The following is a 72089-nucleotide window of genomic DNA, read 5'->3' as shown; positions in this document are numbered from 1 at the left end:
AAAACAGCAATAAAGGCAGCAAGGCAGCAAGAATGGGGACACAGAGTAGAATGTTGTCAAACCCAACCATCAAGCTCTGCATCTCCACGTGGACCTGTTCTTAGAGGTCCCAAAGATGTCTTGGTGTTTAGTTGAAGATAAAACTTAAGTCCAATAATGATGTGTCTATTTGTGTGCCTCTTCTGCATAACAGGCAGCAAGTAATAGATTTTATTACTTGAAAATCAACTTCCTTGGCAAGATAGTCCATGAACCTACAGCATGCTCTCAGAATACTGCCATGAGTTGCAGCAACTGTAAAGTAATGCATACATCTTCTCTTTGAGAAGTGCAGCTCTCACTGAGTTTATCAACTACCTAGCTGTAGTGGTGGTGGGTAGACACAGCTATGATATGCTCCATTAGTGAAGCAGAGCTGAGCAGTGTATTCCTAAAGGATCTCTCCCACACTCTGAAACAATAGCAATAGATATAAATAATTTGGATATAAAAGAGCAATAGTCTAACAGTTTTCACCTCTGAGAACTAGCCTCCTATTCAGTTCTCAGTAATTTATTTTCAGGTATCTGTCTTTCAGCATGGAATAAGGACTGTGCTCTTCAATAAGTGTTGAAATAATGTCCCAAGAAAAAATATCAAGGTTGTTTTGTGGGGGGTTTCTTTAAGCTAGAAACCACTACCAAGCTCATCTCTTACTAAAATTTAGCCAACCAGCCTGATATTTTTCTTTTTGTCAAATAATAGCCTACCAGCTCCGGAACTTTTACAAATTAGATCTTAAATTAGATTTTGAGATAATTACTAGAAAAATAATTAAGAAGTTATTCTGGGACAGCTGCTGGAAATCAATGAGGTATACAGATGTGTGAAGGTTTGGAGGTTACCCCACCCCCCCACACTTTTGTATTTGCCCCAGCTAACTCAGACGGACCCTGGGAATATAGATGAAGCAATTTATTTACAGCTAGCAGAATTTACAAGCAGCTATTTACAATATATACAGTTATATACAATTATATACAGAAATATACAAAGGATAAACAATACAAAAGCACAACTCCCCTCCCAGAAACCTGAGTCCCCAGGAGGGGCTCTCAAACCACCCCAACACCTCCCCCCGGCCCTCTCAACCTTACCCCAGTTCTCAGGAAGAAGAGAGGTGCAGCCAAGAGGTTAGGGAGCAGGGTTAGTAGGAGCAGGGTTAATGAGATGTGACCAGGTCTAAGGCAAAAGCAAGAGTGAGAAACAAAATGGAGAATGTTTTCTTCTTCCCAGAGTTCTCAGCGTGACTGTGAGAGAAGTTGACATCAATTGTTTTTCATTTCACTGCCTGTTATCTAGTTCTGTTACCAAAACATTCCAGCTTGCTTCAAACTAGCACAATCCACCCCTTGTCTACTTCGCTCAAAGTATCGCTGAGAATTATCCAATCTAATCTAAACCAATATTTACACTAAAACAATATATACAAGTTCAGTTCCCACTTCAATCAGATGTAGGTGATTCAAAAGCTCAGAACAGGGACTCTCAGGTGACGTTGGGTTCGTGCTCACGTACTGTAGATTCTATCGTAGATTCTCTCAGTGTTGGGCGCTGATGTTACCTAGAACAGAAAACTCCTAACAGCTTGAATTTAAACTCTCTCAGCTAAGGTTAAATTTCTCTGTGGAATACACTGGATTTCACCATTCTCCTGCATTACCCAGTATGTATGACCAGGACCTTCAGCAGAAACCACCCCTCGGACAGGTTTCCCTTCGCCCGAAGGAGAAAATACCCAAACAGTTTTCCCTAACAGATTCTTCTCACGTACAACAGGAACTTTATCACCGTCTACTGTTTGGACCAAATCTGATTGTGCAGGTCCTGCTCTGTTTACTGAACTTCTACTATTTACCAACCAGGTAGCTTCTGCTAAATGTTTGTCCCAGTTTTTCAGAGTTCCACCCCCCATGGCTTTGAGGGTGGTTTTCAGCAAACCATTGTAGCGCTCAATCTTCCCTGAAGCTGGTGCATAGTAGGGTATGTGATAGATCCATTCAATACCATGCTCTTTGGCCCAGTTTTTCACAAGATTATTCTTGAAATGAGTACCATTGTCTGACTCAATTCTCTCTGGAGTTCCATGTCTCCACAAGATCTGTCTCTCCAAACCAACAATGGTGTTATGTGCAGTAGCATGTGGAACTGGATAGGTTTCCAGCCATCCAGTGCTGGCTTCTACCATCGTCAACACATACTGCTTGCCAGAACGAGATCGAGGTAAAGTGATGTAGTCAATCTGCCAGGCTTCTCCATACTTGTACTTTGACCATCTCTCACCATACCATAAGGGCTTGATTCGCTTAGCCTGCTTAATAGCAGCACAAATGTCACAGTCATAGATGACTTGGGTGATAGCATCCATGGACAAGTCAATTGACCTATCACGAGCCCATCGGTATGTTCCATCTCTGCCTTGATGTCCAGATGAGTCATGGGCCCACCGAGCTAAGAACAGCTCACCTCGGTGTTTCCAATCAAGGTCAATGTCAAGATCAGAGTTGGTATCAACTTGAGCAATCTTAGCAGCTTGATCTGCCTTCTGATTATGTTGATGTTCCTCAGTTGCTCTGCTCTTAGGCATGTGTGCATCTACGTGCCGCACCTTCACTGGAGTTCTCTCCAGCCGTGCATCAATGTCCTGCCATAGATCAGCACACCAAATAGGCTTTCCTTTCCTCTGCCAACCATTCTTCTTCCAGTCCTTTAGCCAACCCCATAGAGCATTGGCTACCATCCACGAGTCAGTGTAGAGGTAAAGGATAGGCCAACTTTCACGTTCAGCCACATCAAGAGCAAGTTGAACAGCTTTTACCTCAGCGAACTGACTGGATTCTCCTTCTCCATCTTTCGTTTCGGTAACTCTCCTGGTTGGACTCCAAACCGCTGACTTCCATATTCGCTTGTTCCCAACAAGACGACAGGAACCATCTGTGAACAAAGCATAGTTCTTTTCCTGATCAGAGAGATCACCATAGGGAGGAGCTTCCTCAGCACGAGTTATTTTCTCCTCTGGAGGTTTGGAACAGTCTGTGCCTTCCGGCCAGTTGGTGATCACCTCCACCAGACCAGGTCGATCAAGATTACCCATTCGTGCTCGTTGGGTTATCAAAGCCATCCATTTAGACCAGGTTGCATCTGTGGCATGATGTGGTGATGAACCTTTGCCCTTGAACATCCAGTTTAGAACTGGCAGTCTAGGAGCTAAAAGCAATTGTGACTCAGTTCCAATCACTTCAGAAGCTGCTTTCACTCCCTCATAGGCTGCTAGAATCTCTTTCTCAGTTGCAGTGTAATTTGTCTCTGAACCTCTGTAACAACGTCCCCAGAAACCAAGAGGACGACCACGTGTCTCATTTGGAGCTCTCTGCCAAAGACTCCAAGTTGGACCATTGTCACTGGCAGCCGTGTACAGAATGTTTTTAATGTCCGGACCAGATCTCACAGGTCCCAGGCCCACTGCATGGACTACTTCTCGCTTGATCTGATCAAAGGCTGCTTGTTGTTCAGGTCCCCACTCGAAATTGTTTCTCTTACGAGTCACATCATGCAGAGGTTTGACAATCTGACTGAAACCAGGAATGTGTAGTCTCCAAAATCCCACCACACCAAGAAAAGAAAGTGTGTCCTTCTTACTGGTGGGAACTGCCATGGTAGAGACTTTGTTGATCACATCCTGAGGAATGTAACGGCGACCATCCTGCCACCGCACTCCCAGAAACTGAATTTCTTTGGCAGGTCCTTTGACCTTGTCTCTCTTAATGGCAAAACCTGCTTGCAACAGAATGTCAATGATTTTGTTACCTTTCTCGAAGACTTCCTCAGCAGTTTGGCCCCATACAATGATGTCGTTGATGTACTGGATGTGCTCTGGAGCTTTACCTTTCTCCAGTGCATTGTGGATGACTGAGTGACAGATGGTTGAGCTGTGTTTCCACCCCTGAGGCAAACGATTGAACTGGTACTGGATTCCTCTCCAGGTGAATGCAAACTGAGGCCTGCACTCCTTTGCTATGGGAATAGAGAAGAAAGCATTAGCAATGTCTATGGTTGCATACCATTTAGCCTCCTTCGATTCCAGCTCGTACTGGAGTTCCAGCATGTCCGGCACAGCTGCACTCATGGGTGGCGTCACCTCGTTGAGGGCACGAAAGTCAACTGTCAGTCTCCAGTCGCCCGTAGGTTTACGCACAGGCCAGATGGGACTGTTGAAAGGTGAATGAGCTTTCTCGATGACAGCCTGACTCTCCAATTGACGAATCAGCTGATGAATGGGCAACAAAGAGTCACGGTTAGTTCTGTACTGCCTATGATGAACAGTTTGAGTTGCAATTGGCACTTCCAGGTCCTCTATGTCATGATGTCCCACAACTGCAGATTCATCAGAAAGTTCAGGTCTAATAGACAATTTCAATTTATCATCCTCAATCTCTACAGATGCTATTCCAAAAGCCCATTTATGACCCTTAGGATCTTTGAAACAACCTTGTCTCAAAAAGTCAATTCCCAAAATGCAAGGCGCATCAGGACCAGTTACAATAGTATGTGTCTTCCACTCTTTACCAGTTAAACTGATCTCAGCCTGTACCTTAGTTAACTCTTGAGATCCACCAGTGATTCCAAAGATAGAAATGGACTCTGTCCCTTTGCAATTTGATGGCAATAAAGTACACTGAGCACCTGTGTCAACTAAAGCCCTGTATTTCCGAACTCTTGAACTGCCAGGCCACCTAATGAATACATTCCAATAGATTCGGTTCTCTCCACTGTCCCTTTCCTCCTCCTGGCTGGAGGCAGGGCACCCCTAATGCTGAACATGGCATGTGGGGTGTACACAATGATTGGTGTTGTTGTGAGAGAAATTGCAACTGTTGGAACAATTGCAGTTGCTCTCAGGAGCTGAAGAAGTGACAGCTACTTTTCTGGCATTATTGCCTCTGTTTCTGCCACTCTGCAGATCCTTGACTCTCTTTGAAAGAGCTGAAGTAGGTTTACCATCCCATTTGTTCATGTTCTCACCGTATGTGTCACGCAGAAGTATCCACAGTGACGCACGTGATTGCTGCTGTCTAGGTGGAATTTGTCTCCTCCTAGGCTGGAATTGCCTTGCAGGAGGTGGGCGTCTGTTCCTGACTGCAGAAACATGCACCCATTCAGATGATGCAGGAATGGTATCCTTTACCAGATTGGTAATGTTTTTGAGATCCTCCTTCAGTTCTTTCATGCTCTCCTTAATGCCATCTCTTATCTCTGTACCTAGAGTTTTTATGGCAGAGACTAGGCCAGAATGTGACAAGCTATCCTCTATCTGCCTGAGCTGGTCAGTGAATTCACCAACAGTGAAAGATCTTCCATTATCACTCCTTGCTAGAAACTTACTGGCCAAGATGTTAGCATAGGATGAAGGAGCAAGCTTAATAAGCTTCTTCATGAGACCTGTTCCCAAAGGAATATCGTCAGGCTCATGAGTGCCATGATCTCCATAAAGCACTTCCTTCACAGCAAACTCCTTCAGAAGCTTAATTCCCTGCTCAATGGTGTTCCACTTCTTGGCAGCCCATGGCAAATCATCTCGGGAAGGATATCTCATAGCCACAGCCAACAGAAGGCGTGTCCACAAGCTAACCCTACCAAGAGGACTTGCCAGGTGTTTGTCCACTCCACTCTCCTTAGTGAGTGGTCCCAGCTGCTTGGCAGACTTGTCTCCTACCTGCAGAGCATTAGCACCAATGCCACGGCATCTCACTAGCCAGCTTAGGATTGGCTCTCCTGATTCCCTTGTGTATTCCTTCCTAACTTCCCTGACCTCTCTGAGTGGATCCTTGGAGCCTTGGATGTCATCTTCCTCCTCTTCTTCCTGTTGTTCTGGTGGTGCTGGGCCTAACACAATCTTCCTCATAGCATTCCTAAACTCATTGGAACCATCCTCTCTCTTGGCAGCTAACCTCACAGCACTCCTCTCACTTGAGTATTGTTGTCTCAGCACATCTACAAGGTCTCGCAGACTAACTATCTCCTCCTCCTCTTCTTGCTGCTGATCACCAGAGGTCCCCTGTCTTACATCCTCCTGCGAACCACTCTTTGTCTTAGCTTTTGCCTTAGCAGGTGCCAGAAGGGCCTGAGCAGCAACAGACTTGGATGTGTCTGCTGGAGGATTTGAATCTTTAGGAGTCTGACTTGGAGGGTTTGAATCCTTAGGGGTCTGACCTGGAGCATTTGAATTATTGGAGGTCTGACTTGGAGCATTTGAGTTCAGATCTGCCTTGCTTTTAACAGAAGGATTTTGGTTCTGGTCTACTGGCTGGGGGTTCGAATTGGCTGAGCTGGTGTCATTAGGATTTGGACTGACTGGGCTAGCGTTACTAGCACTAGTAGTGTTAGCATTAGTGGGATTATTTGCCTGTCCTCCTGGGATGCCTGCCAACCCTGAGGTGTTTTCATTTTTGCTAGGAACATTCTGATTTTGGGTATTTGCTTGTGCTCCTGAGGCTCCTGCTAAACTCTGTGGCTTGTTTTGGTTATCCTTATCATTGTTTACATTATTGGCAGGAACACTGGCTGTGTTCCCAGCACTTGGAGAAGGAGGGGCAGAGGCTGGCATGGGGGAAGCCGATAACTGTGTTCCCTTGTTTTGCTGTGAAAGAGACTGCTTCTGAGACACAGAATTTTTCCTAGCTCTTACAGAAACTGGTTTTGAATTTTTCACACATAATGCCAAAATTAATATGAAATTTAAAACTACAAGAGCCAGTATAATGCCCAGCATCCCTGCCATGCTCTGTTTCGAGTAGAAATCCTTGCATGGATTTGGCATTTCAGTTTGGGGCTGGATGACCCTCATGAGAGCAGTAGATAAAGCAGACTCTCGATTGATTGTAACATTATTGACAAAAACTCTTGTAATATCACTAGTAATATTCTCAGTGACACTAAAACCAGCATAACCAAGAATGAAATCACCCCAGCTCCAGAACATGTTTGAAAGCTTAACTTTAGCCTTCTTAAAAACTACATGAAGCAAGAAATAACCAATTTGATCTTTGATCCAGTTGTACACAAAAAACCAGAAAACAGGCCACACAGCAATCCCCACCAAGTACAATAGCTGCTTGATTAGCTTCATCTTAATTCCCAGAGCTAATTTTCCAGTCACTCAAATAACTAGCCCCACGTTGGGAAAGCCAATTAAAAATGTGAAGGTTTGGAGGTTACCCCACCCCCCCACACTTTTGTATTTGCCCCAGCTAACTCAGACGGACCCTGGGAATATAGATGAAGCAATTTATTTACAGCTAGCAGAATTTACAAGCAGCTATTTACAATATATACAGTTATATACAATTATATACAGAAATATACAAAGGATAAACAATACAAAAGCACAACTCCCCTCCCAGAAACCTGAGTCCCCAGGAGGGGCTCTCAAACCACCCCAACACCTCCCCCCGGCCCTCTCAACCTTACCCCAGTTCTCAGGAAGAAGAGAGGTGCAGCCAAGAGGTTAGGGAGCAGGGTTAGTAGGAGCAGGGTTAATGAGATGTGACCAGGTCTAAGGCAAAAGCAAGAGTGAGAAACAAAATGGAGAATGTTTTCTTCTTCCCAGAGTTCTCAGCGTGACTGTGAGAGAAGTTGACATCAATTGTTTTTCATTTCACTGCCTGTTATCTAGTTCTGTTACCAAAACATTCCAGCTTGCTTCAAACTAGCACAAGATGTCACTACATTTTTGAGATATGTTCTCAGTTAACTCTTTGAAGGTGAATTTCTAATGTATATAAACTTTAGTCTGATCTGAGAAACAAATGAGAAGAGACAGCACTCTGATAGTCAGCAGTACGTGAACTTCATGTATCAGGACTATTTTATTGTATTAATAATCATCTTATTGAAACCTTCCTTGAAGTTTTTTACTAAGTACTCCTAAAGCAATTCACACTTAAGAGAGGAAATGCTGATTTTCTTGGGGGAAAATGAAAAAAACCCCAACTTTTTACTGCAGATATTTAGGAATATCTACAAAAAGCTCCAGTGCTTTATATCAGCTGACAAAGTAAAAAAGCCAGCAAGGTTCGCAGTGCAGTAATTATTCATCTCAAATTCAGCATCCTTGAAATATGTTGGTATTTGGAGTTTTGTGCTGTGTTATACTGCAATCTAAGACAGTTTCTGGGCTCTATCTCTATTGAATGCTGATAAAGATGAACATTTCCAGATGGAAGCTCATTGCAGTCTCAGGCAAGGTGTCTGTTTCTCCTCACGGACTGTAAGAAGTTGAAGTAAGATTTACTGTAGGTGTTTTCTGTGTGGTCATCACATTTTAAGCAAGTTACTCCATGTTCCTTTTTATAATTGAGGAGATACAGTCATAAAGTCATTAAAATCTAGACACAATGTATGTTCTCTCACAGGGAATGCCTGCATCTGGTCAGTGGAATCACAGCCTTATCCTATAGACAACAGTGATGTCCACCCTGCCTAGCTTCCTATGTTAAATGTAGGTGCTTTAATCTCCATCAGACTGCCACCAGAGGGGATCAGCCTCATTGAACCTATGGATACCTAGAGCAAATCAAAACACCATACTGTGTGTCATAGTTTGAGAGTTACCCATCCCACACACACAATGAATTCACCCAGACATGGGTGAATGTCCACAACATTTGGATTCCCAAATGCCCTGGCCATATCTACTTGTTCTGTGCAGATGCCTTAGCCACAGTGTGCCGGTTTGAGGCTAACTGGAATATTTTACTGAAAGAAATTAAATTCTTAGCTGTGAGAAGAAATTAAAAGCCAACAATAACCTATATCCCTCATTCTTCTCCTGAGAAACACAACTAGTCAAAATATAGATAAGACACTCACTTCTCACATGCTTCTCAGTTAGTTCTCACTTCTGCTCCTTCTCTCTAGAGGTCTGTGTGTGGCTACATCTGCCTTAACTTTATCCAACCTAACCCTTTATTTCCCCTAATCTTCTTGTCTTTTTGACCTCTCACCTCAGATCTCTTCATATTTATCATGTGAGATATGTGGGGATTGATCTGGTTATTTCTGAAGAGAGAGAAAAAGAGGGAAGGGGGAACGAGGTTTGGATCAGGAGCCTCTTGGTAGTCTGATTGTTGGGAGGGATTTTCTGTTTCTATATTACTTTTAACTTGTATATAACTGTAAATATTTGTGTATATTGTGTATATATATGCTTGTAAATTGTGCTAAGCTGTAAATGTAGCTTCATTCCTTATACTTTCAGCTGGCCAAGTCTAGTCTGGGTGAATTCACTTGGGGGGGGCAGGTAACTCACAAACCATCACACACAGTATGGCGTTTTGATTTGCTCTAGGTATCCACAGGTCCAATGAGGCTGATCTCCTCTGATAGGAAGCTGATGGAGATTAAGGCACCTAAATATAAGAGTCTTCTTGTATACTATCTGTTTAATGTCCAGTTGTAATGAATGATGATATAGAAAAGAGTCCAGGCAGTGCTTCAAGTCTGCGCTGTGTACACAGTCACAGCCTCCTTTCTGGCCTTGCCTGATGCACTGAGACATCTTCCAAGGGGGCAGAATGATGCACTAAGATGGATTTGCACTTCCCTCTTGCCACTAAGCAGGCTTCACCAGTTGAGAAGTGCTCCACAAATTATCCTAGACTTGTCAACCTTTCTGAAGTTACTTCCATTTCTTCCAAGCAGCCCTGTGGAATATAATTTGAAATCAAAAGATTGAAAGCATTATCAGAGACCTTGGCTGACTTTGTCTGTAGGGGCAATCCAAGAATTTATATAAATAGGCAACAAGCCTGTTTGCTTGAGAACACTACTCAGGATAGAAGTCACAGGTCTTCTTACATGTAGACACAATCTGTGCAGAGCATACATAAATTAGAAGTATCAGAGGAGCACAGAGAGTTAGGAATTAGTTCAGCTCACTGCTTTGGCCCAAATCTCAGGCACTGTCTGGTTAGTGCAAAGGCCACCAGGGAGCATTGTGAGATCAATTGGCAAATTGTCTTAATGCTTGCTGTAAGGGAAGGGAGTTAGCAAATTAAGGATTCCTGTGCTGGCTGGGACATCACACATTGCTGTTGATAAACATGCTATGGTGTGAAATACAGGGTGGCATGGAATAGTAATAACTTGGATCAGAAGAAAAGCTTAACAAGAGGCAAGTTGTTGTGGTACAATTGACTTGAAAAATGAAGTTTTCTTCTTTTCCCATAAGATTTTTTTTCAGGTAGATGAAGTGAGTAGGCATTTATGTCTCAAGGGAAGAGCACTTGTCTGAGTCTGACAGAGGCCATTATCATAAATAGCCACAATCTGGAGTACCATGCAACACAGAACCTTTTACATATACCCTATCATCGACAGAAAGATATATAATTTCTGTTTAAGGACACAAATGATACTGAAATCCATGGTCTTTGGAAATTATACTTACCAATGCTATTGAAAACTAACAACATGCATTTTTTTTCCATTTACTTAGCACTGCCTCAATTTTCTTGTTGTTGATGTCCACTGAATGCACTGGCTTCTGCTGCATTCTATTAGATTAAAGAATGCTCTAGCATTGAGAATTTTCCCCTTTGTGAGTATCCCCCAAAAGTGTGGCTAAATCACACCTTAAATCATTTAAAGCTAAATGGAATCTATCTGTTTATGCCCAGATAATAGAAAGAATAAAAGAGTAGTAGATCTGTTTATTAAACTTACTCAATATGGATTTTGAGTGCCACAGAGTTGCTGTCTACAACTACCTGAAGGGTGGTTGTGGCCAGGAGGAGGTTGCTCTCTTCTCTCAGGTGGCCAGCTCCAGAACAAGAGGACACAGCCTCAGGCTGCACCAGGGGAGATTTAGGCTCAAGGTGAGGAGAAAGTTCTTCACTGAGAGAGTCATTGGCCACTGGAATGGGCTGCCCGGGGAGGTGGTGGAGTCGCCATCCCTGGGGCAGTTCAAGGCAAGGTTGGACGTGGCACTTGGTGCCATGGTCTAGCCTTGAGCTCTGTGGTAAAGGGTTGGACTTGACAATCTGTGAGGTCTCTTCCAACCCTGATGATACTGTGATACTGTGAAAGATTGAGGACATTTTCAAATTTACTGTCATAAAAGTAATCTTTCAAAAAATCTACATCCTATGACTCCAAAGAAAAATATTCCAGCAATATTTTACTTCCTTTTTTCTTGTAGTAGGGCAGATCTTAGACACACAGTCTAACTGAGGTTATGGGAGACCTTGTGAGATCACCTGCTCCAACCCACAAGGCAAAGTAGGCTTGTCTAATATTAGATGAGAATCCCTGGCACCTCTAATATACTACTTGAAAGGAGGTGGCAGTATTTTCTCCCAAATAACAAGCATTAAGACAAGAGGAAGTGTCCTCAAGTTGCACCAGAGAAGCTTTCTTTAGGTTGAACATTAGGAAAAATTTCTTCTCCAAAATTGTTGCTGAGCACTAGAACAGGCTGCCCAGCAAAGAGGTGGAGTCACTACCCCAAAGGTATTTTAAAGACGTGTAGAATTGGTGCTTAGGGACATGGCTTAGCAGTGGGCTTGGCAGTGCTGGGTTAACAGGCAAACCTGGATCTTACTGTTCTTTTGCAAGACAAATTCTGATTCTATATAGTCAAAGCAACTATCCTGTGTATGTAGATAATAGTCTGTAAGAAATAGCTAAAATGAGTGTGTTTTCATATACATTTCGTTTTCCTGATTTTCCAAATGGCAGATTTTTCTATGAGAAGATGTCAACCCCTTTTTATTGCTTCTCTGCCAAAGAAGATAGAAAATTAAGAAAAGGGAAAAACAAACAAACAAAACCCCCTAAAACTGCAACCATGTTTCAGAAAAGGAATGATCTGAATGGTTACATTTTCTTGGGAGTCAATAGAACTATGCATGCAGAAAATATGTCTCCACTGGGACAGTTGTCTGCTTATGTACATCTAGCTTAGGTGTTCCAAGGAAGGCAAAGTCCTGCTGCTGCACTTCAAACTTACTCAGAAGAAATTATGTTGAACATGAATACTCAATTAGAAAGTGCAAATTCCAGGTTACCAGCCCTTGTCACAGCAGCGTTCTTCTATGCTATAAGTAAGTCTAGATTTGTGGTCTTATTTCACATCTGGAATTCACTGAATGATGCAACGCTATTGACACATACACAGCTGCTCTAGAAGCAGTAAGGAAAAGAAAAATAAGAAGTTTCACTTCTATGCCCAAGAAAACACATGAAATCACAGGAGGAGTCAGACAGAGAAGTCAGTTATAAGAATGGTGACTTCTTTCTGGAAGTGTCACATGTTCCAAGCACTCAATTAAGCTATCAGTGAGCAAATGTGGAACAGCTAACTGTAATTACCCTTGCTAAAGACTTAGTCTCTTTGCTGAATTCAGTGCCACGGGCTTCACTGCACTGATGACTGTATTTAGCCTATTTAGAGGAAAAACACATGCCAGAATTTAAGATCAGTGTTCATATTATTTATTTCTCTCTATGCTTAAGTATACATACTTATAAAATGCCACAAGGAAAATTGTTCAGAATCTAATACTCAAGATACCAAAAAAATCTACCATGATTCCTTGAAAGAACATCTTTTATATATACACATAAATACAATGTGTATAATACATGTAATTATGTAACATATAAACCTTTACTTTTAAAATAGTTGTAAAATGTGTATATATACTTACATTTAATACATATATGCTTTGTATATGACCATTTAATATATAAAAATATGCACATGCATATGGCTTGCAAAAGTCCTTACATATCTTTAACCCATTGCTATGTTTCAGAAAGAGTCCTGAAACAGATACCTGATACTGTGATACTGTGATACTGTGAACTCGTTCTGATTAATTGTGGCAAAGATCATAGAATCATAGAATCATAGAATCAACCAGGTTGGAAGAGCCCTCCAAGATCAGCCAGTCCAACCTAGCACCCAGCCCTATCCAGTCAACTAGACCATGGCACTAAGTGCCTCATCTAGTCTTTTCTTGAACACCTCCAGGGATGGTGCCTCCACCACCTCCCTGGGCAGCCCATTCCAATGGCAAATCACTCTCTCTGTGAAGAACTTCTTCCTAACATCCAGCCTAGACCTACCCCGGCACAACTTGAGACTGTGTCCCCTTGTTCTATTGCTGGTTGCCTGGGAGAAGAGGCCACCCCCCAACTGGCTACAATGCCCCTTCAGGTAGTTGTAGACAGTAATAAGATCACCCCTGAGCCTCCTCTTCTCCAGGCTAAACAGGCCCAGCTCCCTCAACCTCTCCTCATAGGGTTTGTGTTCCAGGCCCTTCACCAGCTTTGTTGCCCTTCTCTGGACATGTTCCAGCACCTCAACATCTTTCTTGAATTGAGGGGCCCAGAACTGGACACAGTACTCAAGGTGTGGCCTGACCAGTGCTGAGTACAGGGGAAGAATAACCTCCCTTGTCCTACTGGCCACACTGTTCCTGATGCAGGCCAGGATGCCATTGGCTCTCTTGGCCACCTGGGCACACTGCTGGCTCATCTTCAGCTTACTATCTATCAGTACCCCCAGGTCCCTTTCCTCCTGGCTGCTCTCCAGCCACTCAGTCCCCAGCCTATAGCGCAGCTTGGGGTTGTTGTGGCCAAAGTGTAGAACCCTGCACTTGGCCTTGTTAAATCTCATCCCATTGGCCTCTGCCCACCCATCCAGCCTGTCCAGGTCCTGAAATATTGATTTGGAGTGGACCAGATAATGACAAGTGTGTTTAATTCAGTATTCAAAAGGGTATCTGAAAATAAATTGTATCCAAGCAAAAATCTTCAGACATTTTAATAGAAACACCAAGTACTGAGTTGCTAAAATTTATCACAGATCTGCACATTTCAAGCAGTAAAAGAAAGGTTGTTGTTCCATCATCTGCAGTCTTTCTCAGCAAACCAGTGTTGTCACCTGGAGCAAAAGGGATTGCCCATGTTTTCTACAAGAGTTTTATCACTCTGTCCATCTGTGTGCCTTTGGATTCTTGGACAAATACTGTACTACTCTTCATAGTATGAAGTTTAACTAGAAGAAATAGCTGGAATTATGTCACTTGAAAAGAGATATGAGGGAATCTGAAGAAAAGGTGCATGCCTCATGTGCCACTGAAAGCAATACAATGACTTGCACTTCCAGAGCAGAAACAGCTTACAGTGAAGTTAAATACAGCTAAGTCTTTAAGCCACAAGTCCCAGTGAGCATCTGACCATTCACTTTATGAGATTTCCCACCTCTTTTTCAGGGCTGTGGGATAAAGACCTTTAGAAAACACACAACTTGGATATTTAAGATTGTACTACTACCTTAGGAAGAAGAAATGGTGTATGGACATCTCTCATCTCAACTTCTCCTGCTTTAACAGACCCTTGCTAATTTGCTTTGGCACAACGGAGAGGCTCTGAAGTGGGTTCCATTAATCACAGTTTTGAACTACCTGGCAATATCCATAACATATTATAAATAATAGCTGAATAACTAGGCCTTGATATATTGCCTGAAATCCAGACAAAGTGACTTGTTCTCTACTAAAATCCGCACTGTTACTGCCTCATAAAATGAGGCATTCATCTCTTCTGTGCAATTTAATGATGATCTGAAAATGAATAATAGAACAACACCAACCTGTGACTGCTGTCTATGGGCCCAGTTCTGCAGCCTTTCTGATAGGAGAAATGCTGTGGAAGCCATGATTAAGTACTACAGGAGAAGACCTTGGCACTACTGAAATGAGATTTATTTATGTATAGCTGGTTTAAAATATATACACATTTGACAGTTCTTAGGTTATTATTTTCTCTATTAAAGGAATATCATTGTTATGGAGTGCTTAAAGCCAGGGCATTACGTTTATGATACCCACCCTGCCCTAAGCAGCAAGAGTCAGCTGCACTGAGACTGAGAGAACAAAGATGTTTCTAGGGCATGTCCTGTGCAGTCAACTTCTGTTTCTTGTGTGATCAGATCACATTCAGAAGCCTTGATGAAACTGGTTGGATTGCAAAGACCTAACAATGATTCTTGGTCAAAACAAAAATATGACCTCTGCTGGGTCTACCAGTTAATACTGGGGGGTTTGTCCTGTTGGTTAGTTAGTAGAATAACAGAATTGTTTCAGACCACCATTGTCATTAAACCATGTCCCAAAGTGCTTTTTTTCATATGCTTTTTGAATACCTCCATGGATGACAACTCCACCACCTCCCTGGGCACCTTGTTCCAATTCCTGACCACTCTTGCAGGAAACAAAAGTTTCCTAACACCCAATCTAAACCGCCCCTGGCACAGTTTCAGGTTGTTTCCTCTTGTTCTGTCATCTGATACTGGGGAGAAGAGATTGACCCCCACCTCACTGCAACCTCCTTTCACTGGTCTCCTCTGGGCCTCCTTTTCTCCATACTAAATACTCCTAGTTCCCTCAGATGCTCTTCTTAAGACTTGTTCTCTAGAGACTTCACCAGTTTTGTTGCCCTTCTGCTTTCTAAGCTCATGGACAATGCCAGATTAGAAATACTTAGGAGATCAGTATGAGAATTCAAAATCACCTTGATGAAGTGGTGCAAGAAAGAAAGAAAATGATTCAGTAAGGATAAAAACAAAACAACACAACTCAGTTTGGATTTATTCTGATGTCATATGAGCCACCAAATCATTAACCATCTAGTGCCATTCATTCATCTGTATTCCTTACAAGCAGTGAATACTGACTCCTCAAGAAAGTGATGCAACCTTTCCATTTATGATATCTGTCACAGGAAGAAATAGTATTACCCTGTGTAGTAGTTAAGTCTTTCCAGGGTGACCACTGAGACCAGCAAGCACATTACACTGAAGATGAATGCTAGATTGTAGCTACACTGGAGCTGCTGATGATAGAGTGAATATTTCCCATGGTTTGTAACTTAGGGGATATAAGTAAAGAAATGACACCCTAGTGAAGGATTTGGGATTTAAAGTACATCAAAAGCTTAACAGGAATCAGAATATCATGTAATCACAAGGAAGGGAGGACATCAGAATCAGACCTTCCATTCTGCTTAATGCTGGAAAGCTGTCAGTTCAACATCTGAATTCATTTCTGGGCACTGGATTTCAATAAAAATGTAAATCAGCTGGAAAGTGACCAGAAGGCAACACTAAGAGTGACCAGAGGTCTACCATATACAACCGTTAAGGGAACATTGAAAGAGATGGAATTGATTTTGCTAGAAGTGGGGAGAATATAGAGGAAAATACAAGTTAACAAAAATGTAGTTAGAGCTAGGTAAAAATTTTCAATTGATGAGGATGGTTAGGTGCAATGGAGATTGCCTATGAGGTGGTTGAATCTTGACCATGGGTGATTTTGATAAGATGGGAATCTGCACCTTGTTTAACTATGGGTAATATAATGTCAAGAGGTGGAACAGCTCAGTACGGAGAATTGTATTTCTGGAGGAGTGAAAAAGAGCTTGTCTTGTGCTATGTTACCAACATGGTCTATTGAACCAACCAAATAAGGATGTGTTGATTACTTTCAAACCTGTTACCTTCATTCTGTTTGCTTCCTTCTTTATATATAGGAGTGTGCACACCAGTGTTTAAAATATTTGTGTTTGCTTTTTAGATTACATTTAAACCAACAACATTCATAGAAGCCTGTGATGGTTTGGGGGTTACCCCGCCCCCCACACTTTATATTTGCCCCAGCTAACTCAGACGGACCCTGGGAATATAGATGAAGCAATTTATTTACAGCTAGCAGAATTTACAAGCAGCTATTTACAATATATACAGTTATATACAATTATATACAGAAATATACAAAGGATAAACAATACAGAAGCACAACTCCCCTCCCAGAAACCTGAGTCCCCAGGAGGGGCTTTCAAACCACCCCAACACCTCCCCCCGGCCCTCTCAACCTTACCCCAGTTCTCAGGAAGAAAAGAGGTGCAGCCAAGAGGTTAGTGAGCAAGGTTAGTGGGAGCAGGGTTAATGAGATGTGACCAGGTCTAAGGCAAAAGCAAGAGTGAGAAACAAAATGGAGAAGAAGTCTTTCTTCTTCCCAGAGCTCTCAGCGAGACTGTGAGAGAAGTTGACATCAATTGTTTTCATTTCACTGCCCATTATCTAGTTCTGTTACCAAAACATTCTAGCTTGCTTCAAACTAGCACAAAGCCATAGTTCACAAACTAAATGCTGGCCTACACAACCCCTTTAAATGCCTTTTAAACCTTTCTTACTGCAAAATTACATTTGATGAAAAAGAGCAAATGTCTCTTTTCATCAGTGCCATCACACAGGTGCTTTAAGTCTGACACATGCTGAAGGATTTTGCTCAACAGGATCCTAAAGCTTCAGTAATTGAGTGGTGAATCAGACTTCAAGTTTTATCTGTATATGTAAAAAAAAGAAAAAGTGAATGTAAAATTCCCTTCTCAAGCCAAAAAAATCTCTATTTCTGGACCTTTATTGCATTTTTAATCCCTCTAAATATTTCATCTTTAAGGATTGTATTATTTATATATGACAATCCTTGTCATCCCCTCAAGCTGTGTCAGGACACTACTTCTTCCTGTACAAAATAAATTGCTTATAAAATTTTTCTTCAGGGGAACTCAGACACAAATAGTAACGTGCACTCCTTCTAAGTCACAGATAACAGGCTGATAAATTGTTGTTCTTAGCACCTGTTTTGAATTTCTTGCCTTGAGGGATATGCATTCCTGTGCGCATACAAGGCGATTCATTATACAACACAGACTACCTTGGGAAAGAGAATGAGCTCGCTTGACTTCCAGCAACTAATTTTGACATGCCTAGCCTAAATTAGTTAGCTAGATTTCCCAATGACTCAGAGAAGGAATATAAACACTTCCAGGAGCTATTTTATCCCATCTGACCTGAATTATCCTCTGAAGATCACAGGATTTTAGGAGTTGGAAGGGACTCAAGGAAATCCTCGAGTCCACCCCCCTTTCTAGAGCAGGACCACACAATCTAGCACAAAACACAGAGGAACACATCCAGACAGGTCTTGAAAGTCTCCAGGGAAAGAGACTCCACATCCTCTCTGGAAAGCCTGTTCCAGTGCTCTGTGACCCTTACACTAAAGAAGTTCCCCCTTGTGTTGAGGTGGAACCTCTTGTGCTGCAACTTACACCCATTGCTCCTTGTCCTACCACAGGGAGCAAGTGAGCAGAGCCTGTCCCCCCACTCCTGACCCCCAGCTCTCAGATGTTTATAAGCATTTATTTGATCATCCTTAATTAACAGAACCTATATAGGCTTTATAAACATCACAAACATCAGGGGGAAAGAATACTTGAGTAGCCCTCATGCTTTATTAGGTAACCAAGACTGTAAGACTCAAATGAAGTTGAAAATAGGCTTCAACAGCTCCCCTATTCTAAGCATAGCTTGTTGATGCATGTTTTCCACACTTGGAAATGTTAATTCATCTTGGAGTGAAGATGCCATTGTGCATAAAGGTCCATTTTCAGGTTTCAGCATGCTTTGAAAAGTGAAAATTATCTCTTTGAAAACCATTTTCAAGGAATTGGGATGCTGAGGCATGTTAAAACATGAAAGACAGACTAATGCTTAATATCGGCATGGAAAGGATGATAAGAGTGAGGACCAGAATATGAGACCATAAGGCAAGAGAACAAAAAGTTGTTTGCGGCTCTTCTCATTGCAGATATCTTGATCATGAGTATGTAAAGCACATAAAAACTTAGAATTCTGGTTACCAGTATTTAGATATTCTTGATGCATATGATCTGTGAGACTTTACTCCATCCAGAGTCATTTTAGCCTTGAATTCCCTCTGCCACTCAGTAGTTTATCTCTTAATCTTACTCATCTCATCACAAGTCCTTCTCATTTATACTTCATTAAGCATTAAGTAAAAACTCCTGGACAAAGTCCCAAACCAGGAGATTCACTAAGTATTGAAAAGAATGTCTTTGGCACTTGAGTCTGAAGAGATGCTAAAATGGTTTCTTTGGGCTACTGGCTTTTGAAACAACTTAAAAGAGTTTAGAAATGTAAGAAGCTGCTCAAAATTTATTCCCCCTTAACAATTGTTTTCTTCCAGCCACCTACAAACTTAATATCTCACAGCCTTTTTTTTTTAAAGATTACTGGTGGTTTTTGCATATTTGCTGGCCATTCATTTAGAGAGGGGTGTGAAGTGTAAATCTGTTCTTCATTCAGGTATTTACATGAAATAGGTATATGGTTGTTCCTTTGGTTTGGATTTTCTTATTTTTTGTATGAAAAAAGCTATTTATTTTGGGACAAGTTGTGTTTCTCTGAAAACAACAGTTTCACTTGTCACTTAATTTGATTGATTTTTTTCTGTCTTTAATTAGCTTCCAACTGAAATGTGAACAATTAGTTGCTAGCAAGCAAACAACTGAGCTCTTAATTTTCAGCTTCTTAGTGGAAAACATTTCACAATTAGTTGTAGTGCTGTCGTGCTGCCTCTATTCATAAAAATGTTTCTTTCTCTTAATTCCAAGGATTACATCTGCAAATAAAGCTCTGTGAGAACTGCTTAACTGGATCAGTCTTTAGCACCTTTTTTTCCAGTACCCAGACTCTGAGAGCAGAATGTAACAGATATTGATGGAAACAGCATCAGAAAGAAGGCAAAACCAGATTAATATTACCCTATGTATAAAGCAGAGATTTAGATCTGCCCAAGAAGTTTATTGCACCTGAATCACAACTGCTGATATACCTTTCCTCTGTGAATTTGTCAAAATCCTTTTTGAGTCTATGTATAAATTTGCCTTCCACAACAGCCTTTGATGATGATTTCCATGACTGAGTCATGCCTTTTTGGTGAAAGTATGTACATTATTCATGCTATATAAAACTCTGTGCTAAGATTCTTTTAATAATTTCACCTGTACTACCTGATCACTTATGAATTTGTGCCAAAGTTACTCACAAATTTGGACAGAAAGGAAAAGGAACTCTGCTCAGCTTCATAGAGAGAAGCCTGATGATTTTTGCTGTAGCAAATTCTGCAAAGGGATTTCCTGTGAGCACGCACACAGCTTATGTGAACAAAATTACTTTAAAGTTAATCTCTGACATCATAATTTCTCACTCTTGTGTTAGTGCCATTCCTCATCTTTTCTCAGGGTAGCCTAGGAAACCTAGAAATGATCTGTTAAGATCTGAATCTACCCTTTGGGGACAAATTATCTCCAATAGCCAAACATTTCTCACCTTCAGCAATCTTCTACCCACCAGCCTTTGTTTTCCTGTATTTCATGTCCTACACCTCTAGTGCATAGGCTTTGGCTAGGGGATGTTTAGAAGTTTATTCCTAACCAAACCACTCTGTGATTCTGTTCTTCTTACAATGTCATAGCCTTTTTCTAGCATATAAATTAATTCAATATTCGTTACTTTTACCTACCTTGCAAGTTGTTATCAGTGGGGTTTTTGGTCAGGATAGGTCACCCTTGTTTGCCTGGACAAAGTATCATTGATCTGCTTATATTCCTTTAAGCTGTCATGGTGGGGATGCATCAGGCTCACCATGGACATGGAATCCTGCGGCTCACAGCAAGATTTTGTTAGATGAAATGGCACAGTGGTGAGTCTTGAAGATTTTTAAATATTGGAAACATCCTGGAGATGATTTGACACTCCCAAGGCTTGCTCATTCTTCCCTACTGGACTTATGAATGTTATAGAATAGAATAGAAATGTTATCTGCAATACTAAAACTTTGCAGGCAACTTGAGGCATACATTGTTGTTTAACTTTATAGTTAGGTTTTAATTATACTCTATGCAACCATGGAAGAGCAAATATGACATCCCTAACTCTAAGGATTAGACAGTCTGTCTGCTGGGGAACTGGTTTAACTTATGCTTTTTGGTAAATGGTTCATAAACCAGCAATGTACCAAAGGTTCCTTCTGGACTTACGGATCCTGGAGACACGCCTTGATGTCTGCTAAGAGTTCCATTTATGGAGCAATTTTCTCTCTAAGCAGGGACATGAACACATCTCTCTCTTCCATTAGGCTGTCTTTTTTCACAAAGTCTTTAATAATATAAGATTTCTGGCTTTTTCTTCTCAAATTTTCTGAAATTTCAAATATGCCTGCAGTGAGCATAAGCAACACTACTCACAAACTATTTTGAGAGTGAGCTCCTGGTCCAGAACATTCAGACAGCATAAATCTGGAATCTCATTCAGTACAGTTAGCTTAGGTTAAAATGTAACGGGCATGACTGCTGTGCAAACCTTGTCCCCCATCATGGAGTTGAAGTTGTGTACTATAGGAGTAACAACACTAAGACCTATTCTTCCTCCTCACTGAAATCCTTACCCCAAATCTGGATAGCTTTATGGGGAAGGGATGGCTTAGGAACCTTACACACATAGGTCAAATATTAGCAGGAAAAGCACCCAGGAATAAAATGAACAAGACAACTTTTCAGCAGAAAGTGCAGTTTAATCTAAACATTTCAAAGTAATGTCCCCTGTTTCTGTGGCACTTTTAACACAAAAATGATAAACCATCATCACTTCATCATTTTGTTTTGACCAAGTGAAAATACTTTCTTTTCTATAGAGCAAAACTGCTCTGCTCAATAGCTCTTTAATTTAACTGTTGTATATAGTCCTTTCTATTTATTATGCAGAAAGTATTGAATAAAATACACAGTACACCAATGACAGGTAGCTGATTATACTAAATAACAATGTTTTTGTGTCACACAGAAAAATGTCCTTATTTTTTTAAGAACTGAAACTTTGTCATGTTGACATTCTGGAGAAAAAAATGCCTGTGTCTGTTAACCACTCTTGGTGCTGGACAGGTGTGAACTAGCATGCATCTGGAAAACACAAAGCAACAGAAGCAAGACTCAGCATAATGGCCATGAAAGGTATCATGGTTTTATTTTTTTGTGGTATCGTTTGGCTGCTCTTTGTGAGCCTTCAGAAGTTTGTGTTTCTAGTGGCTGTGTTCCTACTACATTTTGCATGTGATCCTTGACAGCCTTACATTTGCAGTAAGCAATCCAGAAATCAATGGCAACAATTGAGCACCTCCCTGGAGTGTGTCATGCTGCGGATTGTCAACATAAAACCTGAGCATCTGCCTTGCTATCAGGATATGGCAAGAAATGTGATAGGTTAAGTATGTTTAAAACTTCCTCTGAGGTTATTCTTTCAAGGGACATAGGTACAGCCACAGGGACAGAAAAATACAGTCTCTTCATCTAAGGTTCTTTGAAATCAACAATGCTGCTTTATTAATTTACCTACCTCCAGGTCAGGCTCACCACACAAAAGTTGTTTCTCCTCCCATAGAAGAAGCATAAGGCTCAGTCAGAGGACAGGCTTGATTCTCTAAAGATAAAGTGAGAGAGTCAAGATATTTCCCCTCAATCTTTTCAACATGCACAAAGGCTGCTCTCCACTCCTCTCCTTTCCTTCTGTCCCTGTTAATCCAAACAAAGAGTCCGTGTAATGAAAATATAACCCCTGCTAAAATGTTCCCATCAGTTTAAGGAGCAAAATTAAGCAGCAAATACTTGTTTTCCTGGCTGTGTTTGAACAGCAAGCCATGTTTTTAAAAACAAAATAATGCAGCCTCAGGCTGTTTATCTGAACATGATTGGAGCCAGGGGATTTGTATGGGTACCCACAGTTATAAATAAACACACTGAATTTTCAACACATGCCAGATTTTATAGTCATATAACTGATCCCAAGAGCTCTTAGATAAGAAGGATGTTCTGATAAATACAGCTCTCACTGTATTTTCAATTTTACCCTCATTATTTTTAGAGAAAATCCAAAGGAGACAATTGCAATAAATGTGATGAAAAGTCCATTGAGATATAACAGTGAAACCAACCTCTGAACAGGCTGGATGTTTAACTAGTGCTGTAGGAGATAATTGCCAAGAGTCAACTGGGTGAGAATTGAGGCATAATTGCTGGGAATTATGAGTATTTTAAAAGGATTGACAGTGTTGGCACACGTAGTTCTGCTTTCACACTACGCAGACCTTGCCTCACAGACTCAGAGCTTCCTGGCCAGCTTCCAAAAATAAGTGTTACCATGCAATATACTTCTTTACATATTTTCACTTAAGAAGAAACATGAATAGCTGGCTATGCTGTTTTAAACCTAGGAGTAGATGTTGTACATAAATGCATATTGGAAGAAGGGATGCAAGACCGAGCTCAAAGGACTGATGATTGGTTGGGAAATATGTCTTTCAGAATGGTGGGTACACAGCTGCAAAGTCTCCTGCTAAAGTGTATAAAGCTCTTATGGGGGTGGAAGACAAATATGCTGCAGTAGCTAGATGTAGTATCAGGTATCATTGATACTTAGATGCTCCCACCTCAAAAGAGCAATCCTTCCAAAGTTAAGAGGATATTTCCTCACTCTATTTTTCAGGCAACACTGTCCAGAGGCAGCACATAGCTGTGTGATTGAGACAATAACCCACTGTAAGCCATCCAACGTGTGCTGAATGATGACTTCAGCTCTCTGAGTAGCCAGTGCTTCGATGTTGTACAATGTGTATGACCACCTGTCAAAAGAACAGTCTATGTATTTGCCTCCTGGTGCACCCGTAGGAATGGAGGCTGCATGCAACCTGGGGACCTCCTTTTGTTTATGTCTCCTTCCAGACTTGTTTTCAACACTGTTTAACATAACTCCATTTTGCTTCTTGCTCTGAGGTTTGTAAGCATGCAGAAACACCACACAATGACTTGAAATATGCATTCAGATGATACAAGGGAATGTGGATGTTTCATATACCCTCTCCAGGGAACAGAAGAAGGACTTTGACCCTCTCAATCATTGATCTCCTCTTCCACACACACCAAAAAAAAAAAAAATAAAAAAAGAAGTAAAAAAAAGTCAGAAGTCTTTTCCCTTCAGCAATGCATTCATCTTATATTAGGTATCCATCTTTCAGTTCATTGATGAACTGTGCTATTATGAGGAGGAAAAAGGGTTGTTGTTTTTTTAAGTAATCAGTAGGAAGGAGGAAGACATGGATATACACAGAAACAACCATTCAAAGCTCCAGGAGGGAGTATCAATTCACACAGAAGACCATTTGCTCATCCATCTATGTTTGCTAGGTAATTTAGGCCTCGAAAGCAGCACAGTTAGCACACTGAAACAGCATTACTTGTTATTGTTCAAGGTGAATAATGTGGCCTTCTATGGCCAGGGTCATTATCTCTCTGCACCTGCTTGTGGCAAGGTAGAAGAAAGAAATATAGTATCTATCTAAGACCAATATTTTCAATTCAGATGTGCTTTGTATGAAGAGAAGCTCAGTATTTTATGGGATACGGTGCTGTTTCCAGCATATCTTTTATAATATTTGCTTGGGGCTGGCAGAAAAACTAATAGTACTGAAGCCAAAGCCTTAGAATTAGACAAGTTAATCACAGCCATGGTTACGTTTTTCCATATCAGTTACAGGACATCCACCAAGAATAACAGGCAATAACAAAGCCAAAGGAGTTCAATATAAGCAGGTCAGAGCCAAGATGATGGTGTTAGATCTGAGCTTTCTATTTGACTGTTGTTCAGAGGGACTTATTTGAACTGCCTGAATTCAGTCTAAACAAGATTCATCCCCACTAAACTCAGATGCCTGCAGTGTAGATGTCTATGCTAAATCAAGTTATCTGATATTCTATTGTAGCTGGAGGACATTGAGTCAACAGAATGGCAGGAGTGCAGCGTACAATTCCTCTGATTCAGTGTGTAGGAACCTACATTTGGAAGACTTAAATTACACACTAACATCTATCAATTCTATTGACTATAGCCTCAATTAAGATACTTAACAAAAACATACGCTGCTATTGGACATGCCCTAACACATTGCTTTTGGAATTCATTTGGCAGCCGAGAAGAGCGTCAGACTCCCAGAGGTCTGGCATCCTATCTGTTTGATGTCTTCAGTGCGTTAAAGCATCTTAGATATTGCTAAATACCAGGGCTTACCCAACTGATTCAAGTCCCAGCTCTTCACTGGCAATAAAGATAGCATGTTCAGCTGTAAACAGCTTTCAATAAGTCTTTAGATGGTTCCACCTTCTTACTCAACAGAAGCATTGCCACATCAAATGTCAGGTCATGACTGTAAGCTATCTCCCACTTCTTACAGTGCTGACAATTTAACTTCAAACTAGAAAAGAAGGAATAACATTTGAAACGTCTAAGTTAAATGGATCACCTCTTAAGGGTGATGGTTATTTTGGTATTAGCTATGGGGTCAATTTGGAAAAGCTAGTACTACTCTTGAACAGCTTTACTGAAATGCCTGTCATTTCCCCTCATACATTCCCTCTCCTTTACAGGGAGCCAAAGTTTCTCTATCTGAAGGAGCAAACAGGCTTAAATCAGCTTTCTATTCCTATGAGTTTCCTCACCGCTTTCCTAATCTGTCATCATGGTTACCATCTTCAAAGGCAAAGATAATTCAAATTTGTCCCAAAATAGTCCTGACCAAATAGATGATTTTTATTTCCTTTGTAGGCTATAAATGGGAACTGTTTCTCTCTTTGCTGGATTTGAAAATGGTTGGGTCATCTTGTAGAGAAAAGATATGAACAGCAGAATTACTTTTTACATGGGAATAAGGATGGAAGACCTGGAAAAATCTGAGTCCTTCCATTCATCATATTACTTTTGTGCCAGAAAACAGTGGAGAAACTGCAGCGGGATTATGACTGTGTCACTGAAGAAATCATAATACAAATTCAGAAGAGAAATACATTTTACTGTAGAAGCAATTTCAGATACTTCATAGAAATTGAGTGCTTGAATATTGTCTTTGATACTCCATTACAACAGGGATACTAGCAAATTTATTTTCATAAGTAAAAACCAACAAAGAGAATAAATTAATAAGAGTTTAATCCATTGCAATTATTCCAAATATTGAAGCAGTACTAAGCAATCTCAAGGCACTTCACAGCAAAATGACCTTTTCCTGAAGCCAATAGAACCTTCTGCCTAAATTGATGGAGTGGTAGTGTAAGCTCCTTTTACTATAATCTACATTAAACCCACCTTACTCTTGAAGATTCTTCCCCTTCACCAGTCCTCTTCTGCCTGCAAGTCTGTCCCTGCCTCCAAGCTATCTCCTCGTCTTTTGCCCTAGTCCCTAGCTCTTAAACCCCATGCTTTCATCTTCCTCTGCTGGAGGACAACTTCTAATGTTGTCCATTTCTACCTAAAGACCTATGATTTAACTATGTTTGACAATTCATCACCTGATAACTACAGGTAAATCTCTGACAGAGGTGACCCACTAGAGAACAAGTCCTCCCTCAAAAGAACAGAGGAACTAAAATGTCTAAATCATATCAGATCACTGCAAACCAGATCATCTGAATAGTATTTGTTCCTTAACAGGGATACGCTAGGAATAATATTCCATAACCTTGTTCTAAGGAAATGATGATTTCATTGAGTATGGCAAAATTTTACAGAAAACTTAACAGAGGTTCCCAAATTGAGAAATCATAATTCTATGTGACATTACTTGTGCCCTGAGTGGAATTAAATGTATCAGCACTTGAGCTATTCAAGTTCAGCTCCCAAGGCTGTTCTATGTGCTGGCAAGGTGCTGATTGCTAATTCCAGTGTCCAGCTGTCAGAAAAACTAAGCCAGCAAGAATATGCTACTGTGAACATGGTTGATTTTCTTGAGATTTAGCTGCATGCTCAAATCTTGCATAATCCCACAGAGGAATGCTGGGTTTGTGGTAAATCTAGACCATCTTACATCCATTCCTGTAGCTATTTCAGCCTTGAATTCACCTTCATCTGTGATACCTGCCACGTGGTTTTCAAACACAAGACAATTTCAGTCTATGGTTTCTAATGTCAGGAATATTTTTCCCCAGAGTTATGTCTCCACATTATTGCAAGAGAGTTGGATTCCACTTAAAAACTGAGTCATTTCAGATTTAGGGGCCAGCCTAACTTCAAGACTGCTCCTTCAACATTCTGTTGAGGTGTAAAAAGGCTGGAAAAGAGGCTATGGCATTTTGCTCTCCCTCCACACAGTGTGTGCACTGCATACAGAAATTCACTTTGCATTCAGCACAAACATGTCACTCTGAAAGGACTGTGTCAGCAGCCTTAATTGCTTGGCTGGTGCCACAAAACTGATGTATTGTAGACTCCCGCGTTTCTAGAGGAAGGATGAGAACAGATGGGATTTTGCCAATTTAAACTTCTGTACATGTTTAATGTCCTATTTATCTCTTCCAGTGAGCCTGAAATGGTAATAAATGAACTAGATTTTTTACTGGAATCTGTTAATGTCATGAGAAGCATTTGTGAAGAACAAAAAGCTCTATTAGCCTACATTGACCTGCAAATAAACAACAGGCTGTGAGGAGTGGTTACCCACTTTCTAATTTGCTTAATGGCCTTTTAATGAGTGGGCTTATGGCTGTACAGTAAATACACTGATCTAGTACCCTGGAGGCCTGTGCTCATGCTGCTTCTTGAAATGCTGAGACACCTCCTATTATTTCTGTTCCTCTGCTTTTCACTCATATAATCCTAACAGTACATCTAACAAATCCTTACATTATTTTATGGACTGGAATACAAATAACAACACAGAAACAGTCATGTGACAAGACTAAGAACCTCAGTGCCCCATTGATCTATATACTAGGTTGAGTTTCCCTATCTAAACTGAATCTAAATCTAAATGTCTAATGACATTTCTCTACCTAAAGTGTATGTCACACTTGGTATAGAAATGCATACTATTTTAGCTGCTGTAGAGAGTGTGAATTATCAGATGTCTTTGAAGGGTTCAGAGCTGTGAAAACCATAACATAATGGAATCATTGTTGCATGGGAGAACCAGAAGGGTAGGCTGTACACAGCATGAAAACAAGGGTGGAAACAGTTTGAGTTACTTTTACATTTGCCAACTAAATCCACAATACATTTAAAGTTTATCCCAGGCACTTTCTGATGCTAAGATGTCTGTTTATTCTGGTTTAAATCCCTTGGTCATAGAAATCACAGCAGAATTATCTTTCTGGCACTACTTGCTAAGAAATTAATGGGGAACCACCCTTCTGTTTGGTCTGTAAGATTATCTTCAGGAACCATAAATTCAGTTACTTCCAAGACGGGAAAAATAGCAGGGGAAAATAGTTCTACATCAGTTTCCAAAACTGAAAAGGTTTGGATGAATTCCACATTGAATTTCAAGTGATGGAAATATTTTCAGCATTGGCCACGTTAATAAGCAAAGCATAGCATATATCTTTGGCTTTAGGGTTTTATGAAAGAATTACTGCTCATAGTGCACAGCCTTTACATACTACAGGTAAAAGAGAGACACATGGGTTACACCATTGGCCTTCTGTACTGCAAGTCATGCATTTTTTTTTCAGGATTGCTTACTTTTTAGCTAAAATAAGAGCAGTAGCTTTGGAATCCCTGAAAAACAAAGTCCTTTGCTGATGCCTTTATTTAGTCATGCAAATTGGAATATATTGGGTCAAATAATTTAGCTAAGAGCAGACATTCAGGCAGTGACACTTTCAGGAGTGGGTAAATCTCCCCATCTTAGTCTTCCTTCCTCCACAAACCTGAAAAGTGTTTAAAAAGTAGCATTCAAATGACCTGAACAGGTCTTTTGTTCCCCTAGGCTCTACTGAACACCTTTGTTAATGATTTAGAGCCTGAAGACTAAACCAAAAACATCTGGGAAGAGAAAAAATTCTGCAAATAAACTAAAGAATTGCAACTTGAAATCAGCCTCCTAATAGAGTCTATGATTAAATGGCTTCTGTATAGGTAGCAGCACCATGTATGCAAAATTTTAAAGGCCAATAGGCTCAACAGGATTTAAACTAGAGAGAGAAGGTAAAAAGGTATTGTTTTCTCAGCTTATATTAAACTATTTTTATTTCAAACATCAGTGTACAAAATACATCTCTCCTCCTTCCCTTTGCTTTCAGAATAAGGTAAGGTAGGCACACTGGTTCTGGGAGAGCTAGGGCTGAAAGGAGAGGTAGAAGGATGACAGGATAGGACAGTGCTATTTAAAATACCGTAAAATGACATCTTCACAGTGAAGATTGTGGAGGGAAAAAAATATAAAGAGGAAGGTAAAATGCTAATTTGAGCTTCTCTCTGTCTTTGAAGAGCTTAGAGAAAAGGGGACAGCATTATGTCTATGCCAAAATTTGTAAGGTCTGGGACTGGTGGGGAGTTTTCAAATGAATCTAAAATCAGATATTTTTAAATGTTAAGCATATGACAGTTTGGACAAGAAGAACTTAGGCAATCCACGGAGCTGATATTTTAGTCCAAGCTCAACTTAAAACTGGTGTAATTCATTGATGGTGCAGAAACAAGTTACAGAATGAATAAGACAATGGTTCTTTGGGTGTCAAAATTGATCAAAGTGTTTTTAAAATCAAAATATACCTAACCTTCAGAGACCAAATGCTTAGATTATTCATCCAGCATGGCCATGACCAGTGCTTGGAAAACTATTAGCACTCAAAATACTATTCAGGACATGTTAATCTCATTTAACTTTCAGTACCTAAATAAATCAACTAGTGAGCAGGGATAATGCTCTATCTCTTATCTACATTCAAAGGTGAAGAATCTACATTTCAGAGTGATTCATATCTTGGATAGCTTCATAGGAATTGTCCAAGTCTGACTGGAAAGGAAACAAAAAGGAAGGAATATTAAAGGGCAGCAAGATAAATCATGAGGGTACGCGGAAGCAAAAGCTTCAACATTTCCTTAGTAGTTTGTTGCATTGTGTGAAGCTCACAATTTTGTTTCTTTTTACTGTTTTCAAATTCCAAATTTTGGGCCCTGTGAGATTAAATATAATCAGGAACTTGGAGAATGCTGAATGGACTAACTCACATGTCAAGTTATGTCCAGTAAGATCAGCCAGTAAGTGCCGAGGTGTCTAAGTTAAAGCCACTCTGCAGCAAAAATAACCAGTGCAATTAGAGCCACAGCAGCAGAGAAAAGTTCATTTATGCACATATAAATCTAGTGATCCTGACTAGATTTTAGACATAAATGTCCCCTGGAGAGCTTTTAGACATAAATCAGGAAATCTTGCCATCTGAGGAACATCTCCATAGTCACTGAGGCAGGGTGCCTCATCTCAAGATATCAAAAATTAAAGTAGTAAAATTTTTATTTATTGATGGAAAATATCCACTAAAATATTTCACATAGTTAAGTGAAAACATATTGCAACTAACTTGAAAGGAAATTAAAATCCCAAGAGGGAAATCCACCCCATAGAACTTTATTTGCACTAATTATTTTCACACTCATGAAATGCCTGAGGAGTTAGTCTGTCATCTATTTGGATGACTGATAACATGTGATGACACAGGCCAATCTAGAGAGTGACTACAAAAATCAGTGCAAGCTCAGGTACTTTGTGAACATAAATCACTAATGGGTGAGTGCACATGGATAAAAGAACAGAAGAGTGGCTAACTCTAGAATTATTTGATGGATCAAGATAGTCCTTTGCTCTGTAGTGAATATTGAAAAGTGAAAACAAATAAAAGGGAAATTTATGACCAATATCCTTAAGCTGTGCAAGAGGAGGTTTGGATATTAGGAAAAAGCTCTGGACTGAAGAGTGGTCAGGCATTGTAACAGCCTCCTGAGGGAAGTGGTCGAGTCGCTGTTCCTGGAGGTGTTCAAAACATGAGCAGACATGGCACTTCAGGACATGGTTCAGTGGTCATGATAGCATTTTGTTGATGGTTGGATTTGATGATTTGGAGGTCTTTTCCAACCTTAATGATTCTATAATTCTGTAAGATTACTTTAGAGTGGCTTGTTTCATTAGTTGGTAGGAAAGTCTTTGCTAGAAAAAGGTTATTTTTTTCATTTGAAATTGGTACAGAATACCAAAAAAAAAAACATGAAAGTGACAGCAAAATAGATTAGGTCTCAAACCTCAAATTTCACAGAGAGTCCTTGGAGTAATGAACAAGTTTTCCTGATGTCCACATTTCTTGTGTCAGATTAAAAGATAAAGGGGGTTTGGGGTTTTATTTGTTTGTTTTCTTTCATTGTCAAGCTCATTGCATACTCTAACAACCTCCAGGTATTTATATGAAAGTCAACCTATAAAAAAGCTCTGTTAAGTCATAGAAGAGAACAGACATCTGTGCATTTGTTGATGTCTGAAGAGTGGAAGGATACAGAGAATATCACTGGCATTTTGTTAACTGGAAATTTGTAGGTCAGCTCTTCAGATGGAGAAACATATTTTCTGAAACTGTGTATGCTTGTGCGAGCTTTGCTAGGTCATTTTGAAGGTAATTGAGCTTTGGCTGCTGAATAATAGGGTGAGGTTTAATGTAGCAAGATGTCTCTTACCTCACACCAAATTGTTCTCTTATCTATGCTTTATCTCCAAAATAAAACCCAGTTCTAGTAGATCTTCTTATTCAGTCACTTCAAGAAACTGTTACTCCTGAGCTTCTAAATGCGTGTTAGGATGTAGATTTGTTTTGAGTATCTTCAGTGGTCTGAATTAGCCCTCTAAACTATCGACTTGTTTTGGTTCCTTTGTAGCAGTAGAAAGCGATAAGCTATCTGCTGAGTGATTCACCCTGCTTATGTTAGACATCTATCTTACACTGGGATGGATCACCCTCTGCAATTACCAATTCCTCCTCTGTGATTGCTGGGGAACTTTAAATAACTAGCTAAGAATTGCTGTCTACTTAGAGGTGAACTTTTATGAACTGCAGCCATGCATGTGTTATCCTATTTAGAACTGCAATCCTTCCAGGTTGATATGGATTACAGCAACTGCAAAGATCCTTTATTTCCCTTACCCTCTCTCATCCTCTGAAAAAAAACCCCTGCCTGACCATGTATGATAGCACCTGACAACAGAAAGAAAATCAGCAGACCTTGTTTGTCAGTTCAATCATGGAGCTAAAAGTTACAGAGAGAGTGATTGGCATTGGAATGGGCTGCCCAGGGAGGTGGTGGAGTCACCGTCCCTGGAGGTGTTCAAGAAGAGCGCAGATGAGGCACTTAGTGCCATGGTCTAGTTGATTGGCTAGGGCTGGGTGCTAGGTTGGACTGGCTGATCTTGGAAGTCTCTTCTAACCTGGTTGATTCTATGGTTCTATGTTTCTAACAGATGCCTTAAGTAAAGCAGAATCTACCAGGTCATAACAGCTGATCCCAAATAATTTTTCCCTTCTGTTCTCTTGGAATGAAAATACATTTATAAATCCTGTGGAAAATTTCCCACCTGAATGTCTGTTGTGCAACAGTTATTGATCTTCTCTTTTATATCCTGCCAAAGGACTTGATCCTGTTTTGGACAAAAATGACAGAAATTCAGTACAATTTTCAAGATTAGGATCAAGATTTTTCCTCTTTGATGAAACTACAAGCCAGAGGATGGTTTGGTGCCGATTTTATGCCACAAACACATTTATTCTGTGATTTCCTATTTTGTGTCAGTTAAAGAGTTGAATCAGTGTGATCAAAATTTGGAGTCTGTACAGGTGTAGGCTAGGTTTGAGTCAAGTACATGGTAGTGACATTTCCTCCTTCTCAACTAAGCTTTTCTAAATGTTTCTATCAGCAGTGAAAGACTCAAATAAATGCCCTCAGATGCCACTTACCTGAAAAGCAGATGGTCCTAAAAAAAACAAAACACCAAAACCTTAACATACTTTAGTTAAAGACAAAATTTTAAAGGAACTATATTTAAAGATATTAATTCATATTGTAACTCATGGTTGAAATCTGCTAGCTGGTCAGCCTTGACTTCACAGAGTTAAGAGGTAGTGTACTGAATCCTAAGGTTTTTCCACCTCCTTTGATTTTAGCTGTTTAGTCTAAAATTGCATAAGGAAAGACTTTCTCAAGACAACTTGAGACTGACCAAATGCTTTTACAAACTTGTGCCACTTTGTCCTTTAGATGTAATGGCAGTAACACAGTCATCTCCATCCTTTAATATGCTTCTGCTTCACTTTTAATATGAAGCTGAATTAAGTATGAATGAAACAGGTGTAAAGAAATATCTTGAGCACTCACCTGTCCCCCAGATTTGAGAAGAGAACACTAATTTAAGACTAGACATTATCTCTATATTTTACATGGCTTCCTATTAATCAGCCTCAGAATGGGAGTACTTTGAAAAATTCATGTGGCATCTATTAAACATTTTCTTCTAGGTCAGTAAATGAAAGAGATTTACTAATTCTCATAGACACATGATGGATTGGTAACGGGCAGGAGACACTATACACAGGGGAACATATTAAATGTTTAGAAAATGCAAAACACTGCTCAGATCTCTGATAAATTCATTTAATCCCTTTTTGCATGTTTTAAGGCACATCAGATTTCTGGAAGGTGACTCTTTGCAAGGAGAGGACAAGAGAAGTAGAGTTTAGCATGACTAGTGTCCCCACTGCTGTTAGACTTTGGGGTGTTGTTCATTCTTACTGTGACTAAATCTGGCTGAAAATTCATTTCACAGCTACTCTGTTCTGAGGTGGGATGAGGATGCCTATTTTGGAAACACCTGGGAACCAAATACCTTTCTTTTCTCTCTTTACAAGTCATAATTTTTTGTGGATATCCACATGAAACCCATTCAGGAAAGATTAGGAAACATTTCTGAGCAGCACTGAGAACCAGTTTAAAAGAGAGTTTCCTAGCTTATTAAACCAGAGCTATCAGTGCTTAAAATTCCTGCTGGATCAATATGGAATTTTGACATAAAATGTATATTTTAATGAATTTGTTCATATTTACAGTCTGTCACATCCAGGAAATATCTGCAGCTATGGCCTCATTTACCATGGTGGTCTGAGTGATGGTGGTTTAACCACATTCTGTCCTGTCTGAACCTTTAACATAGCCTGGGGAAGTCAATTTTTTCCATTTGTTGTTCGAAATGCACGCTCAGTCCCTGGTCTCACTTTGCTGACCTCCCTTTGATCTCTGGTGGAGTTCTCATTTTGCTAGGGAGAAAAGCTCATCCACTGTTACCATGTTCCCATTTGTACTGCTGGAGAATCCAAAAGAGCCTGCAGAGACAGAAACTGGTAATAAGAAATGTGGTCTTGGGTAGGTCAATAGTACTCACTGTGATTAGGGCTGTGGATGCTGCTGTAACACAAATGATGAATAATCTGTTCTTAAATTGTAAAGACAAAATGGCAGTGAGGACAGGAGTCTGTAGGTGAGTTTTTAACTGAAGAAAGGGCTGTGCTGTGCACAAAGGCAATCCCTGGCTAGATGATGGGCCAGTGATGTCCACAGCATGATCCTCAGAGAGGCAGATTCAATCTTTCTGATGAAACTCAAGTACTAGGAAGTGCTCACTTGAGCAACTATGCAAACTTGCCTTCAAATGTATAAATCAACCCAAATCTGGTTGCAAATAACACCATTTCCAGACATTTTGATCCAGTTCAAAATTCATTAGAGAATATGACAGAGTTTTCAGTTCTCCTGACTTCAGAAAAAGAAGTTTTGTAATTAAACTGCAAGTTCATTTGGGCCAATTGGTGACTTCAACACAGGTGAAGATGAGAACTCAGTCCTTGTAAAGATAGCGAGAGTTTGTTCCTGCTTGAGACAAATGTAATAAAAGATGCCTTGGCTTTCATCTTTACTAGAGGAAGGAAGGCAAGGAGGCTGTTGCTTCCAGCTGCCTCCCTGCCTTTCCCATCATCCCAGTTGGTGGATAGGTGACTTACTGGTGAACCACACCATGGTAAACCTTGTCAGACAGTACAAGACTCTCACATTACTTTGTTGGGAATGACCACTCAAACAAACAAACAAAAGCTTTTTCCACCCTTTTCTTAGTCTCCCAGGCTTATTTGGCTTTGGTTGGCAAGAAAGGGACCAAGCATACGCCTAGTTTAACTTGATGGCTCTGTTATTTCTTTTACTCAACTACACAGTGCTGCAGTGCCAAAACATCATCCTGACTTATGCATTATTTATTAGCTAATATCTCTAAAACAGATGTCACTAAATAAATTTTTATTTTTCCTTATGAGTGCCTGCCTGAGGGCCAAATCTAAGAAGCAGAACACCTCATTGATAACCTGCAGTAGACTCAAATCATGACATTGGGATCACCAAACCTGTATCAGTATTGAGGGACATTGAGAAACGTGCAGTAATTTGTGCGTCTCCCTGTCAGTGTCAGTAGTGCCCCGGTCAGGAGTCTCATATATCTGTGGATTTAAACAGCCATTGTAGCCCTGCATGCCTACTGATTTCAGGGATTATATATTTCATGTTGTTCTATGTGACAGAAGCTCCATGCATCAAGGGATGTATGATCTATCTGGGTCAGAAAAAAAGTATTCCCTAGAAGCAGGTTAGTACCCATAACAGCATGCACAACTCTGTGATTAACCAAACAAAGCATGCATTTAGCCATTCTATTTCACTATCTTGATTGAGAAATAGTGGAGCACTCACTTTGTTGATGTTTCTCTCCCTATCACCCAAGTGATGTGTCTTTTAAGTCTTTGGAAAACATACAGCTGCTGCAGGAAAATGAGTCTTCAGCTGGAATGGGCTAATTCTCTGGAAGACTTTGATGTTTAGGATCAAAAACATGAATGGGGTTGGTATTTCATTGGGGCTCAAAACAATGTTTTAGTTTTGGTGAAAGGATGAAGGGCAGATAAATGAATCCTGGTAACTGGACTTTCCTCACAGGTGGAGGCTTGCCCTCAGCTTTGATGAACTGTGAGAAGCACACATGTAAACCAGGGCTCTGTAGTTGCCTATGACTACATCTGGATTTTCTGCCTAAACAAGAGTTAAAGTGGAGACTTTTAGTCTTCTGTAAAAGGGTTCCAGAAAGAATCCATGACTGGCCATCAGTAACTTGATTGCAGATATAAATTGTTCATATACTTAGAATGGAATCGCGTTGGTTGGAAAAGACCTTTAAGATCATTGATCCAACCATTATCTGCCAAACCTGGTGCTGAATTATGTACCTTAGAACCACATCTTCTAAAAGAGTTCATTCAAATCTGAGAGTTGATCTGAAGCAAAGAAATCCAGAAGATTTTTTTTCTTTTCTCTGTTGCTGGTTTTGGTTTTGCTTATTTGTTGTTGCTATTATTGCTGTTGCTTGTTTGTTTAGTTTGAGTTTATGGTTTTGGTTGGTTTGGTTTGATTTTTTGGCCATCAATGACTTTATATTCTCATCGTCTTCACAGAGAAATTGGTTTTCTGATAGTCTTAGATGGGTGTACTAGGAGAAGGATCTTAAGCACAGAATCAATCTCTCACACTGTCTAATTTTATCTAACTGAAGCTGTAAATGAGATATTTTTCAGATATTTTCACCTGTATTAAAGAATTTCATCTATGTGAAGCTTTGTCATTATACTTAGTAAAGGGATCTCCCAACATAAGAAAGTTACAAAAAAAGAAAAGGTCATGAGTGAGACAAAACATTTCATCTTGTTCCTGTTTTAAAGACTATGGCCTGAAAGCATAGGCACAAGAAAACCAAGGCCACTCCTGTATCCTCCATGGAACTCATGATGTACCTGGGAGAAAAAGGGTGTACTGAGTACCTGTTGTGAGAATAAAAAAGGCTACACTGTGATTTTGGTGGTAGTGGGAGGATAGGTACTAGAAAGATAAAAAAGGCAAGCATCTGCTGAACAAAAGAATAAGATGAAAATAAGATGAAAGTAGAGAAAACAGCCTAGAAAAATATATACTTTACGATCTACTGCTTTGGGTACAGAAGAAAGCCTGAGGTGATTAATTCATGTGCCAATAATCACAACACAGATAGAAAGCAATGTTAGGAGTAACACCCTGCAGAGTCCACGGCCAGAGCTGTAACCACAAAACCATTCTGCTCACAGCTGCGTTCTGCAGCTCACAATTTGCATACCTTCCCTGTAGATTTACTTGCCCCTGCAACGCTTGGCAAAGCACACATTCTGAATTTCAGGGAAATCTGCAGAAGAAGCAAAACACAGCCATTCCAGAGCTTAATAGCTAGTGGGAAAGACTGAAAAACTGTGGGGGGTGGTGAAAAAGGAAAAAAAGAGGCAAACAAACAAACCGAAAAAGCCATCGGTCAGGGAACCTACTCACTAATAGCAAATTATCCAATTATAAAGGAGTCAAGACCAAAGTTAACTAATTGCTCACAGATTTCTCATCCTTAACCCCGCCAACCTCAAATATCCGTGCACCCCTAGCAATTACCTGGCAGTTATCCACAACACTCAGAAAATTAAGCAAATTAGAAATGGGCCCAGTATGGGCAGCGTGTGCCAGGCTTGGTACTCCAGTGAACCACTAAATGCTCTGCAGCGTTTGGTTTCTCTCAGCAGGTATATTAGTTAGGGTGTATGAACCTAATCAGTCGAAGTGAATGCGCACCAGTAAGCATGCTTGTCAGAGTGGAGACATTTGACTTTCATGAGAGATAAGGAGAAGCTCTGACTGCTCTGCTTTGACTTCCCTCCAGCAGTATCTATGTAAAATGTAATCCTGTCTTCATTCCCAGAGTGATGCATTCTCCCTAAGCTTCAGTCCTTGTCTCTATCGTGCATGTTCAGAGTAGGCAAAGATTCCTAGAAGGGATCTGAAATAAAGGCAGTTACCAAGTGTTGCATGGAAAAACTGTTGAAATTTTAGATGCTGTCAGTCCTCAGTCAGCAGCTGGGGACTGAACCAACTAGAGGGAGAAAATGAACATAAATATTGGAAAATAAAGAGAACCCAATTGCGACAAGATGGAGATGTCTGTGTTACAAGAGATGTATTCCAATATACAGCCCCTGATGAGTCAGTTCACTCAGGTCTGCCTTCAAAACCTACATCTGCTTTGTTCCTGAGCCAGCCATTAAAGATGCCTGCAGGAAACTTGACTGTCTAATGTTTGCAGTCTCTTTTCAGTGTTGAATTTTTCTTACTTGTCCTTGATAATCCTCTTACCCCTTGACTTATTTCTGAAGGCCCAGCATCTCCACAGGAAGAAGAGGGATCAGTCCCTGCCTCTAGACCAGATAAACTAACAACTGATACCACTTCTGATAATATATCAACCCTTATCAGTGACCATATTTTCATAACCACATAGTGGAGAAGTCTTCAGTTAGGGTGACATTTCATCCACAGAGATGTATTTATTTACCTTGTATGAGCACTTGGCCTGCTCTGCCAAAATGATTTAGGATTAACCTCCAGAAAGTATTGTCTTTTTCAATTGGTACAAGATATTATAAAGAAATGGTATTTATATCTTTATGTCATTTGGAAAATATGAGATAATACATTGAGAACCTGTGAGAAATCAAGAGAACATATTCAGCATATGCTGAATGTTTTTACTATATCATCCTGTAGTAATAAGTACATTGTCATTTTACCATCAACTAAAATCAAACAGATAGTAGTAAGAGATTTATCTCTGAAGCTCTCCAGATCTCTCCCAGGAGAGCTCTAAATTGTTTAGAGAACAAAAAGGCTGCTATTCCTCTTTGAGAACAGATAATTCAATCACTCTGAACACCATGATATCTCTAACTGGAGTTCAGAGGGGAATATATGGATATAAAGAAATTAATTGTAAATATTACAGGGCTTGCATCTGACTTGGTTCCAAAAATAGAAGGAAGAAAGTTCATACAAGAAACTCTCTACAACTGTAAGGCAGACTCTATGTCATTTATCTATTTTTTTTTCCTATCTTAAAGTTAGGTGTTTACTGTTAGCTTGTCAACCAGAATCCTTCTATGGTCAATAGAGATGAATAGGCACCTACAGAGAATGAGTCATCCTATCTATCTTAGGAAGGGGTGAATCACCTACTAGAAGTTCTTTTTTTTCTCCATCTTTGGTTTCAGATCTAAAGAAAATTGTAAGCATCTGAAAGATGTTTTCATTTTTTTTCCAACTGCATAAAATGCCATCACAAAAATATTACTTCTCTTTACAAACTTTGTCCTGCTTATTCCTTCATCATCACAGCAACAATGTTCTCTTCTGTAGAGAGAGTTCAGTTTAGCCTAAGGACTCATCTTCCTGGTAGATGAAGTTAGGTGACGTGCAAACCATTTACATGCATTTGTCTAAAAGTTAGTCACACTTTTCCAAAGGCTATGAAGGATGCTTTGAACACTTTAAAGTGTTTTTCAGATGCATAAGATGTTTATCTGATTAACACTTCCTATCAAGCTTTGCATACAATTTCCACAAGATTCAATCTTATTAAAAATCAAATGTATTGAAATGTCTTTGCTGTGTTGGTTTTTTTCCTTCCCCCCAAAGAATGGAAGCTGTTTTCTAGCCCGTTCTGGGTAAATAACATAGGAAATTCAGCTTTATTGAAAGATTGCATAGGGAAAGAATTTGCCAAAGAATCAATGTTATGTCCAGATATATCCCTTAATTCCTTATCAGCTCTCTAAGAGCAACTTAGGAGAAAATCAGATGGATGTGTTTGCAGTTGAATTAATATCAAAGCTATCCTCAGCATATTTAACACACATAGTCTAACTGCATTAAATACTCTAAAAGGAAAATATGGTGATTTTTTTTTCCTGTTCTATACATATAAGAGAACACTTCTACAATCTGTTCTACATTGGAGCTCAAATTAAATGATTGTTATTCCTGGCCATAAAACACATGAATCGTGAAAATGCTCTCATGAGATATCTATCCTGAAACTCTAAATCCTGAAGGCCTTGACATGTAAATAACGTTTCATTAAGGAAAAAGAAGTTTATACATCCTTAATCAGCCTAAATGGGAATGTGTGTGGAATTTCAGGGAACATCTAATTGAGGCAATCAGAGTGAAATGCTCCACAATTTCATATTCTGGATTGATTTTTTTTTTTAATTGGCTTTATACTTTATTGATTTCTTTCCTGACTAACATCTGTATGCATGGCCACATCAGCTACTTTCCAGTGTGGGTTGGAGGTTTCATCCTGTGGTTGTCAGTTGACTAGTAATCACAGGTCAGCTCTCTCTGTGGGTGGCCAGGAAGGCATATTAGATCAGGATGAATTCAGAAATTCCAGCACATACATGCCCTATTACGTCTAATGATCAAATTTTTAGAACTGTTACACACACCCAGGGGAAATACACAACATGAGTGCAAGGCAATTCACTGTAAAGTTATGAATGCACTTCTGCAGATTGCTTTTTTCTATTACCCAAAATAGAGGACAATGTGAGCTAGAGTAGCTAAGTTCTTTTAGACTCATTTAGGTTGTTTAGCCTGGAGAAGAGGAGGCTCGGGGGGACCTCATTGCTGTCTACAACTACTTGAAGGGAGGTTGTAGCCAGGTAGGGATTGGTCTCTACTCCCAGGCAACCAGCAACAGAACAAAGGGACACAGTCTCAAGTTGTGCTGGGGGAGGTATAGGCTAGAGTTTAGGAGGAAGTTCTTCACAGAGAGAAGTTGGAATGGGGCATTGGAATGGGCTGCCCAGGGAGGTGGTGGAGTCACCATCCCTGCAGGTGTTCAAGAAAAGACTGGATGAGGCACTTAGTGCCACAGTCTAATTGATTGGATAAGGCTGGGTGATAGGTTGGACTGGATGACCTTGGAGGTCTCTTCCAACCTGGTTGGTTCTATGATTCTTTGAAAAATGACATATTTCATTCAACTATGTGGGTCTCACGTCAGCATGTGCCAGCTGAAATTCTGGTGTAACCACCTTGGATATTAAGATATGGCCTGCTCTTTCATGAGTAAAGCCAGGATGCCAATCCAATGAAAATCTGTGGAACAGCCATTAAAAAGCATTTTAGCACTTTGGAAACCCAGAGACCACATTAAAAAGTTTAAGTGGACTAATTACTTGAATTACATTACATTACAAACGTAAGCTGAGTTTTTACAGCCCTGTATTTCAGTCCTTGCTGTTTCTTCCTAATGAAGTTAGCTATAAAATAAACAGGATGATGCTCTGGTTTTTACTGACCTGCCAAACATAAAGGCTTTTTACAGCTCAGAGCAGGGACAGAATGTAGGGGATGAGGACTGAGTTAACAAGCTCTATCAAATCTTGTGTTCTTCAAGCTGTAGGGAGAAGCAATATTTGCACATATCACAAAAATTTGGCTCAGCTCACAGTCAAATGTGTCTGTTCCTCGATGCAACAAACATGTGAGTCACGTTTTGGTACTTGTCTCCATGCCAGATGACTACACATGTGACAAGACTAAAAGCAGGATCAATGTGATCTCTTAACAGTTGACATAAGGTATGTTTGGTACGACTAAGCACTGGGGCATTGAAGTTCACTAGATTTGCTAGTACAGACTGTAGTACGTTCTCTTCATCTCTGTTGTTACGATCCTTATGCATCACTACTGATCATTATACCCCTCCTATCAGTCTGATGGCCACAGGAGCATCAGAGACTACAGTCTCTTCCCCAAAGCATAATTCCATTCCTGTCTCACAATATCCTTCCAAATTACAGGAACAAAAAGATTTCTTTGAGCACAGTAAAGAGCAAAATGGGGCTTCAGAGAGTCCAAAGACTTTTTGCTTGGGGATTGCAGGAATAATGTAATTCCTCAGGTTTTGAGCACTTCTAAAAATCCAGTTGCAATAAGAAGATTTTGAACTTTGAATGGTAACATTGAAGTAGTTTAAAGAACGATAGCATCCATTTGTGGATGAGGAACTCCTTATGACAGATGGATTATGACCATTGGACATTTGCAGTAGACAGTGCTGAAATACACAATGCAAGAGCATGATAAGCTTCTTCTAGCCCTCCTACAGAAAAGGATAACTTGCTAATTCTTGTGTGGCATTTTGGTTTTACTCTGCTAAACAGGCTTCAATTTCATGAGTAGAGTGATGAAAAAAACCCCAAATAACAGCACCTGATGGAATTGTTTTGAAAGCTGGAAAATCCACTGAGATCAGTATGTGTGTGCTGAGACAAAGTCGGATGCATTTACCATCATGGCATTCGTTAGCAGACTTGGATCATTGCTGGTTTTGCAGGCATGGTGTATCACTTCTGACACATTGTGCTTGGTAACAGGAGTGGCTTTTCAGAAAACAAGAAGCTTTTCCTCTGGGCAGTGTAACTGAGAGCAGTCTGGAGCCTGTAGAGTTTGGATGATGCTTCTGACAACCTTAGAAAAATGCCATGAAATGGTTCCTTGATTTTTATAGAATCACAGAATCAGTCAGGGTTAGAAGAGACCACAAGGATCATCTAGTTCCGACCCCCCTGCCATGCCCAGGGACACCCTACCCTAGAGCAGGCTGCCCACAGCCTCATCCAGCCTGGCCTTAAACACCTCCAGCCATGGGGCCTCAACCACCTCCCTGGGCAACCCATTCCAGGCTCTCACCACTCTTATGCTGAAAAACTTCCTCCTCACATCCAGCCTGAACCTACCCATCTCCAGCTTCACTCCAATCCTCCCAGTCCTGTCATTCCCTGATATCCTGAGGAGTCCTTCCCCAGCTTTTTTGTAGGCCCCCTTCAGATCCTGGAAGGCTACAACAAGGTCACCTCAGAGCCTTCTCTTCTCCAGCCTGAACAGCCCCAACTCTTTCAGTCTGTCCTCACAGCAGAGGTGCTCCAGCCCTCTGAGCATCCCACTGGCCCTTTTCTGGGATTTTTGCTGAGCTATAGTCATTAGAATGCAATACTTCAATTAACACCTCAAAATCAAGTTATTATATGATTTCTATTGAAATTTCTCTGATGTATTTTATGCCATACTACTTCCTGACTATGCCTGTGGTTTAACATATATTCAGAGTTTATCCGCTTGGCTTAGGAAGAAATAATTCCTTTCATGTTATACCAAAACCTTCAGATTTTTCATTGAAGAGGAAAGGAAATGTTACCAATCCTTTCATAGAGCACCATGACTGATGTTCACATGGGCCAGGCACTCTTTAAACATTGCTATCAGTGCTTTCAATTCAATGCAACAACCTCTTGATGCAAGCATTCAAGTGCTTAGAAGAAAGATATTGCTAACCTCATGTGTTCCCCATACTTTGAGATTTCCTATGGATTGGGTTGCTGCTTCTTTGCACAGAAATGTTGCTGGACCATGTTCAGAGAGACTTGTTTTCAGAAACACTGCTTTAATTAGGTGTAACACTGGAGTTCTGAATGTTTGGTTACTGTTCTTTTACTACTCTTCAGTTAAGCCAATATCAGATCAATCATATAGGAGAATGTGACAAGAAACAGGTATTACCTGAATTCATACAGCTGAGAAACACAGAGCTGGCTGTTCCTCTGTGTTCATCAGCTCCAGCAAGAAGCATTGCCACATGTCTTTATTTGGATTATTATATATTCTACCATTTACTTCACAACTCCCTTACTGAACAGACAGCAACATGACAAAATGCCTCTTTGTCTAATGATCATGTTGAAGTTAGACTATAAAGAGTTGTCTTTGGAAATGTATTTGACAGTTGTATAGATGGCATATGCCTAAAGGCACCTACATGATTATACTGATCACTTTAAATATACTGGAGAGAAGAAAGCTGGTAAGGACTATTTTCTTGTGTTTTGGCTTCATGGCTGAGTAAGCCTATCAAAGCTTACAAGCCTACACAGCCACACCAAATCTGTGTCTTGCCTTGACTTTCAGCTGAGAGAAACCAATGCTTTTGTCTTGCCTTCAAAACTACAAAAGAGTCTCAAAGTAATGACATCCAAGAACCATTTACTAGAATTAACTTACAAAGAAGAGTGGCTTTAGAGGTGCTGTCTCTGGAAATAGCACGTTCATGAGCAAGTCATTTCAGGACTAGCAAGATGCAGCCAGTTTGAAAAGAGAGTTTATCTAAACACATAAAGGTTTAGAGGCTTAAATTTAATTTCTAATTTTTACACTCCTTTTTTTTTCCCCCCAAAAAAAAAACCCCAGCTGTCACTTAAACTCAGATAAGAAGCTCAACAAGCCTTATGATGTGTCTGAATAGGCATTTCAGAGGAATATGAAAGAGAAATTAGTACCTTCACAGTGAAAATGTTTGCCCTGCAGGGAAAAGAAAAGAGCTGGATGAGATGCAAACGTCAGACTTTTGGGGCTGATGACTTTTTCCTCAGTATTTCCTATTTAGCCACTGACTATTCCCTTCAGCCCTGTCAATGTTAATCCATTTTTAAATGGATTAAAAGGGCTCCAAAATAGTCATGGCAGACTTTGCAACTGCCAAAATAAGACTCTCAGAAAGCGTTTTTAGAAGGAAAGAATGTAATTAGCTCAATGGTTAATGAAGTAAATCGAAGGAGATTGGCTATGGAACCAATCGTATTCATTGCTTTCAGTAACTCCTAAAATAGAGTGGGATGTTTCTCTTCATAGCATTGTTATTGTCCCTGTGCAAAGCAAGAGGAAAAATGTAATTAGTGTTTGGGGTAATTGGTGACACATTTTGTGACATGCTGCCTTGGCAGATACATTATGATATAGTATAACACTGCCTTATCACAAATGTTGTATGACATAGCTGTGTATGATATAAAGGGGGAAAGGAGGAAATGCTCCAGTTTGTACTCAGCTGTGAAAGGTTGCTGGAAGAATTATCTTGTGATTACATTAAGAAATGTTTTTTTACTGTTTCTGTGCTGAACTCATTTCTCAGTATGAATATTGTATATCAACTGCTCTTCTACATTTCTAATAACTAAGAAATTGAAACAAACTTCAGGCTAAATATTTTTCTTATCTGAGCAGGCTTAAAAAAAACAACAATTCTACTGAGTTCAAATGAGGATTCAATTCAACTTCATCTGCTTAAGCAGTCCCTCTTCAGCCAGTCATCTGCCATTTCAGGAACTTTAACAAGCCACCCACCTCCCAGTCACTAGTTATACATACAGTATTACAAGTCTCTCACACATAAGTTAGTGGAAAAGCTGGAAAAGCTGGTGTCATTAATTTCGTCTTTCAAGTAAACTAAGATGTGGAAGAAAAGGTGTAAAGCTTTGGCCAGAACTAGCTGCAGGCTGGCACTGTATGTATTTTGGTATGGATAACAGAGGAAGTCCAAGACAACTGATAGGGTAGCAACCACGCCACTGCCTCGTAGGCTGCTGCATACAGAAACAACAGCAAGCTGCTGCATAGAGCCTGTAAAAAAGAAACCAACTACTTGGAACAAAATCCTGCCAATCCTTGCTGTTTGGGAGGGCCTATTTCTATCACAGAGTTGGAGTCTGGGTCTGAAAACAGCTGTGGGTAGGATATTAGAGGGTAAGGTTTTACATAAATGACATGCACACTGGAAATTTTACAGCTTGGCCTTCAGAAGATTCATCAGATTTAAACATGACTGCAGCACTGCATCTGAGTGAAAGGTCAAGGAAAGGAAGCATTTTTCTTATCTCAAGATATTGACTTTCTTACAATATTGTGCTGCTTTCTGGGGATGCAATAACACAATCTAGTGTTTGCATAGCAACAAGGTAAATGTTGCTTTTTTAAATGCATGGTTCTACCCCAAAAAAGGAAAGCCTGACACCATGGCAACACATAGTAATTTCTTCATCAAATATACTGACAAAAACTGCTCTGATAGATTTAGGCATAATTATTATTAAAAGGGAGATATTAAGAAGCTTGCCTCCTTTTTTTTTTTTTTTTTTTGTTATTTGGTTAGGATTTTGGGTTTGTAGTGAGGTTTTTGGTGGTTTGGGTTTTGGTTTTTGTTTTTTTTTTATTGTCAGTTTGGGGTTTTCTTTGGTTTGTTTTGGTTTTGGTGGTTTGTTTATTTTGGGGGGTGGGGAGGGGATTGTAGGTTTGTCTTTTTATTTACATCCAAAAGCATTATTACTTCCACCTTATTTATTAGTTAAGCATTTAGACCTGCATAGACTCCTACAATACTCTTCCTGCTAACCCTTCTGCTCTTTTACCATCTGTCACTTGAGTTGCAACACTAAAACTGAATAATTTGTTTTTAAGCCTGCTAAAATATTGCTAAATGCTGACAAGTTCCACCCATCTGAGCGTTTAGCTAAAAAGCGTGTGTGAGCCTTTATGAGCACATCTAAGAATAAGGTAGACAATATGTGCACATCTGCATCAGGAAGAGCAGTTCCTCCACTGGTTCCGTAAGTGCTTCGCTTTCCCACGCAAGCTGTGTGACTACAGCATCTGTGCAGCACTCTGTGAAATGGAGTTAAGAGCTGCTGAGGAACATCAGCTCTCTTGAAGGCCTGAGTTGCCCTCCAAGTGACTGATTTCAGAATCTAGTGTGACCAGCGTTCATCACAAACCTCCAATAGCCACAAATTACAAACATCAAACCCTCACAACCAAAACCAAAAAGAAACCACAGCTGCCTATTACTTCTCTTAATTTTATTTTTTTTTAATGAATGAAAAGGAGAAGCCACATGAAAAAGAAGAAGCCAGAAGAAAGAAAGACTACATTTTGAATACTGCTTTTCCGTTTTGGCTCCCTCACTACAAGAAGGACATTGAAGTGTTGGAGCACATCCAAAGAAGATCAACTGGTGAAAAGCTTTGAACACAAGTCTTATGAGGAATGGCTAAAGGAGCTGAGGCTTTTTAGTCTTCAAGGAGGCTGAAGGGAGACTTCATCACTCTCTACAACTATCTCAGAGGAGGCTGGAGTGAGGTGGGGAGTGGGTCTTTTCTTACATGCAGTAAGTGACAGAACAAGGGGAAATGGCCTCAAACTGTGCCAAGGGAGGTCCAGATTGCATATTAGGGAAAAATTCTTCACAGGAAAGGACTATCAAGCTTTGGAATAGGCTGCCCAGGGAGGTGGTGGAGACATCATCCCTGGAGGGACTTAAAAGGCATGTGAATGAGGTGCTGAGGGACACTGTTTAGTGGTAGCTTGGCTGACTTTGGTTGCTTGAGGATTCCCTTTGAATGTCACTGGTTGAATTTCACTGATTTTACATTCTGGTCAGCTGTGATGGAAATACAGACAAGTGCAAAGCAGGACTGATGAAGGAAGGTTTTAACAGTGACCTCTCTGGCTAACTCATCGAAAATGCCATCTCCCTCCAAATGATTTCCCAACAGTCTGCAGGTCAGAGCCTTCGTGGTGGTGGCAGGTCAGTCTCCATCTACATTTTCATTATGATCTTGCAATCAGCTTCAGCTTCACAATTGATGCTGCAATCAGATCCATGGTGCCTACTGAATTTTGATCATTTTTACTGACAAGTGATTAGGGACTTAAAACCAAAAAAAGCAAATAAAAGGTCATTGAAAAATGCTCCTACTTATGATGGCAATTCCAAGCCCTTCATGAGATAATATTGTGGTAATTATCATTCCTTTGCCTTCCTCCCCCTCCACTTCCAGTCTAGCTTTGAATCACTGGCAAGAGAAGAGAAAACTCTCAACCTCCAGCCTCCATGAGTAGAGAAAACAGGGCACTGAAATCCACCACCAAACTGTCATAGTTTAACAGATATTCTCCAAACATATCTGTGAGCTAACATGAACTCTTAGATCACAGTGGAGACCCCATCCATGAAGATATCCAGAGTCAGGCTTGATGGAGCTCTGAGCAGCCTGATCTTATTAGGGTTGTCCCTGCTAACTACACAGGTTTGGGCTAAATAACTTTTAGAGGTTCCTTTCAACCCAATGCATCCTATGATTCTGTCTTTAAGAGAATGAAAGAAGTTTAAGCTAAGGTGAATCTTCCTGTCTTTGCCTGGCATTGTGATTGCCTGCATAGTCAGCTACTGAGATCAACAGAGATGTGAGAACTTAAGACATTGCTGAAAACACCAGTTGTTAGTTTAAGCCCTTGTCCTATTTCTATGGCATCCTGCCACCTTCCAGCTAAACTTGTGTTCCTTAGTGAACACCTCACGCACTGGTAAACACTGACTGAAACACCTCTGTTACTATGAGTGGCATTTCAGCCCTAGGACTTCAAGTGTCAGGGTCTATGAAAAACATATTATATCTGATAACTTCTGGATACTTTCTTTTAGCATCAAAGACTGACTTTTGGAGTGGATTTAGTCTCCAGCCTCAGCATATATCCAGGCATTGCCCCATTCATGCACCTTTGTGTGCTCTGGTGATGAATGAGGTTTTCACACACCCATCAGATGAAATTTCCCTAAAACTGTTAAAGGAAAATATGCTCCAGTTCTGAACCTGTTCTCCAAGAAAATCAAATCTCTCTGAAGCTAAGCCATACAAGCAACATGGCATAAGAAGTGATCACAAATAAGTCTTCTTTTTAATATAATTCCTTCAGAAAAATCTTTTATGGAGCATTCATATCACTGCTTAGGGCAATCCTTTTTTTCTGGTAGGCATAGATGTGAAAGCATACATGGTGAAAGCAAAGCTACAGAATTAACTCTAATAATGAGTAGATAAATTGGCAATTCCAGTCTTCATATTTGTATATAAGCAATGTTTCCAGCCAAGACTGAGCAGACATCATCTCCAACTACGTGTTGTTGTTCAAATCTTACTAGTGATGCAGTCTGGAGTCTTGCATTCAGCTCTGAAAGGTCAGAGGGAAATTGATCTCCATATAAACTTGTCAATCAGGAGGCAATTCCACACCTTTAACTCAAAAATATCTTTGCTTTGAATGTAGTTGTTGCAAACATGGAATTCCAGAGAATTCACAAATTTCTGACTTGTCTAGAGGGAATCTTTCCATGGGGATCAGACTAAAATACTGTTTGATGTAACACTTGGCCTTTTACCTTCAAGAATGCTTGCATCAAAGTACCACATATTCAGTACATTTGTAACTTTTAATCATTACTTTTTTTTGCTGTACTGAAGTTTTTACTCAGGTAAAAGACAAAAATGAGAGTGGGAGTTCTAAAGAAGATTTAGCAAATATTCTGAGTCTCTGCTGGAAAACATCATTCAGAGATTTTTTTAGGAAAAAAAAATCCTATTATTTATTCTCTGATGCATTGCTTCATTTCTCTCCCTCTGCCTTTTATTAGGAGCCATTTCCCTCTCCTTCCTTTCATTTAAACAAAACAGGACAGTTTCACTTTCTTTAAATGGGATCTATCATGTTTGAGTACCTTCACTTACCTCTTGACCTTACCAAGTGAAAACTCTTGTGTGGTGCTAAATGCCCCCAGCTAGAACTGATCCAAGTCATATGGAGAGAAGCAGATATAAGTGGATACCTTGGATGACAAAAGTTGACATTACAAGATAAACTGAAACATGACATCACATGCATATAATACAGGTATTTACACTTGACTCAGTCATGCCAGATTCATTTTACAAAGCAGCAGATAGAATTGTATCCTTTCAGAGTGTAACCAGATTTTCACATCCATTTTGAAATAAGGTGCATTGTATCTTGTTGCACCTTAGCTGTAGCAGCAGTTAGATCTCTAACTGAAAAGGGAATCAGATGCCAACTCATGTGTTGTATTTCACATTTAATAAGATGAAAGTATCCAGAGAGAGAGGAAAGAGCCAATGAACAGAAAGTAAGTTGTAGGGAGTTATGACCCAGAGGTCTGCTCCATAACGGACTTCTGTTGCTCTACAGTAAATAAAAAGGGAGATATAAAAAAAGAAGGAGAAAAGATTAAATTATATGAGCTGGTTTACCTTACTGCTTTAATCTGTGCCACTTCAGTCAGATTAATCCCTTGAAGGAACTGATGATTGCAGACAGCTCCTGGGAGAGGCATAGATGAGGAAGGTCTCTGTGCAGTACTTCAGAAGAGAAGTGCTGGCCTGCACTGAAAAGATCCTGAATGCCCTTTCTCTCATGTCAGTTCCACAGACATAACCTTCACTTACTTGAACAATAAGAAATTAAGCAACCCTGATTTATTAGGGAGAGCAAGTGCTAAAACTGAGTCAATCAGTATGTGGAGTTGACACAAGCCCTAGGAGATCATTAGTGTTTTTTTTTTTTTAATAGGTCCATGTGCCACCCCCAAAGGAAAATCACATGAGACAAGATGAACAAAGTGTTAACTAATAGCAGGAAAATTAATGCATTTCTACCTAAAACTAATACTCAGTCCACCAGAGCATCTGGATTTCCACTAAAAGAAAGCTGTGGATTCTTTCATGTAAATCAATGTAACTTCCTCCTCTTTCTGTGCCACACAATACAGAGGGTAATTTCTTACTTCATAATTAATCTATTAGAGCTCTTTACTATTTTTATTTGCTATGATAAATTACCTCCTTAAATCCTTTCTCCTTTTCACACCATCAGTCACCCCTGCTCAAAAGAGAGTATTGTATCTTTCTGGGTGTTAACAGAGCTGTGTGCAATGCTCTGTGACACTTCTGGTAATTTAAGTGTGGTACTTGCTTTAACTATTGCCATCTAACAGCAGAATGGAGATATATATATATATATATATATATATATATATATATGCTAGTGGGTGCTAAAAAAGCCCAGCATAAACTCAGCTTAATGAGTCATTTGTAAAAAACCAGAAAACAAAACAAATCTGTGTTGTTCTTTCAAAACACATGCAAGAAGACACTTTCTGCATAGCTCTCCCAATTTCAAATCTTTCTCCCATCCAAAATTGGTGCCTAAGTGGGGTGTCATCTTTTGATGCTCTAGAAATAAACAGTGCATCTCTTTCCTGCATGTCTCTTTGTGCTACCAGGTTATTTGGTTCAACTCTGCCATGGCCTGCCTTTTAATTTCCAAGCAAACAAGGTCAACCAAACTGGCAGCTGGTAGTTAATATAATTGGAATTTGATTGCTTTCCTAGAGCAAGGAGTATGCAGGGAGACAAGTATGTCATACTTCTGAGTGCAAACACAAGACCTATTTCAAGGTCTTTTAAAAATGTATTCATGCTTAAAGATAGGAATTCCAAGTAATGATTAAGTAAATAATGAGACTTTAGCTTCACACTCTGAAATCTAATAAGCAGACAGCCATCAAGAGAAGTTACTGGGAAGTACAGTTCTTTATTATTTTAATAGGAAGGTTGCCTAACAGATTTATTCTGGACCAAACAGATTATCTGGACCACAATATTGTAGAATAATGCCTTCTTTTGACACTTTCATTAAAAGTGCATTGAAAGGTAAATTGAATATACATTGACAGTAAGTGTTCCTCCCATTTGACAGGAGAGATGGGAAAAGCATCCTCTCTTCCTACATCTGACTCCATGCAAGGTCTTATCCAGCAACAATCATTGGATACATCCTCAACAAATACGGAGATGACATTAAATGAGGTGTCTTTAAATTAGGTGTCTTCCAAACTGGGCAATTCTGTGATTCTGTGACAAGGGGCAGGGAACACAAACTAGAACACAGGAAGTCCCACCTAAAAATAAAGAAAATGTTTCTTCTGAGAATCATAGAATAATAGAATCATAGAATCAACCAGGTTGGAAGATACCTCCAGGATCATCCAGTCCAACCTAGCACCCAGCCCTAGCCAGTCATCTAGACCATGGCACTAAATGCCTCATCCAGGCTTGTCTTGAACACCTCCAGGGACGGTGACTCCACCACCTCCCTGGGCAGCCCATTCCAATGGCAAATCACTCTCTCTGTGAAGAACTTCCTCCTAACATCCAGCCTATACTTCCCCCAGCACAACTTGAGACTGTGTCCCCTTGTTCTATTGCTGAGGGTGGCAGAGCACTGGAACATGCTGCCCAGAATGGTTGTGGAGTCTCCTTCTCTGGAGACTTTCAAATTCCTGTGCAACCTGCCCTAGACGACCCTGCTTTAGCAGGGAGGATGAACTAGATGATCTCCAACAGAGGTCACTTCTGACCTCTACCATTCTGCAATTTTGCGATTCCCTAATCAAGCTTCCAGATATTGCACCATGGTAAATAATAGAGTATGAGAGAAACCAGCCCCAAAGCATTGTTTTAAAAAAGCTTGGATACCTGATTCTCATTTGTTTCTGCAATTTAGGGAACATACGTTGCACAGTGCAATGAGCTATTTCTAATAAGCCCAGCTGTGCAGGTTGATAGGCTAGAGATAAAATGATGCTGCTAATGAAAAACAGCTGCTCATTAGTCAGGAGAAAACTGGGTAGGATGTTTACAGATACAATTATTTTTACTGTTCTTGTCCCTTTTATGGTCATACAGAAATGATATTATTATCAAATCATGTTAGATGGTGTCTCAGGTTGACCATTTTAAAAATGAATGTGGTTCATTAACAATGTGATGAATATTTAAGCAGGATTACAGAGCATAATGAACTTCTTTTAATTTTTTTTTAATAGAAAAAGACCAATAAATTTGTTAATATTTCACTGGTTGTGTTACAATGAGGTGTGCAGCATCTTTTCCCAGCTTTCTGAATGTCTCTTTTTCACTGCTGACTGTGAATTTAAGTCTGATTCAAAAGGGCAGAAAAGCTGCTTGCGTGTTTTTTTTCCCCTTGAACATCAATCGGAAACGGGCTGATACCTTAAGTACAATCTGCAAGCTAAGCAGTCACCTCATTGTCCCAGCTTGAGACTTTAGGGTTAAAAAATCTTATGGGGACTAGAAGATTGTTTTTCAATCTCATAATTCTGCTATCTCCTTATAAACTCACAACAAGACCAGCTCCTGCTCCTTTCCTCCTCCTCCTGCCCTGTGTCTGGCAGGAGCCACTTTATCACAGTCTCAATTTGTGCTGGGGGAAGTATAGGCTGGATGTTAGGAGGAAGTTCTTCATAGAGAGAGTGATTGGCATTGGAATGGGCTGCCCAGGGAGTTGCTGTTCCTGGAGATGTTCAAGAAAAGCCTAGATGAGGCACTTAGTGCCATGGTCTAGTTGACTGGCTAGGGCTGGGTGCTGGGTTGGACTGGATGATCCTGGAGGTCTCTTCCAACCTGGTTGATTCTATGATCAGGAAGAACATGTAAGCTGTAGGCCTGGTTTGGGGCCTCAGGGGGTTGCCTTTTGCATGGCAGAGGCATGGCAGGGGGGGAGGGTTGGAGCACTGGGGAGTATAGATTTAGTTTTTGGGTTGGGGGAAAATGTAAAGGGGGTTGCCAGGGCTGCAGTAATTGTTTTGCAATGTCTTCTCTGTATCTCTCTCCAAATATAATTCAGTATTTTTGCTCCAATTTCATTTGAGAGCTTCATTTCTGTCGGCTATCTTTAAAAAAACCTCGACACTCACCTGCAAGAAACCTCTGTTAGAGTAAAGGAAATAGAGCCAGAGTTCACTCGGATTCTCTATATCTAGAGAAGTAAAAGAAAATTAAAACCTCATCCTCTGAATAACCTTTTCTGTGATCTCATCATGTTTCTCACAAAACTCACTAGAATTTCACAACTGCACAAGACTTTAATCTTTAAAATCCTTCATTTGCTTGAGGAAAAAAAAAAACAAACAACTACAAACAAAAATCCTAAATGAATCCGAACAAGGGGGGGAAAAAAAGCAGCCCAAAACCCCAAACAAATAATGAAAACAAATCATAATTAAAAAAAAAAAAAAAAAAACAACCAAGCAAACAACTGCATAGCATTCTCTTTAAAAGATCCTAAAAAAATCTAATGATTGTATTGCCAGAGTCATATTTGCTCAGCACCTGGACCCCTTATGCTATAAGGTTGGTTGTGGAATTATGAATCTTTCTGGTATGAGCAGAGTGAACTCAGTACTTTTGAGTTTGTTTTGATCAAGCAATCTTCAGCTCAATTTACTCAGCAAGCAAAACCAGCAAAACAAAAGGAAAAAAAAGAGATTGAAAATCTTCTTATGTCTCTGGGGGTCAAATCCTCCTCTCATTCTCTCTCCCTTTTCAGTCATGGTGTGAATGCAGGGATATCCCAAGACAGAATATTAGTCAGATTTAGAAATCCACATTGGATAGCTCAGCAGAAAGGTTTTTAAATAGATAAGCCCATCTGAAAATGTCTTTACAGAGAATGTGGGTTTGCTTGGAAGTTTATCAAAGCTGATGTTTCACAGCTGAAACTGTCTGAACATGGTGGAATGGGGAGTGGAGCACTGGAACCTGAGAGGTCATGGAGTCTTCTTCTCTGCAAACCTTCAAAACCCACCTGGATGTGTTCCTGTGTGACCTGCAAGCAGGTGACCCTGCTTTAGCAGGGCAGTTGGACTCTATGATCTCCAGAGGCCCCTTTTAATCTCTACCATTCTGTGATTCTCTCATTCTCCTGAGCTGGAGCTACCCAGAAGTACTGTAGTGCTGTTTGGAAAGACTTGCTTCTCCCGAAGGGCTGATAAGAGCATATCATGCAAGATGCAAAAGAAAAGAGAGTCTCATGTCTAAATATACACAAAAAGAGAAACTATGTGCTTTCAAGGGCTTGAAAAAAAAATCAACATAATCTGCTTTGAAAAGAATATCTATCACTTTACTCCAAATTGTATTACCTGATGCCACCAAATGCATTTATTTTTTTCCCTGTAAACCAAAACTGATGAAATTAAGAAATTCTTTCACTTGCTGAAGGAGGAAAATAAGGTTATTTCTCAGTTATCTCTGGCACTAAATCAACTCATCAGGAAATACACACAGCTTCTCTATCTGCTGGCAAGAGCAAAACTGTAAACATCAACTCCATTGTAATGTTAATTCATTTATCTGGAACATTTGGAGTTCACCAATAGATGTTTGTTGTGGAGAAACAGTGAAAAACCGTATCATAAAAAACTGCACTGTCGATAAACGCCTGGAGGCAAATTCTTCTTTAGCCTTGTATTGCAGGTAAAATAAACAAGATAAATTATCTCTCCAACTCAGAATTCCAATCTTGGGATCAAGTCATTGTGCAAGATGCTGTACAAATATCAAATAAAAAGAAAGTTGCAGTCCTGGAAGTAACTATTGCTAACTTGCTGAATCAGAGAACGCTATGGCATGTAATACTTCTTCATACAATAGCCAGAACAAAATAACATATAGGTGAGTGTAGTTTTGCATTATTGCATATTAGAGGAGGGAGCTAATTATTGCTTTGCTACTTACTAAACAAACTCATTTTATGTATGGTGCGGAGTAAATAGTAGAGAATAATATATCCCAAGTCCTTCTCAGGCAGCCAAGTCCTCTCCAAGCAGCCTCCTCTTGTATCACTGTAGTTTAGAGGAATCAAGCTGAAACCTTAGCACAGCAATGATCAAAACAAATAATTTTGCTAACATCTAGCCTCTCTGGGGTTGGAGTCTCCAGCCTGACTTCACAGAATTATGCTACCTACTTGGGAGAGGATCCTCCCACATTGTGAATGAGATTGAGAATCTTTACAGCATTCAAAGTAATAAGCAGCAGCTCAGTCTGGTTAAACACCTTAGCATCAGTTGGGAGGAGGGGGAGAAGGGAGTAGACTTCAATATTTATTTTTGCAAATTTGTAATTTGGTAAAGCAGGCAAATTTCTCTGTACAGTTTCACTATTATTTCACTCCTGGGACCATGAGGGATTTTGCAGCTCAGTTACATTCCTCACTCTCTGGTCTGCTGTTATTATGTCCTGAGGTTTACATCAGGCCTCTATCATGGTACCTTGAGTTCATCTCAATAATGTATTGACTCATCTAGTCCTAGACCTTAGCCAGCTTTCGAATAACTCATGTCACAATTTGTCAGTGCTCTGAAGGTTGGAGTCAATCCACCTCACACAGCAAACCCCCAGGGATGCAGAGGATGAGAGAGGTTGCAAGGCTTTGCAATATTTCAGGGAAATCAGCAGTGAAAGGTGGGACAAAAATCCTGGGGAGAAAATAAATGTGCCAAAAGTAGAAGATGATTGTAAGAAAAATGATTAGGCCCTAGAGAGGAGCTGGGAAAGATCTGTTATTTGCTCTCTTCTGTTTTGCCATTCCAGGGATGAATTTTCACAGGTCATGAATACTATTAGGAGGGGAAAAAGGTCTTAATTTAGGCTAAAATAACCATAGAGAGAATATAACCTGGGCTTTCATTTCATCAGGCATCTCAAATTCAGCATGATGCTTCCTACAAGCAATAGATAGAAGTCTTGAATTGAATTTAGATTTACTAGGTTGGTGCCACAGGGTTGTTCTTTTTTTTCCCTTCCACAAAGATTATTATTCCTTTTCCTTATTCATCCCACCTCACAAAACACTGTCTAAAGGCAAAGGAAGTAAAATAACCTCTTCACTCTGAACATGACATTATGTGGAAATTTCCTATGAAGAAATAACCTTAGTATCATGAAGAAAATAATAGACTTCAGAAAGATTCAGTAATCACATTTGTAGGCATGAGAAGGTCAGAGGTGGAAAAGGGAAATATGAAAATCACAAAGCTATTAAGAATCCTGATTTGTTTCTTTACACATTTAAAATTCTGAATGAAGGAGCTGGAGACTTCACCAAAGAACTGGCCTTTATTTGTAAAAGGCATGTCGTTTTGCAGAAGGACCATTAAATGAAGCTGACAACAGATATCTTTTTTTTTGGGGGGGGAGGAGGGGTGGAAGGTATTTTCTATTTATGCTCCTAGAAAGAGAACAGAATAAACCAGTCTTGGCAAAGCACACTTCAAATAAATGGGTTTCAATCTATGTTTTAAGTATTTACTCCTGTGGTAAGGTAAAACTCTCTTAAATCATAAAATGGGGACATTCCAAAAGTAATATAAGTTTTCATTCTTTGCTATAGTAGTTGGTTTGATATAACAATGCAAATGAAAGGTCAAAAGATAGAAGTTTGAATATAGATCCCTGAGCTCTATTTAGTACAAGACTCTGAAGTGCCCATTGTGTAAACATAAGGGTTATTCATTATACCTTCAGTCTGCAGTACAAGGTCTAGGTGGCTGAAATGACTAAATTTCACTTTCAAAAGTAACAGAACTAAACCTTCAAGGGAACAGAATATGTTTTGGGGTGGTGATCTAGGCAGTTCTGATGAAAATGTGATTTTTCTTTAGGCAGTAAAGCATGAAATTCTTACTGGAATAATTTTGACTGCTGAATGCGTATAGTAAGGATTCAGTGACAAGACAGACAACAGCTGTGAATGTGAACTAATTAATTTAATAAAAGTTATAGTAATAATAGCCATAGCATGGTGTAAGTTATGAATTGCAATGGTTACACTTTGATCTGTGCCTGTTTACTGCATGCGCTTCGTATTTTGTCAGAACCTGTTGGAATTAAAGGTTAAATTAACCCTGGTTACAGTAGGTCATAGAATCATAAAACGTCAGGGGCTGGAAGTGACCTCCAAAGATCCTCTGGTACGGCCCCCCTACCAGAGGAAGATCACCTAGAGCAGATCACATTGGAACGCATCCAGACAGTTCTTGAACATCTCCAGAGAGGGAGACTCCACAACCTCCTGGGCAACTGGTTCCAGCACTCCATCACCCTCACAGTGAAAAAATTCCTCCTCAGATTCACATGGAACCTCCTATGCCTCTCCTTCCACCCATTGCCCCTTGTCCTGTCACTGGCCATCACCGAGAAGAGGCTGGCTCCATCCTCCTGGCACTCACACCCTACATATTTATAATGAGATGAATGAGATGAGAATCAGAGAGTCACAGAATACTTTGCTTTGGAAGGAACCTTTAAAGAGCATCTAATCCAACCCCTTTGCCAAGAACAGAAACATCTTGAACTAGATTAGATTGCCCCATCCAACTTGACTTTGGATGTTTCCAGGGGTAAGGCATCCATCACTGGGCTACCCGGTCCAGAGTTTCTTCACACTCATTGTAAAACATTTCTTCCTTATAGCTAGTCTAACTTTCTCCTCCTTTAGTTTTAAAACATCACTCCTTGTCTTGTCACAACAAGCTTTCTAAAAAGATTGTCCCCATCTTTCTTAAGGGCACCATTTAAGTACTGAAACGATCCAATATTGTCTCCTTGGAGCGTTCTCTTCTCAAGGCTGAATGACCCCAATTCTCTCATGCTTCATAAAAGAGGTGCTGAAACTCCATGATCATTTATGTGGCCTTCTCTGGACCTGCTGTCCTTACTATGCTGAGGGCTCCAGACTTGGACACAATACTTCAGATGAGAACTCACCAGAGCAGAGTAAAATGGGAGTATCACCTCTCAATCTGCTCACCACACTTCTTTCAATGCAAGGATCAGAATGAGAGAACTGAGCAAAAGGGAGGCATAGGAGTGAGACAGTAGAGTTTGCCTTGAAGCTTAATTGAGTTTTATTTGATAATGTTTTGGAAGGTATAAAATACAGCAACAAATAAATCCATAGATAAGAATAAGTTTATACTTTCAGATAGAGTATTCAATGTCACTTTAAAAGGGTCATAAAAATTCACAGTATAATAAGAAAGAATAAGTAGAATGAAATTGAGGTGAAGGACAGGTTGAAAGAAAAAACGATGCTGTATACCTGTAGGTGATGATTTAGGGAGAAGAAAAAGAATAATTATACACTATTTTACAAGGCCTTGGTAATTCCCATCTTCTGCTTTCATATGCACCCTGAGCTGTATTCTCACGTTGCTTGGTTCTTCACTTCTGTATTTGCCAAGCTCTCACTCAGCCCTGTGCCACCAGGCCATGCAGTATTATCTTTGGTGTTACTATTGTGGGGCAAATAAGTAAGTGATTTCTTGGATAGGACAGGAAGAAGATGGGGATGTGATATTCATTTTAAAAATAACACTTTTGTCCTCATGTATTACCTTTCATCTGATTGCAAATGGAGTTAATATCTGTACTTAATTCACAGGTGGGTGGGAACTGCATTAGTGGGATGGTTCAACATATCTGGGTAGAAAGGGACTGACTGGTCCCCACCTTGCTACAACCTCTTTTCAGGGAGTTGTAGAGGCTGAGGTCTCTCCTCTCAGCCTCCTTTTCTCCAGACTAGACAAACTCAATTCCTTCATTTGCTCTTCACAAGACTCTGCATTCCTGGCCCTAATCTTCTGCCTCACTTCCTAGCCCAGTCACAGCTAGCAGGACTTAACACTCTTCTCTTCACTACAGTAACTCCCTGTCAGGCTTGTTTCTCTGTCTCTGTTCCCTAGTGACAAGTGTTCAGAAAACCTATGGTGAAAGCTGGAGTCAGAGGGTACTTTTAGCACTGCCCTGTATGCCAGAAAAAAACTGATACCTGTGATGGATCACTTGGTTTAATGTGAATGTGAGGCATTTTGTTTTTCGAGTCCATGAAGTTAAGAGCTATTAAAAGGCAGCTGCTTATTGACAAGCTATCAAATAAATTTGGAATGCATCCTGCTGTGTAGTCATCTGATGAAGCTGAATGGGAAAGCTAATGACCCTAGTGATATAGTTGCTATAAAATATGGCCTTTATTTCAGTACTTGAGGCTTATTCGGTAGTGGGGTAAGGAAGGCAAATGTAATGCATCCCATTTTCCTCCAGTGCAGAACTGTACATGTACATATTGGTTACAAACCACTTTGCTCTTTATAGCCTGCCATGTACTCTTCCTGCAAGCTTGATAGCAAAACTGAGCTAGCAGTCTGCAGCAAGCAAAGCAGCTTATGATTTCCTTGTATTTCTGTTATTTGGACTTATTCCTCAAATATGGAGTGGAACATCAGTTGGGGTATATCAGTTAATTAGCTCTGCCAGTTTTCTCCAGCTGAGAAGCTGACCCAGTTGTTATAAATAATTCAGAGCATTTTCATGCTCCGTGTGCTGTGGTGGTGTAGCTATCTGTGGAGTTTTGCTGATAATGACATCTCTTACAGTCATGTGACCAACTTGGATAAAATCAGAGCTTTATTTTGATTAGCATCACAGTTTACATGGCATTGCTTGTGTTCTCTAATTGGATGAAAATAACTGAGAACATGATTTCCAATACAGAAAATGCTTCTGGAAATAAACTTTCTGGCAAAGACTATTTTTTTTCTCCTTTGTCTGCAGAGCACCCAATACAACAGCAGCCTTGTCCCTGAGTGTGCCTTTAGTGTTAGCAACATTCAAATAATAATTTTGAACTGAAATACATCCAAGTGCAGAGGCTAATCTCTCAGAGTGAAGGATGTAAACTGTTTATTCTTGCAATGGAATGCACTACATGTACTGCAAACCTCCACTCTTTGCTGAAGTATTGACTGTTTCCTTTAATGCTCCTGCACAAGGAAGGAAGCAAATGCAACGAACACATTGGCACATTTTAGTAGTAGACACCTAAGTAAACCTGAAAGGAAGGACAAACTCTTGTGCGTGTAACCATACATCTGTCTCCAGTCTCTTACAGTTACTTAGCACTGCTCAGGCTACACCTTGAGTACTGTGTCCAGTCCTGAGCTCCTCAATTCAAGAGAGATGTTGAGATACTGGATATCTGAAAGGGGGCTACAGGAAGGCTGGGGAGGGATTATTTACAAGGTATTGTAATGAGAGGATGAGGAGTAATGGGTTTACATTTGAAGAGGGGAGATTTAGAGCAGATGTTAGGAAAAAGTTATTTACAGTGAGGGTGGTGAGACACTGGCACAGGTTGCCCAGGGAGGTTGTGGATGCTCTCTCCCTCGAAGTGTTCAAGGTAGTTTGGATGAGACCTTGAGTGACCTGTTCTAGTGGGAGGTGTCCCTACCTATGGAGGAGGGTTGGAACTAGATGGCCTTTGAGGTCCCTTCCAACTAAACCAATCTATGATTCTATATATCACTATCAAAATGGAAAACAAAGGAGGATAAGAACCAGAGCAGTCTTTTAAACTTGGCCTTTTGGGTAATAGGATGAATTGGTCACATTGAAAATGAAATCTGTAAGCTTTTCTAGAGAAGTCCTGCTTTGGGCTAATTTAGGAATCCATTTCTTGGGAACTGAGCAACTATTTTGACTTTACTGCAGGCCGATCAAACACAAGTCATCTCTTTCCTGTGTCCCCTCTGTGTTAAGCCCAAGTAAATAAACCTGGCTAAGAGGGTCATTTCCCTTGGGTAACATCTAAGGTCTATGAGGGAAAGTGCAGGGATCTGGTGTCTGCATTGTGTCACCAGCCATCTCATGCCTGGAGACAATATGGGCTGAAAAAAGGTCTCTCATTCCCTATTTGCATGCTGAGCTCCAGGTCATACTGCTCTGTGTCCCAGCAGTAAATCTCAGTGCTGTAAATGCATACACCCCCACACTTGGCTTTTATCTCCCAGCAGGCAGCTGCAAAGCAGTAGCCCCTGAAGGAAGAGAATTTTCTAACATCCATCGTTGGAGTTTGACTTTTGCCATGAAGCAGGCACTTTACAACCCCTCCTGGTCACTAGGGGAGTGTCTCTGCCTTAGGCCAGCTCCAGCTGTAATGACTTTGCATACCCTAGTGCCAAGGGCTGTAGCTAAACTGTGACTTGGATGCATAAAAACTAGTAACCATATCTTTTTTTTTTTTTTTCTGATGAGGCAAGTAAATTAAGGAGGACTGAAAGCATTTCCCATCACTGAGGCTGCAATGACCTGTGTTTATACAATTAAAATCTCCGAGTCTGTAAAACAAAGTTGCTTCATCCAGACAGTCTATTGGGAATTGTTTGGGAACTCTTCCAGATATCAACTGGAGTCTTGGAATTGTAAGGCTTGTGCTCAGGTTAAAACCACAACAGGGATCATAGTAAATTTTTTTATCAGCAAATCCCAGTGTCTGGCAATGATTTCTGACACTGCTTCATTTCCTGTTATAGTAGTAAACCACTTAGAGCATCACTGTATAACGACCTGGGTTCTGGACACCCTGGCAGCAGGTGATGTTGAGTTGAATGTTGGGCTTGATGATCTTGGAGGTCTTTTCCAACCAAAACCATTCCATGATACTGCTTGACATGTTTTTGTAAACAGATGTTGAGGTGGTTGAAGCAACAAGCTGAGTTGCTGTGAACAAGAGCTGGGAGCTGCCTGTGCATCTCGCAAAACTCTGGACCTTAGGAGTTCCTGGTGACTGTAAATTCTTCTGGGTAAATGGAGTGAGGGAGATTATATTCTTTCATAGGTCCTTCACATACTGGGTGTTTCCTTCATAAAACACTCTTTTCCCCCATGTAGAATATTGTGATCAAAACGTCTCAAAGCAAATGGATTTGCAAGTACACTCAGCGTGTTGCTATGCTATTAATATGCTGAAAGCCTTTCCTGTCATCAGTTCTGCTGTAGCTGATTGGAATTAAAGCTCTATGGAGTCAAACTCTGAGAGAAGGTGGCTGTTTATTTTATTTCCTTTTTTTTAACCAACACACTTTTGTTCTAGAAACTCTCACAGTCATAATTGCTAAATAATAAAAATCTATAACAATAATTCTGCTCTCTTCTTTGTCTTGAGCTTTATATAGCACAATATTATGGATACTCTATGTGGTGGTTGTTTGGATTTTTGTTGTTGTTTGTTTGCTTTTCTTTTTTTTTTTTTTCCTTTTGAATGTGATGGAAATGTGAAGTTATCTTAACAAAGCATGAAGAGTCATACAGTGTTATTTTTAACCTTTATGGGGAGACAGAGGAAATAGCCCTCCCACTCAGAAGGAAATAACAATGCTTCTTATTAAACACAATTGTTTCCATGGGATTGTAGAGCTGAGATTATAGAGACAATAAAGTTCCTAGCCAAAACGTCACTTCATCTTCTTGCTTTATAATCGCCCATTGTACAGCTGCTTCGCTCACAATGCGGGTGGCAGATCTCTATAAAAGGGCATTAGAACCTCTAAATTTGCTAATGAAGAGTATTTAATCCCTGCTCGCCAAGACAAATCTTTAATTGGTAAGTCTGGTGGTGCTGCTGCTGTGCTGCAAGCATTATGTAAGAAGCCAGGCTCTGTTCGCATGCATTCAGACACCATGGTTACCAGCAATGCTATGCATGAGAGCGAGGAGCACAAAACCCAAGCTTTCATCACCACCAGAGCTGGTGGGATAATCAGTGATTTGTATCCTTGCTCCAGAAGTAGGTTTCCATCTCCTCAGTGAGGCAATCACTGAAACACCAACACAAGCCTTAGAAACAAAGCCGGTTCACTCTTAATTTAAGGGCTCATTGTCAGACATGTCATCTCTTCACTCCTGCTGCCTTAAGTCACATCACCATAAGGAGTCAGATATTTAGATCATGCTGGAAGTTAAAAATCCTCTCTAAGAATTACAATTATCATGTGTTAGAGCAGAAGGATCATCAATTTCAAACAGCAGGATGAATTGGAAGGCATAAACATTTCACAGGGGAAAACTGAGGAAATAGAGGCTCTGTAGACCCAAGCCCAGCATGGGCTCTCTTTCTAAGAGGTATTGCACATCTTACACCGTCCATCCAGGACTTTGCTTCATGAAATGACACAGAATGTCCAGAGAAGGGAAGGAAAGTAACTAACTTATGCCTTTGAGAGTTATTGTTTCCTTCTGATGTTTCAGATTGGTCAGCTGACTGGTGGTAAATAGATGCTGCCAGGATTCATGACTGAAAGTCAGCAAATCCTTGTGAGCTCTAGGTAGAGACCTGTTGCTAAGTAGCCCACCCGGACGCTCCCAAAGACACCACTTTGCTGCCAGAGTGGGTAACATAGCTAAGCAAACACCGAGCTCGGATATCAGTGGGTTTACTGGCTACTTCTTGCCAAATTTGGGATCTCATCTCAGAACTCTGTGAGAAGACGTCTCTTTAGGCTGCTGTCTTTAGTGAATTCAGCAATAGTCCAGCACCCACGCCCAGAGGCGCATCTCCAGTTCTAAATTTTCTTCATTTCAATCACGGTATGTAACATATAAATGCATCTTTGCATTGTATTTCAGGATTAAAAGCATCAGTGAGTAGTATGAGCTCAAAATGGGAGACAGAGAATGGAAGAGATGTGTGTCTTTGCTCCAAACACAAGATTCTGCTTTAGCACGCCTGAACTGCAGTCCCCCAAGGCTGGGATAGTGGGATTCTGGACACCCTAATCCAGATGGCAAAATTTACTTTATAGACACCTAAAAAATGGAGAGCTAAACTGCCAAACAATTGTATTAATTCTTCATAAGTGTCTCCCTCTCAGTCTTTTTCTATTATACTTGGTGCCTATTTAAATACCCTAAACAATGTGAAGTAACTCTGCCAGGAAGGACTTATGAAAGTAGTAAGATAAAATATTCAAGAGCTTTGTGAGGACAGGTCTCACTTCAGAGCCAGATGTTAACTGAGATTCCCACAGGTAGGAAACTGTCTGAACTGACACCTACCACGCCCTTCATTAGTAAATTAGTAGGTACAGGAATCTGCAGATGTTACTGATATCATAGAATCATAGAATCAACCGGGTTGGAAGAGACCCTGAAGATCATCCTGCCCAACCTAGCACCCAGCCCCATCCAGTCAACTAGACCATGGCACTAAGTGCCTCATCCAGGCTTTTCTGGAACACATCCAGAGACGGTGCCTCCACCACCTCCCTGGGCAGCCCATTCCAATGCCAATCACTCTCTCTGTCAAGAACTTCCTCCTAACATCCAGCCTATACTTTCCCTGGCACAACTTGAGACTGTGTCCCCTTGTTCTATTGCTGGTTGCCTAGGAGAAGAGGCCAACCTCCACCTGGCTACAATGTCCCTTCAGGTAGTTGTAGACAGCAATGAGGTCCCCCCTGAGCCTCCTCTTCTCCAGGCTATCAAATGTAGTCTGCCAATGCTGCCACCATTTATTAGTTATCATTTATTTATTTAACATTATTTATATATTTTTAAATTTAATATTTACAGGTAATTACCCAAATACAGATGACCAGACAATTGCACCTAGCTTTACATGTTCTTGAAAAAAACTAAAGCCAGGGCTACAAAAATGCAATGGATTCAAGAAAAGGTCTGTCGGATTGGCTAGCTAGGAATAATCAGTGTGCTATGCATAGGGATGCAGAGATAGAGATGCAGCTACATTCATTCTTTACCAAAAATGATCAGATGGAAAATAAGGCATGCTTACTCTTCTATCACACATAATATTTTCTTCTTTTCTCTCCCTTCAGAGCTCAAGAGAGTATTTCTGTGGATAAACTGGAAAAGATAAAAAGTCCCTTTCACTCTCTTGATTACTCTTTACTGACACTGCATCTAATATAAAAATAGCCCATAGCTGTTATAAAATTCCACAAAGTGCAGATTTTTGACAGCAATCATTTCTGAATTTAGTAATATTTGCTTTTATTTACAGTCAGAAATGTCTTTTATTTGCCGTCAGGAGTGAAACAAGGCAGAAACACCCACACACATGCACACCAGCCTCTTTTATAACACCCACAAGTTTCACTGCAACAAAATTTAACCAATACAGATTTGACACAGGAGTAGAAGACATGATAACAATATATGTGCATTTTTGGGGGGTGGGGGGAAATGAAAGAATGAACTAATTGCATTTTTATCTTAAAAAGAAGCTAATAAATTACCATTTCAAAGTAGGATTTACATATTCCATCGCTTTGCAAAGATTAGCTTTTTCTTTGATAGTTTTTTTCTTTCTCAGTTTATTATTCTGCCTTTTAGACAAGACACTAAAAAAATGCCAAAGCCCATTCCTTTGCAGTCATTAAAAGATCCTGTGCCACTTTCCATAAGAACTGAAAGTGTTTTTAACTTCAATGTCCTGGCAAAAGTCCAACTTGGGTAATTACATTCCATCCTGCCTCAAAGAAATCCTTTCCTCAAGCTGTAATTTCATTTGGAGACATTGTTCCACACTCCTCTGCCTGGAAACGATTGCTCCATGATCTCAGCTGCTACACTGCAGAGAGGAAATAACTGCCTTTTAGTGCAAGTGTTTTCTGTGGACTCACTGACATTCTGACTTCCACACTATGTACCTTAGTCCAATATACATTCTACAAGATGCCTGCTTACAGCCTACAGCTGGGTGAAGCCCTCAATATACTGTATACAATTGATATCTATAGGAAGTACACAGGATATTTTGCTGTAGTTCATGAAACCACAACTGCAGTAATTTGTATTTTGCTGGATATGGGCACCTTTTGCCTGCCAGTTTGCAGCAAGGAAGTTAGAGGTAAGTGGAGCTGACAGAGTATATTACCAATTTTCTTTCTGATAGAAGATTTGTGATTCAGAAATGCAAAATTATCATCCAGACTTCAGAGAGAAAAGGCTTCCTATAGACACAACGTGCAATCACAATACTATCATTGGTTCTCATGAGTCCTTTTCACATAGACCATGATGAGAGGAGCTTTCCCAGTGTTTTCTCCATAGAATTCTGGGTTGAGGTTATGTTCCTCATCTGCATAATTTATTCTCTCACAGAGTGACAGTATCTTATCTAATTATAGAAAAAATAAAAGAGTCTACAGCTAATTTAAAGGAGGTTTCAAGATCCACTCTGACATCAACAAGAGTTCTATAGCTAAGCCATCTCTTCTAGAGATGGTGCCAAAGAATACAGATATACTGTCCAGTCCTCGAAGTCAGTATAGACACATTCCACAAGATCCTGGTCTCCTCATTGCCAGTGTTGGGTGAGATGTGTTGCAACCAGCATAAAGAAAGTTTGAACGTGAATGGAAACACAGGTTGTGAAAATAAAAAAGGAGCCTGGTGTAGCACAGCATGGGTAAATGGTGAAGGCCATCTCCTGCCACAAAGACAGAATACTGTAGAGTACAGTCCTGCCCTCTTCAGGTGCCTGAATCAGAGTATTTTTATGAGCTTACTTAAGAAAAATGATCTACTGATGCCACGACCCTACAGGCATTTCAGCAGAACCCCTCTGGCTATGTCAATCCCCAATTTCCAGATTCCCATAGGGGACCAACGTATTCAGGTGAAGGGATCAAGCAACTAAAACAACATATATAAACAGAAAGAAAGGTTTTCAGAGTCTTCAACAGGCGCTATGTTAGGACCTACCTCCTAGCTTCATATCTTAAGAGGGAATTTTCCTTTTGTTTTGGAAGAGACTGTGTCAAGAGGATTAAACTCTGGTTTTGCCAGTCTGGAAAGAGATTACATCCTTGACTTGATGTCACTACTTTCTTTCTTCCTAATTAAACAAAAAACTCAGCTGAGAGGTAAGAATGAGAGAGAAAGCACGAGAGAGAGAAGAATTAAGGAGTAGCTGATGAAAAACCTCAAGCAGTTCAAGTCTTTTAATTTAGTATTTAAAAGCTTCTCTGTGAGTCTGCTTCTCAGAGATATGACTGTTAAAGAAACTGGATTTTCCTATTTCCAGCCAACCACTATATATGTACATATTTATACACACCCACAAACACACACACAAATGTACAGAGAGGAGGAGGAGAAAAGAATTATACTGAAAAATATGTTGAAGTTCTATCAAAAGAAACAGATGAAGAAAGAATATTTTCTGAGAAAATCCATTTTGTGAATCCATGACTAATCCCTGCAGAACACACACACACACATGCTCACACGCACACGCCAGGAGGGGTAAAGAACCAAACAGCACAGCTATACTTAAAGATATATTTGCCTCTTGGCATGTATACTCAGGATCACAGCTAACCCCTCGAGTTTGTAAGCTGATCATCCTTTTTTAAAGAACTTTTTAAAAATAATGTGTGTTACCATTCTGTTAGGGAAATAAATAAATCATAGAGTCGTAGAATCATGGAATGGTAGGGGCTGGAAGGACCTGCAGAGATTATCTAGTTCAACCTTCTCTGTTAAAGCAGATTGAGCTAAATGAGCTTGCAGAGGAACATGGCCAGATGCATTTGAAATCCCTCCAGAGAAGGAGACTCTGCAGCCTCCCCGGGCAGCCTGTTCCAGGGCTCCGACACCCTCCAGTACCTGTTGCCCATTGTCCTATCACTGGGCACCACTAAGAAGAGCCAAACCACAACCTCATGATCTCCACCTTTTAGACATTAAGAAGATTCCCTCTCAGTCTGTTCTTTTACAGGTTAAACAGTCTCATGTCTCTCACCCTCTTTTCATAAGAGAGATGCTCTAGTTCCCAAATCACTCTCATGACCCTCTGTTGCACCCCCTCCAGTATTTCCCTGTCCTTCTTGATCTGGGGAGCAAAACACTAGATGCAATACTGCAGCTACAGCCTCACCAGGGCAGAGTAGAGGGGAAGGATAATCTCACTTGATCTGCTGAACATCCAAACCCCATCTTATGCAAACACATGCATCTTATGGAGGCAGTGTGAGCTAAAAGAAAACCAAACAAAGCTGGAGTGGGGACAGAGAGATTCCTAACTCCTATTTTGTCCTCATCTGAAACTGCGTGATGGGAACTGCTGGAGAGCTGCTGAGGTGACTGGAACATCACTCTACAGAGGAAGGCTGAGAGACCTGGGGCTGTTTAGCAAGGGCAATAGAAGACTAGGAGGGGATCTTCCAAGTGCTTGTCGATACCTAAAGGATGGAGGCTGAGAGGACAAAGAGGCAATGAGCACAAACTAGAACTTCTATTCTCTGAGGGTGCTGGAGCACTGAAATGGACTGCCCAGAGGAGTCTTGTTCTTTGGATGTTTTCAAAACCTTCCTGGACAAGTTCCTATGCAACCTGCTCTGGACAAACCCATTCTGGCAGGGTGATTGAACTAGATGGTCTCCAGAGATCCCTTTCAACCCCTAGCATTCAGTTCCAGAAGAACTGAAAAGACAAGAGTAAAAATGTACAGCACCTTGCAAAAAAGAGAGACACCAGGATCTGGAAAATCTAGCTTTTTTGCAAAGAGGTCTCAAAATGTAGGTCACCAATTGCTGGGCTTGAGTGGCTTCCATCCCAGCCTCTTTTCTGCTAATGTTTTAGCTGGCCCCTTTCTTTTTCCTTTTGGATCTTGCTTTTTCAAGCTCTAGCCCGCCTCTTCCCAGCCAGCTGTGTATATGAAATGACTTTGGGACATGCTGGCAGGGAGCTGGTTTAAAAATAAACATGGTGATATTCACCAGGAAGACACTGCAGGCTGCAGACTCCTTTCTGGGTGATAAAGATTTAATTATGGCATGCTGGCCCTCCTTACCTTCTTCCCAGCTGTAACAGGTGCCCGAGTTTCATCTCTCAGCTTTTTCTCAAGGTAATTAAATCTTTATCCTGGAGATAGGTATATGCAACTATGTGAGTCTCCTCCTGCTTTAAAGGCAGACATTTTTATTTTTTTAACTCCACTAATCAGCAGAGGAATTACACATAAACTAAGCTAGGGAGGCTACAGGGAATTTTGAGTTTTATCTGGTACTGCATTTGCCTGCAAAATAATCTCATTCTAAGGAAACCTGCTATGGTTTTGATTTTAAGCATAGGTTGTATGCATTTTGTGATCCTGATAGCTTTATTCCACACAACCCTGGGATTTAGTTCTAATCCTGAGCAAAAGGATTTTTCATGGGAGAGAAAGAAGCTGCAGCAATGAGGACAAAGCACTGGCCTGCAGCAGGATTTTTCCTCAGGCTCATTAAGTGACTTGGGGCATGACCCTTCATGGTACATTTTATAATGGATCTCGAGTCACTTTGATCACAGTCTGATCAGATGCTCCCGAAGTCTCTCTGTACTTTTTACCACCAGGCATTACACTACATGGCTTATGAAGAAACAGAGCAAAAGAGTGCCAGTAAGACATCTGGACTGCAGAATTATGAATTTCATGCATAACACTTTGAAGATAACAGAAGCTAATCTTTCTAGACTCTGTAATGGTGAATGGCTGGAAAACACTTTGTTAGGAGATTCATGCTGAGAAACTCAGTGCAAAGACTAAGGTTGTGGAGTGGAAGTCTCCTTCTGCAGAGACTTTCAGAGTCTGCCTGGATACATTTATGTGTAACCTGCTCTAGGTCAACCTGCTTTAGCAGTGAGGTTGGACTACAAGTAAAAGTCCCTTCCGACCCCTACCATTCTTTGATTCTGTGATTCTGAGCTGGGATTTGGGTAGGGTGTTAACCATGTACTGCCCTCTTTACATACTTGCATCATTCATCCAAGGAATAGCTTGATATAAGATGTCATTGCAAAAGACACATGAGCTGCAGGGCAGATAGAGTATGTGTATAACAGAAATATCAGTTTCTGAACTAGTGAAAATAGCAGAAATCACACACAGTGCAGAAAGTACATGTGACATGAGTGGCTATTCCCTCAGAAAACAGAGGTGGGTGATTTTTGACAGATCATTAGCCATACTTCCAACTCCAGTATTTCACATTTGTGCTTTCAAAATCCACATTCAAATCTTTAAGGCATAAGATGAATGAAGGCAAATAACACTTACTTCTCCCCTACTGTCCCATGATTGGGAAAAGGAGTCAGTATTAAAAAAAATAAATCATTGACTTCAGAGGCAACCACCCTGAGCCCAGAAAGTTAATTTATTTTCTATACCAAGCCAGCACTGGTTTTGCCCATGCCTGTCAGTAAGGTACCATTTGTACTGGCTACTCAGTTAAGACAAGGCTGAAGATCAATAAAGCTTCAAGGAAACATGTTCCATATTTTACTTCTTCAATGTTACTGGGTCTGTAAACTCTAAGTTACAGAACCAGATCCTCAGCTGTTGTAAACTGGCTTATGTGAAATGTTACCACTTACAGGTGCACTGAAGTTTAGCTCAGCTGATGCACACTCAATAGCAAGGTACCATGTTGCACCACCTTGATTTGCTTCAAGAGACTTGTGAAGTTTCTGGCAGTTTCCTGAGACCCTCGGGGTAACAGAATCTGGTTTTCTTATTGAAAGCCTGTATCACCTGCAAACATTTATTGAGTTCCATGAAGCCCCATTTTTACTTCTTTTTTTCCCATTTTATCTACTGAAAATCAGTTTCTGGAACATGAGTGTGCTAATGAATAGGAATGTTCTTTTAATTGCAAGCCTAAATTTATTCATGGGCAGTTTGCTCCTCATTTTCTGTTCTGCAAACACTGTCTCTGCACTTATTTTCTTACTATTGCCCCATCTTGACTTTGTATGTAGTTCAGACCTTGTAATGAACATTCACTCTATTGCATGCACCAGTTATGGAAACCTCCTCTGAGCAGGAGCTCCACTTTGAGCATACAACTGGGACTTTGGTAGGTGCTTATACATTCTGAATTGGAGCTTTAAATTATGAGATTGTATCAATAAAGGTAAGAAATGTTCTTCACCGACTGTTTCACCCTGAAATGGGGAATAAAGTGAAATAAAACAACTGGAGCTTTGGGAAAGGAAGGAGATACTGAATTTCTTGCTGCTCTATCTTTCTGCTTTATTTTAGTTTGACTGTGGTACAAGTCACTAGCTGCTGAAAGGTTAGATGGAGATCTTATATTTTTATACTGTCCTCTGAATATTACTGCTGGTCCACATTGGAGAAAACCTACTGGACTAGAGGAACATTTAATCTGACCTAAATATAGATATTCTTGTGTTAATCACTTGTATCAGTTCACATAGTTAAAATAAGCAGAATCATAGAGTCACAGAACTGGCTGGGACCTATCTAGTCCAGCACCTATGCAGTGAGCAGAGACATCTTGCATTAGATCAGGTTACTCAGAGCCCTGTCTAACCTGACCTTGAATGTTTCTGGGGACAGAGCATCTTCCACCTTTCTGGCCAATTTGTGTTAGTGTTATACCACCCTCATTCTAAAACTGTCTTTCATCCATCCAGCTTAAATCTCTCCTTTTTTTACTTTAAAGTCATCACCCCTTACCCTGCCACAACAGGCCTTACTAGTAGATTGTCCCCAGATTTCTTGTATGCCCACTTTAAATACTGAAATGCCCTAATAAGATCACCATGGAGTCTTCTCTCCAGGATAAACAACCCCAACTCTCAGCCTTTCTGCAGAGCAGAGATGTTCCAGCCTTTTGTTAATTTCTGTACCTTTCTTTCTGGACCCATTCCAGTAAGTCCATGTCTTTGCTGTGCTGAGGGCTCTAGAAGCAGATACAGCAGAGAAGGGATTTACTTTAAAAATAAACTGTAATTAAAGAAAATTAATTGCAAGTAAGTTGTCCACTTTTAGGGAAGAGAGTTTTTCTTAAGGAAGGGAGATATTTTTTGTTTGATACTATTTATTCTTCCCCAAAGAATCATAATTTTTA

The sequence above is a fragment of the Pogoniulus pusillus genome, chromosome 14, assembly GCF_015220805.1.
Source record: "Pogoniulus pusillus isolate bPogPus1 chromosome 14, bPogPus1.pri, whole genome shotgun sequence".
Taxonomy (NCBI): domain Eukaryota; kingdom Metazoa; phylum Chordata; class Aves; order Piciformes; family Lybiidae; genus Pogoniulus; species Pogoniulus pusillus.
This window is presented reverse-complemented; position numbering follows the sequence as displayed.